Below are 72,089 nucleotides of genomic sequence, written 5' to 3'. Positions count from 1 at the left end.
AGTGTCTAAGGCCGGAATTGAAGTAGATCCTGATAAGGTGAAAGCAGTAGTGGAATGGGAAAGCCCCAAGAATGTTACCGAAATTAGAAGCTTCTTGGGTTTGGCTGGATATTACCGGTGCTTCATTGAGAATTTTGCTCGGATCTCAACACCAATGACCAAGTTGACTAAAAAGGGTGTGAAATTCGACTGGGCAAAGGAATTGAAAGAAAGGTTGGTGACGGCCCCTGTGCTGACTATTCCTGAAGGCACAGGTGGAATGACAGTCTATACCGATGCTTCCAAAGTTGGTTTGGGTTGTGTTCTCATGCAACGCGGTAAGGTAATAGCGTATGCATCCCGACAACTAAAGGAGTATGAGAAGAATTACCCCACTCATGACTTGGAACTAGCTGCAGTCATTTTTTCCCTTAAGATCTGGCGACATTATTTGTATGGGGAGAAGTGTGAGATATACAGTGATCACAAAAGCCTGAAGTACTTCTTCACCCAGAAGGATCTGAACATGAGACAGAGGAGATGGCTTGAACTCATGAAGGATTATGACTGCGACATTCAGTATCATCCCGGCAAGGCAAATGTAGTGGCAGATGCATTGAGTCGGAAGACACAGACTGTGTCGCTCTCATACTTAGCAGTCAGCCCACCACTCGTGCAAGAGGCGTGCTAATGGATGAAACCCTCTTATATGAAGGGGTAACCTTAGAGCTTGAACCTCAACCAGAAAACCTTAAATGGTTGACTGCATCCTTGACGGCTCTACAGGTGCATCCGGCAATTAGACAAGAGGTGATAATGATGCAACCTTTGGATCCTGAATTGCAGCGGATCAGAGTTAAGGTTCAAGATCAAACAATGAACGACCCAGATTTTGCTTTAGCCAATGATGGGGCATTGATGTTTCGAGACAGATTGTGTGTACCCGATGATTTGGATATACAAGACAAGATAGTGCGAGAAGCACATAGCTCCGAGTACTCACTTCACCCAGGAAGTACCAAGATGTACAAAGACCTCAAACAAAGTTACTGGTGGCCAAACATGAAAGTCACCATAGCTTTGTATGTGGCGACTTGTCTTACCTGCCAGAAGGTAAAAGCTGAGAGAAATCGACCTTATAGTACTCTTCAGCCACTCCCAGTACCAGAATGGAAGTGGGAAAGGATTACAATGGACTTCGTCACGGGACTACCAAGTACACCTAAGGGAATGGACGCGATATGGGCGATCGTTGATTGGCTTACCAAGACTGCTCATTTCATTCCCATCAAAACCAAGTTCTCCATGACCAAACTAGCACAACTTTACATGGACAACACAGTGCGCTTACATGGAGTGCCAGTGAGCATTGTTTCAGATAGGGACCCAAGGTTCACTTCCAGGTTTTGGAAAAGCTTACTGCGTGCCTTGGGATCACATCTGAATTTGAGTACGGCTTTTCACCCACGGGTACCCTCTTTTTAGATTATTTTGCAGGTCATACATCTGAGGAGCACGGGGTGGGTCCCACAGTCGAGTTTCCTGAAGAGGACTGGTGGGCCCCTGAGGAGTTAGAGCACAGCATTGACTGCTCGTGTGAGAGTTGTGCTGCGGGATCGCAGTTCTGATGCCGAGCTAAGCTCCACTTCTGAGGCCGAGCTGAGCTCTACTATGTGATGCCGAGCTGAGCTCTTGCCTTGTTGCCGAGCCGAGCTGTGTACTCTGATTATTTTGATGGTTTCCTTTACATACTTGATATATGAATTGTACTTTTATTATGTAAATATCATACCTTTGGGCCCACATGTATATAATTATTGTATCACAATTCGGGTATCAAGTATTATGGGAATATTCATAGGTAAACCAAGTCTTCCGCTGATCTGATAACCGTTTATTAGTTGTGTGTATGCTGTGGTGGAATAGAGTATCTGATGATCCTGGCAGGTTTGGGTTAACCGGTGTTAACCCGGTCACTGGCCCGGTTCTATGAGAACGGGGTGTGACAATTACAATGGACTTCATCACCGGACTACCATGTACACCTAAGGGGATGGACGCGATATGGGTGATCGTTGATCGGCTTACTAAGACTGCTAATTTCATTCCCATCAAGACCAAGTTCTCTATGGCCAAATTAACACAACTTTACATGGATAACATAGTGCGCTTGCATGGAGTGCCAGTGAGCATTGTATCAGATAGGGACCCAAGGTTCACTTCCAGATTTTGGAAAAGCTTCCAGCGTGCCTTAGGATCACAATTGAAATTGAGTACTAATTTCCACCAACAGGCCGATGGTCAGTCGGAGCAAACCATACAGATATTGGAAGACATGCTCAGGGCATGTACAATGGAAATGTGTGGTAGTTGGAAGAATATATACCCCTTATGGAGTTTGCCTATAACAACAGTTACCAAGCTACAGTTGGGATGGCTCCGTATGAGGCATTATATGGTAGGAAGTGCAGGACTCCTCTGTAATGGGATGAGGTAGGAGAACGCCGAATGTTAGGACCTGAAATGATACAGATGACTTGTGACAAGGTCAATGTTATTCGAGAACGGATTAAAGTAGCTCAGTCCCGTCAAAAGAGCTATGTAGACACCCACATAAAAGATATTGAATTTCAGCCAAGAGAAAAGGTATTTCTCAAGATCTCTCCTACTAAAGGGTTGCAAAGGTTTCACAGAAAGGGGAAGTTGAGCCCAAGATACATTGGACCATTTGAGATCTTAGCCCAGGTTGGCTCAGTAGCCTACATGCTTGCTCTGCCACCTTCACTCGAGGATGTTCATAACGTATTTCATGTATCCATGCTGAAGCGATACGTTCATGATCCCTCTCATGTTTTACCCATGGAATCGGAATACCTAGAAGCTGACATGACCTATACAGAGCAGCCGGCTAAAATTTTGGACCGAAAGGTGAAGACCCTTCGCAACCACTCCATTTCCTACGTAAAGGTGCGATGGGCTAATCATTCACTTGAAGAAGCATCTTGGGAGAAACAGGATGAAATCCAAGCCAAGTACCCTCATCTTTTTGAACAACCAGGTACGTCAATTTCGAGGATGAAATTTTCAGAAAGGTGGGGGTAAATGTAATACCCTACTTCTTAAACCCGGTCTGATTACACGGTTGACCTGGCTTAACCATGTAGGACCTGAATCGGAGAGAGTTAAGGCGGGTTCCTTATGGACCATGATGGCAAGGGAGACCTTAAACACTGGCTGGCCAGACAAGTCCGAGCCAGTGCCAAAGGAGACGAGTGTACCCAAGCTGTGTACATGCACATATCATAAGGCCATGTATGGATAAAGCAAGTATATAGTTGTATCTTGAGGCGCATATGTATATTACATCTTATTCCAAGAGTGAGATTCGTGTCGAGAGCCGAATTCTGTCAAAATCCCACTTGTTGGCCAAGTTTTGGCCCTCCGGTGGGCGGTCACAGGTGGGCGCATCCACCCACCTGAGTGACCCACCCATGTGATTACTTAGTTATTTTAGAAAGTATAAATAGCATTTATGTTTTCCTTTTTCTTTTCTCATTTATGACACTCGGACGTTTAGTGAGAAGAGTAAAGAGGAGAGACAAAAGAAGGGAAAGAAGAGGAGAAGAGAAGGAAGAGAAAGAAGAGATGCATTTCAGCGGCGCCGAGGCTTGATCTTCCCATTCCGACACCGGAAGAGTGATCTCCAACACTAGATCTACGTTTAGAGATAAGCAAAGGCTAGGTTCCTTAAACTTTCACCATACCCAAGTAAAACCCTTGATTTGGGTAGGGTTTCTTGAGGTCTTGTAAATCCCTCTTGAGATGATAAATCTAAGGTTTAATAGATGATCTATGTGTTGATTTTGAAGGATTTGAAGAAGTGTTTACAAGTTTGGAGAAGCATTATTGATTTGAAGTGATTTTGGGGTTTTGAAGGAGTTCTTGAGCAAAGAAGGTAAGATGGCTTTCCATTCCTTAAAAATAACCTAGATCTAGGTTAGAACCACCTTATGAGACCTTGAATGTGTGGAGAAGGGGTTTGGAAGAGCCCCATTTGATTCCCCAAAGATTGGGGAAGGTTTCAGGAGAAAATGGCATTTTTCCGTCAAGACCGGTGGGCCATTTGGCCTGCCTGAGGGCACCCGCCTGAGAGGGCAGACCCTCGGGCCCAACGGTGGGTACAACCGACGGGCCGATCGACGGGCCACCCTGCCCACCGGTCTTAGCAGGACCCTCGGGCCCAACTGGTGACCAGACTGGTGGGCCAACCAGTGGGCCGACCTACCCGCCAGTCATAATCGGTGGGTCTGACTGGTGGGTCAGACAGGTGGGCTGTCCAACCCACCCGAGAGGCTCCTAACGTGATTTTTACTTCTGATTGGACCCAAAACGGACGTGCGACTTTTATTTAGGATTCTAAACATGATTTTGTCATTGGATCTTATTAATTTTGATCCCAAGGTGGCGAAATGCTAACCACGCTCACTCATGATAGGTTCACCAAATCTTACGCTTCTCGCACTGGATCTCACCCGTGCCGAGCGTGAGTCCTTGTACACTACAAGTAAGTAGGGAGAGGACGTTTGGCCTTATTTTAAGGCATTGTTTGGCATTCATTTAATTGTATCTAGACTAGCCATGTCATCATGAAAATGCTATGTAGATTAGTCATCCTCTCATTGTTATGCCATGGGTGTTGTATTTATCTTCTAAATGCCAAGTGATGATGTGCTTATGTGATGAATGTTGACATCATTGTGTATGATGCATTAATAGACTAGATTCCGTAGTCAGCTTGGAAACGAGTGCATTGGTGGCCCATGGTATGGGACGCGGTGGCACTATGTAATCGTACTATTGTCATATAGGAGCATGCGGTTTAGGATTATCATCTTCCCGTGCTACGACCCTTCCCAACAGGGGTTAAGGTATTGGGTTACCATTCGGGGGGAAGCAGTGGTCACCGTTGGCGGGTCACTGTGGCAGTTAGACATACGCCCGACTGGTCATTAGGACAATCGATAATCCCGGTGGTATATTCAAGAGGGCCAATTGTACTGCTTTTAAATTGCTGGAGTCAGCATCTTTAATTTCTATCATTTACTTTATGTTGAGAGCCGGTGGTCGACATGTTTTATTTTTTTGAGTACTCACGGTGGGCCTTCTCCGACAGCCCTATGGGCGTATCGCGGGATGGAGTTCATGGCTCGTACCTGAAGTATACGCGCATTGTGGTTGTAGTAGCACAAAACCAAAGACTTAGTAATGTTGCTTAGGTGGATGTGATTTAAAATGTATTGCATAGCATATAGTGCATATGGTTGTGATTTGTTGTGTGGACTGCTGTGTGGTCCTTCTTTCCACTTACTGAGCTAGTGAGCTCATCCCACGTGTGCACCTCTTTTAGATAATTTTGCAGGTCATCCATCTGAAAAGCATGGGTCGGGTCCCACAGTTGAGTTCCCTGAAGAAGATTGGTAGGTCCCTGAGGAGTTAGAGCACGGCCCGGATTTCTCATGTAAGGGTTGTGCTGCGGGACCGTAGTTCTGATACCGAGCTGAGCTCTACTTTTGATACCGAGCTGAGCTGTACTATCTGATTTTTGATGATTCCTTTTGAGTACTTGATATACAAATTGTATTCTTTTTGTGTAAATATCATGCCTTTGGGCTCACATGTACTTAACTATTGTATTACAATTTGGGTATCAAGTATTATGGGAATATTCACAGGTAAACCAAGTCTTCCGCTGAACTGATGAGCACTTTCTTAGTTGTGTGTATGCTGTGGTGGAATACTGTATCAGATGATCCTGGCAGGTTTGGGTTAACCGGTGTTAACCCGGTCACTGGCCTGGTTATGTGTGAATGGGGTGTGACAGTTATGTTTTGTTGGTGACTTGTGGTTAGTTTTGTATGCTTGATAACTTATTGTAATTTAGTTGTAGCATCATTAGCTAGCCTTTATCAATTATGCTTATTGGTATATATATATATGTTGTCTATCAAGTGCTTGTGTGTGAAAATTTTGGGAAATCTTGTTTTAGCGTCATTATGCTGCCGAAATTTCGTTAAATTCGTACTCGATGGGTTATGAAATCAAATAACAAATCTTTTATTTATTCCAAGTAAACCTTCTCTAATGCATGCCATGAAATGCAATAATTAAATGCAACCATTTTTTTTTTTTTGGCTTTTAACTCTTTAAAGTTTTTACATTTACCTAATCCCATTTCCTATTATAGATTCTATGGGGTCTAAATGGTATGCTGTGAGTGAATAGAGCATCATGCTCTGATACCACCGTTGTCATGCCCTGTTCACATAGAACCGGACCAGTGACCGAGTTAACTCCGGTTAACCCAAACTTGTCAGGATCATCTGATACAGTACCCAACCGCAGCATACACACATCTAAGATAAACGTTCAAAAGTTCAGCAGAAGACTTAATTTACTTGTAAATACCCCCAATATACTTGATACCCAAATTATAGTATGTAAATAAATACATGTGGGCCCACAGGCATGATATTTACATAAAAATGATAACAATTCATGTATCAAGTACACAAAAAGAGGTGATCAAAAGAATCAAAAAGTAAAACTCTGTACGGCGTCAATACTGTGGTCCCGCAGCACTGTCCTGGCACGTGCAATCCGTACCGTGCTCATACTCCTCGGGGACCCACCAATCCTCATTGGAGAACTCAACTGTGGGGCCCGACCCTTGATCTTCAGGCGGGTGACCTGTAAAATCATCTAAAAGAGGTGTACATGTGGGATGAGCTCACTAGCTCAGTAAGTGAAAAGAATGACCACACAATAATCCACACAACAAATCACAACCATATGCATTATATTCTATGCAATTCATTTTAAATCTCATCCACCTAAGCAACATTACTAAGTCTTTGGTTTAGTGCTACTACAACCATAGTGAGCGTATACTCTGGGTACGAGCCGTGAACTCCATCCCACAATACACCCATAGGGCTATCGGAGAAGGCCCACCGTGAGTACTCGAAAAAGTAAAGCATACCAACCACCGGCTCTCAACATAAAAGTAAATGACAGAAAGTAAAGGTGCTGACTCCAGCAATTTAAAAGCAGTATGATTGGCCCTCTTGAATATACCACTGAGGTTGCCGAGTGTCCTAATGACTAGTCGGGCGTATGTCTAACCGCCACAGTGACCAGACACCCGCGACCACTCAAATGGTAACCCAACACCTCAACCCCTGTTGAAAAGGGTCGTAGCACGGGAAGATGATAATCCTAAACCGCATGCTCCTATATGACATAGTACGATTACATAGTGTCACCGCGTCCTATTCCACGGGCCACCAATGCACTCGTTTCCAAGCCGACTACGGCATCTAGTCTAATAATGCATCATGCACAATGATCCCATCATTCATCACATAAGCACATCATCATTTAGCATTGAGAAAGTAAAACACAACACACATGTCATAATCATAGGAGGATGGCTAAGCTACACATAATTGCATGATGACATGACTAGTCTAGATACAATGGAATGAATGCCAAACAAGCCCTAAAATAAAGTCAAACGTCCTCTCCCCACTTACCTGTTGTGTACAAAGACTCAAGCCCGATACGGGTGAGATCCAGAGCGAGAAACGTAAATTTTTGTGAACCTATCATAAGTAAAGGGGGTTAGTATTTCACCACCTTAGGGTCAAAACTAATAATATTTGATGGTTAAATCATGTTTAGAATCATAAAAGAAGGTTGCACGTCCGTTTTGGGTCCATTCGGACACAAAAATCATGTTGGGGGCCTCTCGGGTGGGTCGAACAGCCCACCTATCACGGCCCACCGGTCATCTCAGGTGGGTGGGTCGGCCCACCAGTCGGCCCACCGATAGGCCCATCGGTGGGGACCGAGGGTCGATCATGACCAGTGGGTAGGTCAGCCCATCGATCGGCCCATCGGTCGGCCCACCAGTCGGCCCACCGATCGTAGCTGAGGGCCTGCCCTCTCAGGCGGGTGCCCTCAGGCAGGCCGTTCGGCCCACCGGTCTCAACCCACCTGAGAAGGCGGAAAAGTGCCTTTTTTTCCCAAAATTTTTCCCAACCTTTGGGGAATCAAATGGGGCTTTTTCAATCACATTTTCCACACATTCAAGGTCTTATAAGATGATTCTAACCTAGATCTAAGTTAGATTTAAGGATTGGAAAGCCATCTTACCTCATTTGCTCAAGAACTCTATCAAACCCCAAAAATCACTTCTTAGCTCAAGAAATTACCAATGCTTCTCCAATCTTGTAAATACTTCTTCAAATCCTTCAAAATCAACACATAGACCATCTATTAAACCTTAGATTCACCATCTCAAGGGGGATTTACAAGACCTCAAAGAACTCTACCCAAATCAATGGTTTTATTTGGGTTTGGTGAAAGTTTAAGAAACATAGCCTTTGCTCACTTCCAATCGTAGATCTCGTGTTGGGGATCACTCTTCCGGCGTCAGAATAGGAAGATCAAACCTTGGCACCGCTTAAATCCATTTCTTCTTCCTCTTCCTTCCCCTTTCTTCTTCTCTATTCTCTTTTCTCCCTTCTTTTCTCTCTCCTCTTTACTCTTCTCACCAAACCTCTTAATATAATAAATGAGAAAATGAAAAACATAATAATACTATTTATACTATTTTAAAACCACTAGTAACCACATGGGTGGGTCACTCAGGTGGGCGGATGCGTCCACCTGTGACCGCCCACCTGAGGGCCAAAAATTGGTCAACGAGTGAGATTTTGATGGAATTCGACTCTCGACCTGTATCTCACTCTCGGCACAGGGTATATTATACGTATGCGCTTTAGGATACGGCTACATACCAGCATTATTCATACATGGCCTTATGATACATGCATGTGCACGGCTTGGGTACACCCGTCTCCTCTGGCACCGACTCGGACTTGTCTGGCAAACCTGTGTTCAAAGTCACCATTGCCATTATGGTCCATAAGGAACCCGCCTTAACCCTCTCTAGTTTGGGTTCTGCATGGTTAAACCGGGTCAACCATGTAATTAGACCGGGTTTAAAAAGTAGGGTATCACACATCCCCTGACAATGACCATAGGTTATAAATTTATTTCATATGTTATTTTTACAATCCGATTGAATCAATTCAAATTGGTTGGGTTTGATTAGTAGCGGTTTTGATCAATCTAATACCGGATTATCAAACACTTTTGAAAAACTTGTTTATGAATATTAATTGTTGAATGTATTAGCCTCCCTTGAGTGAGCCAATATAAACAAGTTTTAGTCTGGTTTAAGTACAACATGTTTTAGTTAGAATAAATGCATTCATTTTATGACTAGTCGAACCAATAGGAGGATGGAATTTTATTTTTTAAACAGTTTTATATGGTTCGACCAGTGGGAGGAGTTCTTTTAATGCAAGAAATGTAGGAACAGAATCAAAGTTTGTTTCTTAACTATTTTAGATCCCAGTCTTTGTTTTAGAACTGCTTCAGTAGTGTCATGTCTTTGTTTCACTATAACTCTAGCATTATATTTTTTTTCATTTTGTGATTACATGTCTTGCTTGAAATACCCTATGATAAATAAATATGTTAGAATTAAATTGGGTGTGAGCTTCAACACGTGCTATGTTGCACAATGCATTTTTAAGAACCTATGAGAGAGGGTTGGGTGAAACCACCAAAAGTGGCGAATCCTATTATTCTATAGTTTTTCGATGCAGCAAAGTGGGTGACATTTTTCCAAAGGTGATGTGACCCAAGTTAAAGAAATCACATATATGGAAATGACAGTAACCTACAGGCTTCTAAGCCCAAAGGTGATAAAAGTATTCATATTTTCACAGTAAATTTGGATCTGCAAAAGGTCCAATCCATTCTTAACCCAAATGATAGTAAGGTAATTAAGGTTGTGACTCTTGCATAGTTTATTTTCTAGATTGACATATTACATTTTCTAGCTTAGTTATTTGGTGTGTATGTTTCATACCTGAGATTTGTTTAGCATTACTTGATCTAGTTTCAGTTTAGCATTACTTGATCTAGTTTCAGCTCTGAGGTAATCCACATAAGTTGATTTTGCTGATCAAAGCACAATTGAAGGGAAATAGGAATAGTTTTGCAAACCTATTAAATTCTATAATGATTCTGGAGTTATTTTCGAATGGTTTGCAGTCCTAAATCTTATTCTCTAAATTGTTTATGTACAATTTTATGCTTCATTTGTTTGTGTTGTCCCCAGTTGTGTAAGAAATACATTAAAGTGTATACTTCTGTACATATATACATCTCTAATGAAAAAAACATGATAGGATAGAGTGAAACCCACCAAAGTGGTATATTCAGTTCAATTGTGTGTTTCATAAGACAAATGTGATATTTTCCTAAAGGTGATGTCACCCAAATTAATGAACAAACATGTAGCTAGTGAGAGTGCTCAAGACCATGTTTCTAACATGGTTGTTATTGAGGTTTTTGGTATGATTGTTTAGGGGGAGCTTTATGATCTCATTTAATCAAAGATATCATGGCAGCATTAGCAAAAGTGTAAAAGAGGCATTTTTCACAATCCATAGGCAGTGCTTGTCACAGTGTATTAGTGATAAGCCGATATGATTGGCGGTAAGCCTAAGTAATTGATGGTAAGTCAAGGTAATTGGAGGTATTCAGCCAAAGATTACAGTAATATGTGGTATTCAGCCAAAGTTCATGGTGATATGCGGTAGTTAGCCAAAGTTCATGGTAATAGGCGGTATTTAGCCAAAGTTCATAGTAATAGGCAATATTCAGCCAAAGTTCATAGTAATAACTGGTATTTAGCCAATGTTCATAGTAAAAGGCCGTATTTTACTAAAGCTTGTAATTTATGGTATTATTTAGCCTAAATCTAAGGAAGTGGTGGTTTACCACAAGCAGTTTTTTAAAATTCGTGATTTATGATGGTATTTAACCTAAATCCAAGGAAGTGATAGTTTAGCATAGACGGTTTGTCAAAGTAAAGATATTAACCTCAAGCTATGGCGGTTTGCCAAGGTACTAGATATAATCAAAGTCTCTACCTATGAGGTAATTCAAGATAGGCTGATCTATGATCAGGAAAATGACCTACAAGGAAACATTTTTATGTGATCAGATGTGTATTCTGCTATTGTTCAACATAAGGGGCGAATTGTCTGAATCAAAGTTTAAAGTTGGGATATTTAGCTATGGAAATGTATGGAGTGAAAAGATATTGTATTAGTGTTGCCCAAGTGGGAGAATGTTGGGTTTTGTGGGCTACACTAATGCGGGTGACTCATTTCTACCGTAGTTGTTAATCCCACTTGAGAGTGATAGGTCCAGCCCACCTATTGTGGGAGTAGGTTAGGGCTAGGGAGAACTATTTATAGACTTTATGGTCGTTGTAATCACCATAATGTGAGAACATAGCTTGCTCAGTGAGCTATGGGAGAAATTCCTATATGGCTAGTTTGTTCGTAATTTTGTTCATGGGACCAACCTTCAAGCATGAAGAACTTGAAAGCTTGTGGAGACTTCCCAAACCACAATACAAGTATGGTTTCGGTCCTTAAACAATTCTCTAATTCATGACAGTTCTCTAATTCATGTTCTTTATCTGTACAACTCTCAATGCTTTTGCACGTCTTCTAAGGGCTGAGAAAGGAAGATCCTTCAATCAATTTCTCCAGAACTTATGCCTGTCTTATTGGTATATATTATAGGTTTATGAAAATTATAAGTATCACAGCCTTTAAATTTCTTTTACAATGTTAAATATAACATGGATCCACGCTTACTTGCTATGTCACAAGTTGTCAACTTGCAAAGTTCACTAACCCCTGTGAATAGTTATCATTTTCTTCTTTCACCTTTACTAAACCTACACTTTCCAATAGATCAAGAAAGAGTGGCCAAGGAAGTTCAAGTTAATTACTTCCTCAATTGTGATCTGGTTAAAGAGACAGATTCTTCATTGCTATAAAAATCTAAAGATCAATAGGCCAAAGATATGGGAAATGGCATGTAACCCTCCATGTAGTTGGAGTTAGGGTTGTGAAAAATCAAATCGACTCGATTGAACCAATTGAAATCGACCGAATCGAATTGAAAAACTAATTGACCTAACTTCTTACCATTCAATATTTGTTTTAATTGTTAGAAAACGATAATTGACCGATAAGGGGACATTAAAAGAACCAATAATGAATCTAAGTTGACTAGATCGATAATTTATTGGTCTCGGTTTAATTTTTGTAGACCGAATATCTTATTAGTCTGATTTCGATCTAATCCAATTTATACAAAATATATATATATATATATATATATAACTGACTGTTTGACACCCAAAGTTGAGAGAGCGAATCAAGTCCTCGTATGAGAACCTGATCCACATTCCAAAGTTGAACGGATTGAATCACGTAGAAAGTCTACCAGAGAAACAACTTTTGAGAAAAGAATGGTCATGAAAGTGAATCTCTTATCAACAAATTAGTTTAGAATTTGTGTTCACACATTGAGAAGATACTTTTACCCCAAGAAAAATCCCGTGATTTGTTTTATTCCAAACATGCAGCCCTCCACTTTAGGGCATGGTCATGGAAGAAGATAAATATTATCCATTGTTTTGCATGCCTTTATTGACTGCATCTCTATCCAACATTTAGAAAAGTTGCAAGCTTATCAGAATTATACTTCCTTTACAAGTCATTCCTTTGAATTGGTCTATGCCCATTTAGATTGAGCCACAAAGTGACACCAACCTAACCAAAATCAAAATTTCCTACTCTTAGGGGTGAAATCAGGATAGAGATGGACTTAGCGTCCAAATACAATGCCTTATAACTAGGGTTAGACTAGAAACATTGGTCAAAGGAACCCTCATCTAATTGGATGCTCCATATATACTCAATATGGAAAAAGAACATTCCTTGGTGATACGGTCTTGCATCAATGCAGGGGCCAATGAGGGGCACACATGGGAATCAACAAGGAAAAAAGAATACTCCTTGATAGCACAATCCTTGTGCCAATGTAGGGGCCAATGAGGGACATTCATGGGCATCAACATGGACTGAGTTTTTCAGGTTTCACAGGGGTGGGGACATCATTTCACTACCTTCTTTGTCAAGGCACAAGGGTCATGTGATTAGGGAGAGTTCAAAATAACCCTACCAGTCTAGTGATGTCTATGTCCAGATACAAATGGGTGTAAAAAGACCATGTTACCCCCCACCCTATGCACTGAAGATACTCCTATATGCCCTCCCAATGACCCACATGCTAGTGTTGTCTACGCCAGATTGACAGGGTTCTTTCTCCCTATTGCCACAAGCTTAAAAAGGTCAGATCATATGGATAAAGATTTTAGTTTTGACGTTTTCAACACAAAATCTTAATTTCTTTCCAAATAAGAGGCTACATAAGAAGAATCAGTTTCTCATATCTCTCTCAAAGAAAAGTCAATGAGGAAACGTGATGAAATGTATCTCTATTATTAACCATTCACTTTAGTTATTCCACTCTGTTATTGGATCACAAGCTCTTGAGGGTCAGAGAAAGAAAAGTATTATTGCATGCACCCTTAACTTTTCTTGACATGCAATAAAATGGGCATTCAACAGCTTCATATGTCTTCAAAAGTTAATATATTCCATACCAAATATACAACTCAGCCTTTTTCCAATAAAATGGAGTTAGGCATTTCAGAGCAAGCATTTGGAAAGTAATTTCTCAAAGGATTTGTACTCTTAGAAGTCATTCCTTTAAGTTTGGGTGGTTGGAATTTGTCTCTTTCCGTCTCTTTGTTGTCATTTCAATTCCAATATTTAGCACATTCAAAGATGTTTCAATTATGAAACTAGTACCTAACTAAAACCAAACCGTCCTAGTAAGGATATCCAAACCATTCTTTAGGTAGACCTAACCAACCAGTCTCATATCCATTGTTTAGAACTCAAAAACTTTTGACAAACAGGTTTAGTTAGTTGATTAGTTATCACCATAAGAGTTAAAACTATATATTCAATTGGATTGCAATTGCCAATTATCAAATTCACTCACCAACTTTAAAATATTCTTCATGAATAAGAAGACAATTTTGGTCAACAATAGGGCCTCCCGATACTGATCCGATCCGGGTGATTCTGCTGTTTCGATACCAATCCGTAGAACTTGATTAGGGAGGGATTATAGACCAAGACAAGCCAATTAAGACCAAATCTCTCCTAAATTTACTAGAAGCTAAGCAACCTTGATCAGCTCTAAAGATGCCATAAGACTGCTCAGAATAGAATCCGATAAGCAAGTCTAGCAAAACTAGACAACAGTAATGATAGGACTTCTACATGCTGGTACAGTTCAAATAGTAAATCTCAATTCATAGCAGGTTGCGGCTCAGCCTTTGGATGTCCAGTCCAGCAAATCTGTCTCATTAGGCATATGCCCATTCTTAAGCCTGGGCTGAGCTGGTACTGACAGCCCAAAAGTCTGAAGGCCCCTCATGATGAAACTTTCCATATTTTACTGATTTTTTTTTCTTTTCCATTTTAAGTTAAACAAACAATGGAAATCCTATTTACAAAAAAATAATAAAAAAATAAAATATAAAAAATCCTTTTCCACTGTTTTACATAGAAACAAACAAAGCTTGAAGAAAAAATAATTTTCCAAAGCAAAGCAGTTTTGGAGGTGCATCTTCTGTTGACCTTTTGGATTTTGGTTTTTGAATGTACCAAGTGCATGTTTTATTAAGAAAATTATCATAATATATAGTCATCAGTTTCCATATTTGCGCTTATTCCAAGCATTTACCGAACAACGTTTTGGATGTTTTTGTGTCAGGTTATAGCCGGCACTTATTATAATTAGGCATCCGTCAATCTTTTTGCATAGATCCGCGCTCTCGTCCTTCCTTGGAATTTCCCTGTAGCCGATCCCATTAAGTTGGGTTAAGTTTTTGAATGTTGTTGCTGTTATACCAAACAAGTTGGGGGTAGAGGCAGAACCTTACAAAGAAATAGTCTTAGAAAACAGAAGCGTGGAAAATTGTTTTAGCCAACATAGCCTTGGAACGGTTTGGGCCAACACCTCATTAACGATTGTGATTTTCTTTCCATGGGCCCATTTATTAGTCTTTCTTACTTTTCCTCACTCTTTTCCTTTTTCTCCAATACTATGCTTCTGTGAGAAAACTCCGTTATATAATCTATCTCGAGCTTCTGCTTTGCCTCTTCCTTTTATTCTGTCTAGTTATAAATGAAAGGAAAGGATGGGAATTGAAATTAGTTTCAAGAAGAACATGGAAATTTGTAGTGTCATGATTATGAAATCTACTTAATACTCTTTCTATGAAAGTAATTATATTTTTGAGAAGAAATCTTAGTTTTCTTTTCAAAATCAAGGGATATGATTGCATAACAAGTAAAATTTAATAACAGGATTTGAATTATTTGAAATTATTTACACAAAGTTAGTTAATAATTATAAACGATTCATTTTAATTTTAATTTATTTTCCCTTTCCTTCCCTTTATTTTCCTTGCAAGCAGGCGAAGCCTTAATGGCTCCCTCTTTGACTATCCACCGTAATCAAACACCTTTTGCAATGCCAAAAATCATTTCTTAGCACAAAAATGGCAAAAACCGTAGAAACAAAATCAAATGGGCCCTTAGTAGATCTTCAACTGTTTCTTTATTTCTGCAATGAAGCTTATCTAATCTCATGGGTCTAAAGTCTTAAATTAGTTACCCTTGAATTATTCCTCAAAATAGGTGCATTTTTTAACTGAATCTATCAATTTTCAAGGTGATTGTTTCTTCTGGTTCCACTATTATGGACTTAGAGGATTTGGATTTCTTAATTTCTCTTTTTACTTTTTCAACTTGGAACTTGTTTTTACATTCAAAAATCTTCAAACTACTCTATAATTCTATCTTTCGTTAATAGCGAGGAAATCAGATTATTTTTCAAATTAATTTAAAATTTACCCAGGAAGAGTTGCGGCTTCTTGGTCATAAACCTAAGCTGAGATAGAAACTTATTTGTGGCTCACTAGGATGTTGTTATGATCTTATATTAGTCATATATGGACTAGTCCCACATCGGTTTTGTAAGGGATTTTGTATGGATTGATATGGTCTTGAGTCCCTCACTATATAAATTAGAATTTAGGAGTGAGTTCTTCTGAGTTCCGTATCAGCGAGATCCATATTAGTGGTATCAAAACAGTTAAATTTCTAGACATTAATACCCCCTGGCCACAGTATGATATTACTTTATACCAATGTTGTTGGATGCATAGTTCTAAGAATGAACTATGCATAGTTCTAAGCTAGAGGCCTTTCATTTTATAGGATATTCAAGGATTCAAGCCATCGGTACATACTTGCATATTATCCCAGCTGCATTTGTGAAATCGAGTGGAGTAGTTGAGCTTACATGGTCTTTTTTTAAGGCGATGTTCTCCAATGGTATTTGCCCTTATCAACTTAGAATATATTTTCCATATCTATATGACACTATATAATGGATCCTTATCTTCTTTTTAGAGTTCAACCCCTATTTTTCTCTGATGTATAGCAAGTAGGACTCTCCCTCTCTCTCTCTCTCTCTCTCTCTTTCTCTCTCTATGTTGTCTGCGTATATTCGTGCGGATCAATGCGTAGGTGAAAATGGACATAGTGAGATGACGGTATTGAAGAAGGAACAAAATGGAGATCTAGGGAGATACAAAGCTGAGGACAAGAAGACTACATAGGAGGGTAAATAATGTAAAACGGAGAGCCAAGGAGAGTGCAGGACTTCGAAAAAGTTGAAAAATATAAAAAATGGAGAGGGATGAAGAATAAAAGACTGCCGGAGGTGAAGAAGGTAAGAAATGGAGAGCAATGGAGAAATAAGATCCCCTTTTTCCCCTTTCCCACGAAGCTGTTAAAGGAAGCTTTGAAATATAGCTCACTTTCGACAAACAACCTAAAAAAAGTTAATAGAGAAACTGGTTGTTAAATTACAGAAGGTTCCTAGTTACATTAGGCTACAGTCAGGAAGAAAGAATCAACTGTTACTCAAACAAGATTCGAAATCTATAGCTAAAAAATAAAAACATGGTATGCAAGTTCCGCTACCACCCACTATAAAAATTAAAACTAGTATATTTGCATGTTTGAGAAATTATTAGTTTCGTTACTATTAATTAATTTGGGTCGGACGGGATCCTAACCCTAAACCGGTTCCTTCATGAGTCGACCACTAGGAGTAATCATAGACCGACTAAGATTAGGAACCTAGCTAGTTAATTCTCTATAAATAAAAGAGTTTTGGTGACAAAGCTAATTAAGGTTTTTACCTAATCTCAAGAGTTCTCTCTCTCCCTATTTTCTTCTATCTCTCCCAATTGAGAGTGTGTCTCCGAGGATCTCCATTGCAAACCTTGGATGTGGAGGGTGGAAAATTTCCTAACGAGATCACCGTAACCTTTCGTTCGTCTTTGTTCATGCGGATCGACGAGTGATGCAACCCTATCCATTCGTTACGAGAAAAACTACATCGAGGTAATCCCCGATACTTGTTTACTTTCTGTTTTACATTGATATCAGAGCAAGTGTTTATGATTACGTTGCGCTTCTCTTTATGAATTTTACATCCCTCCGTTTTGCCACGGTTGTGCCAATTTAAAAAAAAAAAAACATTCCCCAGTAACATGCTTCCTACCAATGCTATTTGGTCACTAGTGGCGGGATGTTATTCGCCTGCACCTAGGGAGAACTATGGTCATTGAAAGACTGTTTACCATGACCGATTATTGGGAGTTGCAGAACCCGTGGTGGGTTCAAGTTGTGCTTCTCTGGCCCGAAGCTGATTTTTGGGAAGAATGGTGAATATTCTTTGATTCCAAAGAATATTCCCCCATTAAGTGTATTAAAAAAAAATAGAAACTGTTTTTAATAATTGGTTGCTTACGTCAAAGCAAGGACAAAACAAACTTTGTTTTTTCATGTCTAAATTTGCTTTTTACTACTCTGATGTGACTTTTTTTATTTAAAAGATTAACAAAAAAAGTTGAAAAGCAAAGTTTTGTTAGACAATTCTTTGTTTACTCAATGAAAACAAAAGTGTTTTTGAGAAATCGAATCGGCTTGGTAAGGCCAACAACAATCAATCCAAATCCGTCAAGAATTGGAGTGCCATTATGACATTTTTTTTTTCTGTTTCATAAGAAAAAAAATGTAATCTAGATTGGATCGGATTTGATTGGGTCACATTGATTGGGGAGCGGATTAGTTTGGAACACTTTGTTTTCTTACGGTCTGTGTTACCCTATCCCAAAATTATACTATTGTTATTATTATTATTTTTTTTTTTGTGTAACCCTACCTATGACCTAAAACATTTTGTACTTTAGTGTTTGGGTTTGTGTAATCCTACCTAAAATTATGTTTTTGCCCTTAATGACTTAAGTCAAAGGGGAGGGTACTTTATATGATTTACTTGAAGTTGTTGATATGATGATGAATATTTATATTGTTTACTTTATATTATTGGGATTATTGGCATGACTCGAGCCTGCGACCTTCTCGTTATTAGGCCAAATATATCATTACTTTGAAATGTGTTTTAACATATATATATATGTATATATTGGAAAATCATCATACCCTCCCATGAAGGTTTTGACTTGAGACTCGCTCCACTTGTTGAGATGTGTGGTCGATCTCCACCCATTGACCAATGGATTGTTTATTTTTCTTTTGGGTCATGGAGATCATGATTGGTAATTTAATTTAAGTGGGCATGTTTATGTATGTATGTTAGAGGTAGTATTCCTGCATGATATAAAGTGTGGCACTCCCTACTCAGTAGATTGATGTAGTAGGTCTTTTAAAATGATGTAATTATTTTTAAGACAATATAATTAATCTTTTGAGAAATCTTGTAAAGGGAAAGCGTCTCGCACTGCATATCATATACTTACACTACCTCGACATGCCATTTTAAATACCAATGGGGTTCCTCTGTGGGACCCATGCACACCCATTTGTATGGCTCAATTTTGTGGATTAGAGATACCTAATTCTCCTCATATTTGTTCAAAATCAGTTAAAATTATATGTCCTTGACCAACATATGTAACATCCTAAATTCAGAATAGAACTCCCTTTGTCTTAAGTGTGTTAGAGAATTATAGCTAGAAGCAAAAGATGACAATGAGGATAGTGGGATAAGTGGAGGTGGTGGAAAGGTAAGAAAATCTGTTGATCTTAGGTGTGGAAAGGGGTCCACACATGATAGGATATCAAGTGATGAAGGCAAGACATCAAGGAAGCCAAAAAGGGCTAACCAGTGGGATTGGCCCTGGCCAACCGGCCGGCCTGTTCTGGGGAAAAATGCCCAGAATTGATTTTTTTCCTTTGTGGGCCCCACTATCTTGAGGAATTATTTTACCCATATTCTACCATAATCTAAGGTCTGTCTAAGGGTAATAATGTTGAAACCTACTTTCTATAAAAAATTATTTGAGTTCTACAAGTGAAAAATGGGTTTTTGTTTTGAGTGTTATTTGCCAAACAAACCCTAAGGTTTGTTCAGCCTTAAGGGTAGGTTGGTTATTTCTTTCTTTCTAGTTGCTGTGAAACACAAAGAAACAGAGAAGGGAAAGAAGAAGAGAAAAGGAAGAAAAGAAGAGAAGGAAGGAAGAGGAAGAGAAGGAGCTAGTGCTGCCTGCCGTGGCTACTATTACTGCTACTGTGCACACAAGTGCAGCAAATGGTGCTGCAGCTATTGCTGTTGCTGCATCACGCCGGGTGCTACTATGCTGCTGCCCTATTTGGGAGCTGAAATAGAGGTTATATAGCTGGTGGTGGACCCTCTTGCACACCCAAAGCCTATTGAGAAGGTAGAACCCTAACCCTAAGTTGTGGAATTAAGTTGAAAGAGGAATTGGTTAGGGGTAGGGATGGTATGCAAATGAAATTGAAGGTGGGGAATGACTGTAGGAACTCGATATAGTCTCCTACAGAAAAAAACCTCAATTGTGGAGCTTAGTAGGAAACCCGAATGGGTATAGGGTTGTCCCGGAAACCCTAATTCATGAGGTTCCTCCCAATTAAGTGGACTAAGGTGAAATTAAAGGTGGGATTGAACTTCCACAGGTTTAATTTTTCCCAGAGACTGTTGGAACAAGTATCCGAAATATTGATGTAAGAATTAGGTAAAAGTGAAATTCAAGCAACCCAATTCAGTGTGTAGAAACCCAAATGGAATATAGAAGCTAACCCAGTAGGCCCAGAATAATTTAATTAAGCGGGTAAGATGTAAACTAAGTGACTTGAGCTGCCCGGATAACTGGCCAGTAGGAACTGGGTTGTTGGGCTGAGAAAACCCATTCTGCTAGGCAACCGGTTCAAGAGCTTCAAACTAACAGGCCATCCGGTTAGGGCTTGACAGAATAGGGATTCTTCAAGTACTTTGTGTGTACTTGGTCCATGTTTGTAAGGAGTTATTGTAACTTGTGTAGGACCATTGGGGATGACATGGCTATGTTTTATGAACTAGGAAGAAATAGAAAATGATAAGAAAAGGTTGAAAGAAGTATGAGGCTGAAAATGACTATATTGTCTCTACTACTTCATTCAAGTATTTTTGGATTTGGGGACAATACCAACATGTCTAGTAAGGTACCTGGGCACGAAAGACTTGGAAGACCAGCCCAGTAAACCAAGAATAAACTTATTAACCAAGTGGGTTGAATGAACGCCTTCCAAGCTAAATAAAAAGAAATTTAGTTGTAGATGGTTTTGAATATTGAAAATCCAAATGGAATTTAGGAAGGATATTTTGGAAATCATTACGCTAGTAAATTGATCTATGTATAAATATATGATTTGCTAATTAGGAACCTGAAGTATATCCGGTGAAGATATGCAAGATCTAGAAATTATTGAAGAACATCAATTAAGAAATTCAGGTGAGGGTTTTGTTGTTGAATGTTGTATGTTTCATACTCATGCATTGAATTTTCTATTGTAAAGTACAGCTATTTTATATAAAATATCATGGAATTTGGCATGATGCATGTTTTATCGATATGGATATGATCGTGGTTTTGTGGATGCCTAGTTTAATGTTTGATTGTGTTGATTATAATATTGATGGTCTATGGCACGATATGGCCGAGGTTCTATCCAGTACCATGAGCTTAGAGGTCAGTCTTATAGCTATGACCACAGATGTATGTATGTGGAGGTGGTTGTAATATTGATGGTTTGTGACATGGTATGGCCGAGGTTCTGTCCAGTACCATGAGCTCAGAGGTCAGTCTTATAGTTATTGCCACAGTTGTATGTTTGGATGCATATAGATGCATATGGTTAGGCTCATATCCCAGTGCTATAATCACTTTCCAATAGGGGGTCAAGTATTAGCTAATCCCACTCAATGGTATGTTGTGTAGGACTACTATGCTCAGATATGATGTATTGTATTCTAAGAGGGCACAGCATGGTACGACGTACTATATGCAGAGCTATCGGACACATAGGGGACTGAGGCTCTAATTGGGACCATGATGCTAGGAGTTACTATTTAGGGGTTAGCCAGGGGACCGAGGCTTTGACCGAGACTGGCTAGCTCTTGCCTGTAACAAGCCTATATTCCTGAGTCCCAACGTACACGGTAGTGAATGCCACCTACGTTTCTTATAGTACTTAACCCATAGGAAGAGACTTAGTAACTAAAATGGAATTAGTTAATTAAATGAATCATGTGGATGTTGCATCCAAAGCATGTGTGTGAAATGGTGCTATAATTTATATCTATATATGTGCTTGTATGCCCTACCCCTCACTAAGCATTCTCGTGCTCACCTCGCATTGATACCTATTTCCAGATAAGGGAGTTGGAATGGTGATGGTCAGGAGATCTGTTCAATTGTGGAAGTATTTATACAGACACTTGCAGAGGAGATTCATGATGTACACTATGTATTATAATTTAAATGAATGTAAGATTTACAAGGTATTCATTATAACTTATGGATTTAATTGTATGGGCCTGTAATATTACATATATCAGTGTAGATGATCATCATGCTTATCTTATGATTTATGTTATGAATTCTTTATGTATACTCTGATTTAGTAGTAAGTTGAGTGGTGACTTTATTTACTACCCACATCCAGGATCCTGGGTATAGGTAGGCTGACTGGATCAGAATTCCAATGCATCATATATGCGTCATACGGAGGGCAGGGTGTGACAAGGTGGTATCAAAGCAAGATGCTCCATGGTAACCAAAACCACCCTTAAGACTATAGGGGTGTGGTGATCAATAGGTAAAAGAAAAAAAAAAAAAAAAAAAAAAGAAATTGATAAATAAAATACACAAGGATGTGATGTAGATAAATAAAAGGAAAGATAAAAGACGAGATGTAAATAAAACTTAACAGAAACTTCATTGCATAGAGATGTTGTCACAAGCTACATACGCGAGACGTAATGTAAATAGAGGAAACCTTACAATAAAGACAGAAGTACAAGAAAGAAAAGAAACTCCCTAAGTATAAAATAGGGATGAAACATCCGGACCCCAAAAGGATTAAGTACAACCAAAATGTCTAAAGGAATTGGTTTAAGTCAATTATGTACACAAAATATAAAGACATAAAGATAAATGAGAAAGTGAGAGGGAGAGCCGGCTCTGTTGCTGGGATTGCCGCTGGTGACTCGAAGAAGAGGAAGCCCACTGAGACTGAGATCGATAGCGGGGAGGTCTGAAGTTTGGCAGAATGTGCATACACTTTGCCCACCCCTTGAAAGCAGACTCCATGGACTCAACCCTAGACGTCAGTGAGCCATCCTGAGACCTCAAATCAATTAAGCTAGTGGTGACTTGAGTGAAACATTTGTCCATGTGGTCAAACACTACTTGCAAGGTTAGAGTATCTAGAGCAGAAAACAAGAAGAAAATTAGCACAAGGAAAACAATTATAAGATATAAAGCAACTACAAACAAAGACCATAGAAAGGAGATAATCTTGATATTAAATAAATAAAGAAGGAATATGTGGTGTGCAAGAATTACCTCCACTAGCAGTAGTAGGCTGGGAAGCCTCTGGAGTAGTCTCAAATGAAGTCTATGGAAAGAAGTGCCACCAGCCTGGTGAGTCTCCTCCATAGTGGGAATGGTGCCATGAGTACTCTCCTCGGGAATGTGTGGAGGTGGGATTCCCAAGTTTTCAATTTCCTCCTCTGTGAATCCAAGATTCACATCGACACTACTAATGTGGAACTCACGAAAAGGATCCATTTGCTCCTCCTCTTCCCTAAACTGTACTCCCTCATCATGCTGCTCATCTCCTAGCTATGTCTCCTCCTCCACACGATGTTCCCCAATCCTATGCATATCATGATCAAGCTCCTTTAAATCATCCTCAGCTGTAGGCACATCCTCCTAATCAGTACTTGCGTACTCGTGAAGTTCCATCTTCTTGAGGATGGCCCTGTTGAAGGGGATGGCATGGGAATCTTTCCTTTCTTCACCCACTAAGCATAGTCCCATGTGCTTGAACACTTTAGTCAGGATTTTACTATAGAAAAGATGACCTTCAACAGGGTGATCACCACGCATATCTTATGATTTATGTTATAAATTCTTTATGTATACTCTGATTTAGTAGTAAGTCAAGTGATGGTTTAGTTACTACCCGCATCCGGGATCTTGAGTATTGGTAGGTTGATTGGATCAGAATTTCAGTGCATACCTGTGCCATACGGAGGGGCAGGGTGTGACAACATATGTGAGATTTGATTATGAGTCTAGAGAAATTTTTGGTCTTGTAGTGTGTAGTAAGGAATCATTAATTTTAATCAAGGTTTCTGGAACAAATTTTTAATGTATACCTAATGTTTACCTTACACATTCCTGTGTGTAGTGATATGACCACTAATCATATTGTTGAGGACCTCACCAAAGGTGAAAAATTGATTGGACCCAACTATGACATGTGGCATCAAAAGATTCAATATTTGCTTGATGAGCAAAATTGCCTTGGAATATTTGACCACTGATATGGACAAACCCACAGAGGGTAGTACCGTTCAACACTGTCATGATATGAAAGCCTATAACCAGTGGGTGAATAAAGATCGTAGTATATGCTTTATTATATTAAATGCCATGCATGATGAACTGATTGGTGATTACAAGAAACACACTATAGCTAAGTCCATGTGGGACCAGCTAAAAATTGACTTCGGGGGTACAACTACTATAAGGTTAAGGAGTATGACCTTAAAGTTTGAGATGTATAAGATGGACCCTAAGCACACTATGCCTGAACACCTTAGGATGGTCAAGGACATAATTTAGAAGTTGAAGGATGTTGGGACCACTCTTACTAATGAGCAGCAGGTTCAAGCTATCATTAGGACACTACCCGATTCTTGAAGCCTCATAAAGCTCGTTCTCACACAAAATGATAACATAAAAATTTTACTGACATTGCACAACATGTGGAACTTGAGGTGGAGCACCAAGAGGTGAACTGTGTAACTGCCCTAATCACCCAAGGAGGCAAGCGCAAAAGATAGGGCAACTTAAGTAATCAGGGTATGGCTCAAAACTAGGCACCAAAAGAAGGCAAGCCCGCCAAGGGCAAAAAGGCAAGCGTGGGGAAAATGAAGAATTATCCAAAGTCAAATACTACAATTGCCAGAAGATGGGGCACTTCGCTCATGATTGCAGAGAGCCAAAGAAGGTACCATTTCTATCCCACTCTCTCTGTATATTTGTCTGTACCCATGTTTTGGTTGCTCATACATAGTCTGATTGGATTGTGGATACAAGTGCAACAAAATATATAGTGCGACATCCGGGGCATTTTGTAGATTAGTGCAGAATTCCAGTTGAATCCCAGAATGTATTTATGGGGAATGGCGTTACTGAGATAGTTCAAGGAGTTGGTACTTATCAGCTCATGATGTGTACTACCTTGCTTCTTCACGACGTGCTTTACGCATCCGATATTTAACATAATCTACTTTCAATTTCTACAGTATTACCTTCAGGATATTCATTCCATAGAGTTTTATTTGAGTGCTACTATTGTTGGACTTGGATCCTTAATTAATGGATTTTTTAAATTAGATTTAATTGATTATGCTTCATCCGTTTCTTATGTAGTTAATACATATGATAATTCTAAATCTATTACGTGGCATGCTGGATTAGGACACATAATGTCACACTCCAATCCCCGTTATGGGATTCCACAGTGTGAGTAAGATGCTTACCCGCCTAACACCTCTACCAGGATCTCTGATAGCAATATCTCAACACGCACAACCTCACAACATCGAACCATCAGAATAATTGCAGCGGAATCAAAGTGTAACATAGCGGATCATAAATTAGTGTGGAGAAATGTCTAATGATAGTATATCTATAACCAAGTTATTCGTTATAATTATGTAAGACTTATAAATAATAATCCCAAAAAGAATACCAATAGTCAGTTTGGTATCAAAATAATCAATAGAAGGCACCAAGAATCTTATGGTGCCGCATATGCACAGGTGTCACAGGCATAGTCTAGATTATGCTCCTTGGCATCTAGCATCCACCAGTCACCTACTTCGTACTCAGGTCTGGAGGGCGTCGAGTCACAACCTAATGGTACCACCGTACCTGCATCATCATCTAAAAAGCAATATCCACGAGGGGTGAGCTCCAAATAGCTCAATGAGGGGTGGGATTCATACACAATCAAGCACAACAATTATAATATAATAATCCATCATGTCATGAGTATAGAATTAAACATATAGTCCATAATACGAATGATGCAATGCTTTTGATTATTAAATCCACCTAGCATACAACTAAGTTTGGTAGATGTTACTACGACACATTAGGCTATATCCTTGGTCCCAGAACTCACACATCAGTCACCCAGCAATACAAATCCTAGTCGCAATTAGGAGCCTACTGGTCTCGGAATGCAACCATCAGTCACCCAGAAAACCTTTGATAACCCCCTCCTGGCAGTCACAGCACCAGAATCACCATTGGCCATGTTGGACTAGTTCTCGCCTCCGACAATAATCACATTGTACCGCGGGTGTGGCAATTTAGAAAGGTTCATCGAACATACCACCATTGGGTTATCCAACACCTTATCCCCTATTGGCAAGGGGACATAGCATAGGGAATGTCACCTAACTCTAATTATCCTACATGCCTTGCATAATGATACAATTAGTATGAACTACCTACTACTGGAATCACCATCGGCCACAAAGCGTGTGCATTTCCAAGTGTAGTCTTAGGGTACATAATACCGGAATCACCATTGGCTACAAAGTGTAACCCTTGACTATATACCTATTCTAGCATATAAGCAATTGAGTATGGGCTACGTAATATCGAAATTACCATCGGCCACAAAGTGTACCAATTTCCAAGTATAGTCCCGGAGTGTATAATACTAGAATCACCATCAGCGACAAAGTGCATTCCGCGACTATTTCTAATCTAATGCATATAATCAATGTATGAATGCAACATCCACATGGTGATCACAGTACCAAAACCAACTAAGCCACATCGGATCCCGTCACACATCTCAACATCACATGTACTGTATCCACCTTTCATAACATAATGAATCTACATAAATAGCATGTTCATAATTATCAACATAATCATGTTTACAATATAATGATCAATTAAAACTCCTAACACATGTGAGCAATTTCTACATATTAAACATTCCACAAAATAAAGTCAACCATCCCTCACCTTGGTTGTAACTTGGGTTGGCTCGGGTTCTAAGTGTATCAACTCACGATTGCCCTCGTTGTACATGCTTGTCTCTATCCTAGGTACAAGAGTAATCGGCATTAATGGGTGTCAAAAACACCAGAGGGGGACCCACAAGTTCTTCCCATAAGGGTACAAGCAATGTCATTCTTGACAATTTAGAGGGTCATTGGAAATATGCACTGGAAACAGGGTTGAAATCCATCGGAAACATCAGACCTGTTTCTGGTGACCTTGGCAAAGGCTTCCTATGCCTGGACTCCACCAAAAATATGCCATAGGATCCTACGCAGGCTATTTTCGGTGGGTGTTTCCAGTGGGTTCCCAGAAATGAGCCAAGGATTTGGGGCTTTCCGGCTCGGGCCCGATTGTTGGGATTTGATCCATGGAGTTTGTAGAGGATCTTCCCACCTTCATTTCAAGAAAATAAATCCCGATTCCACCTAGTCGTTTGGGAGACACGACGATCAAAAGATCAAAACCCTAACTAGGCACACAAGTGTTGTCGGAGCTCATCGGCTTGGTTTGAGCTCGGCAATCACACCGAGGGAGTGAAATGACACCCACCTGAGCTCCAAGAGGTGCCGAGGTCATGGTTTACCTCCTTACAATGGGTCAAAATGAAGAAAGAAGGTTGTAGGGGAAGGTGGTTGTTTGAGATTTTAAAATGTAACTGCAAGCATACGGATCAGTGTAACTACGGGTCGAACATAGGGAGAGCAACCACTTTATTTTTTTTCTTTTAATAATGCAAAAGTGAACTGATTAATGGTTGTGATCTAATTCTAATTACCGTCCTAAACATATGTATTTAAAATAACGTCCTAACCATTCGTCGTCTTAGAATTTAAAGACGCAAGTCACGCAATTAAAATTAAATAAATAAATAACTGAAATAAACAACCTACGCAATTAAAAATAATAATAAAGAAAAAAACGCTGAAATAAAAATAAAGTAAAAGAAAGGGGATAAAGCTAGAGAGAGACTCACAAGTAGGTTTCTCTACTTAGCCTGAGGGATGCATCATAATATGAGCTTCCCTACTTGACCAGATAGTCACTCTTATAAGGATTACTCTACTTAGCTTTAGGAAAAGGGAGACAATTAAAATAAAAGCAATAAATTGATGGTTCTATAGCTAGGAGGGGCAAAGCCAACACATACACTAGTCATAAACCTTGGGGGAAAGGGATAGCAATAATGTAACGATTGAAATTAAAATCTTAAATTAAGAAAGAAAGGGTAGTCAGAAGAGGGAATGAGAGGGGGGAGAGAAGACTACTGAAGGAGCCTACTTACTTGAACTTCAACCCTTGAACTGAAAACTTGATCGATTTGAGATACTGCCAGTACTAAAAACCAGATCTAGAATAAACCAAATCTGAAAATTCTAGTAATAGAGAAAACAAATCTGAAGAAAAAATAAATTGAACTTGAAAGACAGGCTTCATAGCTTGTTCTTGTCACCTAGATCTAAGCATAGAACTAGAACTTGAAAATTACAACTTGAATTGCTTAAACAATAAAAATAAAAGATTGAATAAAATACAAAAGTGTTTGCATTTATTGAATAAAAATAACTTACAAAAGTGTTCAAAGCATAAACCTAGAACTAGAGCTAGAGAAAGAGAAAACTAGAGAAAGAGATAGAGCAACTAAAAAAAAAAACCTTAGAAGAAGAATGAAGTGCCTCCTCCCCTTGTGTTAATTCTATTATATAGAGAATGGGGGAGGGAATCTAAAGATTTTAGCTTCTAAAAAAAAAAATTTTTTTTTATCTTGTTGATGAGGTGGAGGAGAGAGAAGATAGAGAATTGTAGGAAGTAGGGAATCTCCAACGATTTTGCTTCTTTTTTTCTTTTTCTTTTTTCTATTTCTTTTTCTCTCTTTTTCAAATGTGGGCAGCATCTTGGACAATTGTTTTAATTATTTTTTTCTTTTCTTTTTTCCTATCCTATTTTTCTCCCTTTCTCCCTTTTTTCTATTTTTCTCTTTATTTCCTTATTTCTCTCTCCTTAAGAAACCCTTTGGCCGACCTCCTTTGAGTGATGAGTAGGAAAGAGAAAATCTTCTAAAATAAAAACCTCAACAAAATGGTAGTTAAGAGGTTCGAACTTGAGACCTCTCAATAAGCTAGGGATTTTGCACACCACAACTCACCAACTACGCTAGGTAGTTGTTGTTACCAAAAACGAATCTTCAATCACTTAAGGATGTGGTCCATCGATCCTTGTAGGTATTTAGAATATTCCTTATACCCTTGGAACAACTGTAGATGGGCTAGTTCTGCATCTCGGTTCAGTTCTGATCCATTATTCTTTTTCTGACCCGAAAAGAATAATCACTTGTACGGTTGACCTAACGAATGTGTACTTGTAATTGAACACGTCCATCTTGCTCAGAATATCATCATCTTCACAACCATGAAAATAAATAGGACTCTTTAGGTGTAAAATTAGAGATATAGCGCCTAATAGTATTTAAAGCCTTGAAAATTTAAAACCTACAAAAAGAGAATAAAACCCAGTGTAGCTCCATTCTAAATATGTAAAATGTATGTTTTACTACCCTAGATTTCATACATAAATGTGCTCATCAAAATTCCCCCACACTTAGATTTTGCTAGTCCTCGAGAAAAATAAAATGAAAAATAATAAAAACAAAAAACCTAACTCACTTTCGTAGGAATCACGGTTGCACTTAGCATGTGCAACAAGCCTTTAAATCCCTAGGTCACCCCTAGTGGACGATTTGTGTCTCGTGGGTGTTTGCAATGAATATACACCCAAAATTCAGAATAAATAAATTCCAACCTTAGCTAAAGGTAATGCCCATACCAATCCAGAGCAAAGATAATTTTTCTTACAAGGGACCCCCACACTTGAACTTTTATTACCCTTTATCAATTCTAGGTATTAGCATATTTCTTAATTTGGAACTCATTTCGTCTCTTCCAAAACATCCTTATCTTAAGGTAAAACCGCTTGTGAAGAAATAGGGAACCAATGACTAAGGCATTGGAGTATTTTGACCAAAACATATTATCAAGCATTAATGACATTTGCACATTTTTTTCTCCTTTTTTCGCTTAATAAACTCTAATTCTACTCCACTACTTTTGGCCTGAATGACATGGTGGAGTAAACACTAGACACCCTTTGCACATGATACAAAGACAGTGATGCTAGAGTTCTTTCAGAAGTTTCCTCCCTAGGAATTTCGATCAAAACACCACACTTCCTAAGGCGTAATGACCTGTCTAGTTCCAAAGGAATCAACTCTTATTCTTCTTTATACCACATTTCAAATTTCATTTTAAATTATGCATTTGTCAACTCATGCCAAATTAAAAAGAATGCCTCAACTCCAAATCAAAAGTACAAGGAATCCACAGACTTACATCTGGTCCAACACCATAAAACAAGGGTCTCTTATTTTTCAAAAGAAAGTCTCATCTCAAGACAGAGGCTTGTTTCTTTTTTCTCAGCATGGGTTTTATACGTTCAAAATGGGTACCTTAGTCAAAACTTGTATTTTTATACATCAAGCAACCGAATAGTATGATCATTAACCAAAAACGAAAGTAGGACTTCATCCTTCAGTAAACTCAAAAAATAAATAAATAAATAAAATAAAATAAAATAAAATAAAACAAAGTGGAAAAAGCAGAAACTGGTTTCCCTCCCCCACAGTTAAGTCATGCAATGTCCTCAATGCATGGAAAGAATTAAAAACGAAGACAATGCAAGGGGGTCATACCTGATTAAAAGTTAATCATCAGTGTAAAGAGATTCATGGAGATCCATGACCTCTTCACTACCAGTAGTAGGAAACTTGAGGAACGGTTTCAAATTCTTACCATTAACCTTTGAAATTACCTCTGTTCCTGGATTCAAAATCTTCACAACCCTATGGGGATATATATTATGGACAATAAACTGGCCATCCCATCGGGATCTAAGCTTACCAGGGAAAAGATGCAATCAAGAGTTGTACAATAAGACCTTATCACCAATTGCAAAAGATTTACGCAGAATGTGCTTATCATGGAAAACTTTGATCTTTTTCTTGTAAATCCTAGAACTTTCATAGGCATCATTCCTAAGTTCCTCCAACTCAGATAGTTGGAGCCCACGATGAATTCCCACATCAGAAAAATCAAATTTGAGCTTCTTGATGGCCCAAAAGGCCTTATGCTCCAACTCAATTGGTAAGTGATAGGCTTCCCCATACACCAAATGGTAGGGAGACTGGCCAAGGTCAGTCTTGAATGCAATCCGATGGGCCTACAAGGCATTAATGAGCCTAAGGGACCAATCCTTATGATTGGGATTAACAGTTTTCTCTAAGATTTGTTTGATCTGCCTATTAAACACCTCCACTTGGCCACTAGTTTGGGAGTGATAAGGGGTAGATAATTTATGGGTGATCCCATACTTTTTCATTAGGCCCTCAAAAGGCCAATTACAAAAATGAGTACCCCTATAACTAATTATTACACATGGTACACCAAAGCGGGAAAAATGTTATTTTTTAGAAACTAGACCACCACTTTGTGATCATTAGTTTTACAAGGTATGACCTCTATCCATTTAGAAACATAATCAATGGCCAAAAATATGTATAAATTTCTAAAGGAATTAAGGAATGGTCCCATAAAATCGATACGCCATACATCAAAGATCTCAACTACCAAAATAGGGTTGAGAGGCATCGTGTTCCTCTTATTGATATGGTCAAAAGACCGACAGGCGGGACAAGCCTTGCAAAAATCAAAAGCATCTCTAAAAAGAGTGGACCAATAAAATCCGCATTGGAGAACCTCTGCGGAAGTCTTCTTAGGTCCAAAGTGTCCACCACATGTATGATGATGACAAAAAGAGAGAATAGAATGTTGCTCATGATCAGGAACACATCGTCAGATAATTTGATTCGGACATATCTTAAACAAATAAGGATCATCCTAGAAAAAATGCTTAACTTGAGAATGAAATCTATACTTATCTTGGGTGGACCAGTGATCTGGAGTCACACCTGAAACTAAGAAGTTGACAATGTTAACAAACCATGGTTCATTAGATATTGCAAATAATTGTTCATCTTGAAAGTTCTCATTGACTGGAGAAATGGTCTGCAACTAGGTTTTCAACTCCTTTTTTATCCCTAATTTCTAAATCAAACTCTTGCAAAAGTAAAACCCACCTAATGAGATGGGCTTTGGCATCCTTCTTCTGAACTAAGTATCTGAGAGCAGAATGATTAGTATACACCACCACATGTGAACCAACTAAGTAAGACCAAAATTTTTCTAATGCAAACACAATCGCTAAAAATTCTTTTTCAGTAGTTGTATAATTGAGTTGTGCATCATTTAAGGTCCTACTACCATAGTAAATAACAGTGGGCAACTTATTAATCCTTTGACCCAAAATCGCTCCTATGGCAAAATTCAAAGCATCACACATCAGTTCAAAAGGTTCAGTCCAAACAGGTGGTTGAACAATGGGTGCATTGGTCAATTCCTTCTAAAGTTGTTTGAAGGATTCTAGGCACTCTTTAGAAAACTTAAAAGTTTGATCTTTAACAAGTAATGAAGTGAGAGGTCAGGCTAACTGACTAAAGTTCTTAAAAAAGCTTCTGTAGAAGCCCGTATCCCGTAGTCTATGCACACTCTCTACCCTGATTGGACAGGTTGAAATTAGTTCATTAGTGGCATTAGGAACTACAGTCACTCCAGACTTCTTAGGCACTACAACTGGGCTTACCCATTGGCTGTCAGAAATAGGATAAATTATTTTATGATCCAAACACTTTAGGATCTCTTTCTTAATGGCTTCCATCGTCACTGGGTTAGCTCTTCTTTGGGGTTCCGTGAATGGTTTGGAATCCTCCATAAGATGTATATGATGTTACACAATAGAAGGGTTTATACCCTTGATATCAGCCATGGTCCAACCTAGGGCTTCCTTATTATCTTTTAACATTTTAAGTAACATCTCTTCCTAGCTAGAAGTCAAATTTGAAGAAATTATTATAGGAAGAGTCTGGTTAGGCCCTAGGAAAGCATACTTCAAATTATATAGCAACTCCTTAAGATCTAGCTTAGGGGGCTCAACTATGGAAGGTTTGGGAATGGAATTGGAAAGGGGTCCTAAGGGCTCCACAGGTGTGTAAAGACTCAAGACTTCAGAAAAGAAATTTTTACTATCATCATCCAACTCATCCATACACTCTTGGAATTTTGAATCAAAATCAATATCAAAGTTGGTAACTAAATCGTCAGAAAAATCCAGAAAACCTCTAGCATATTGATCTCTTCTTCTATATGTGGTTGCTTGCCTATTCTAAATATGTTAAACTCAACAGTTTGATTACCAAAAGATAATCTTAGGAAACTATTCTGGCAGTTGATTAATGCATTATTGGTAGCCAAGAATGGTCTTCCTAGAATTATTGGGATCTCATCCTTGGTTGAGAAGGGCTTAGTATCTAACACAATGAAATCAATAGGAAAAATAAATTCCCCCACCTTTAGTAAGACATCCTCAACCATTCCTTTAGGAATCTTAACAGACCTATCTGCCAACTGAAGAGTAGTTCCAGTGGCTTTCAATTCTCCTAATCCAAGTTACTTGTACACATGGTAAGGTAAAAGATTCACACTTGCACCAAGGTCAAGTAAGACATGCTCAATGTAGGTGTTGCCTATGACACATGATATGGTAGGGCTTTGTGGATCCTTATACTTGGCTACTATAGGCTGAGTAATTATGGAACTAATGTTACCTGCCAAGAATGCCTTTTTGGGCACACTAGTGATACATTTGTGAGTACACAAATCTTTTAGTACCTTTGCATAGGCGGGGATCTGGGATATAGCATCCAAAAGAGGGATGTTTACTTCTACCTTTTTGAAGACTTCTAAAATTTTATCCATGGAAGCAGTCTTCTTTTTGTGTACTAAGCGATTAGGAAATGGGATAGGATGAACATAATGACTGCTAGGGATTTACCCTTTTTCAGAAGAATCATTTTTTATTTTCTCAACCAAATCATCTTTAGTTTCAAAAGAATCTTTAGGTTCATCAAACGAACCTGGAACAAGAGGCACACTTGTGTCCTCAACTGAAGGAGAGTTAACAGGAGTAATAGATGGAGAAGATTTAGGAATGCTCTGTTGGTACTCTCCACCACTCCTAAGGTCATAAACAACATTACATTGGTTAGAGGGCCCTTATTGGGTATGGCCTTATACTATATTCAGTGGTGCATTAGTTGGTGTTTGTGAACTAACAAGCTGATGATACCTAGGGTTAGGCTCTAGTTGACTGGGTAAAGTTCCTTTCTCCCTCTCACGCATAATTAAGACAACTTGGGTGAGTTCTCTCGTAAGATTTTGATGGCTTGTCATGAGGAGGGTCATATTTTTTTCCAAGTCACTTATTCTATTTGCCTCTCCAGTGTTGGTAAACCTAAGGGTTGCTGATAAGATGATAGGAGAGGGGCCTTAGAAAAACTAGCCTGAGGTCCTACATTTGACTTAGAAAAAGTATTTTGGGAAAAAGATTATTGTGCAAAGGGAGGCCTTTGGAGTCCAGGTTGACCTTGATTATGGAAATCGGAAGGCATTGTTTGGTTTCCCTGATTCCAAGAGAAATTTAAGTGATTTCTCTATCCTGAATTGTAGGTGTTACTATATGGATTATTCTGGTATAAGGCATTAACACTATCATTAGAAGTGCCCCCAAAGGTGTTGGGGCATTCTTCTATGACATGTCTAGGGGATTGGCACCAAGCACAAATCTTAACCAAATTGACTGATGATGGCTCTCTAGGAACAATAACCTCAATTCTCTTGATTAGGTTGTCCAAATGGGCTTCCTTGGCTACTATCCCATCCACAAAATATCATTTTTTCTCCTATGGTACTTTTACTCTTTTAGGTTGATTCCCACTCACAGGTTTTGTCAGCTAAGTCAAGTAAGACTTCCCATGCCTTTTCTTCAGCTGTAAAGGATGTGAATCCCTCAAGGCACATAGACTCTATCATTTGTTTAGTTGAGTAATCAATACTTTCATAAATTATTTGACATAAATGCCATAAGTCTAGGCCATAGTGAGGGCATTCTTGGAGTAGATCCTTGAATCTTTCCATAAGTTTGGAAAATGACTCACTAGGCTTTTGCCTAAACTGAAGGATATCACTTCTAAGCTTATTGGTCTTGTGGGTTGGGAAAAACTTCTTAAGAAAGATAACTCTGAACTGTTTCCATAAGGTTATAGAATTTGTGAGTAACCCATACAACCACTTCTTAGCTTAGTCTTTTAATGCAAAAGTGATAAACCTAACCTTAACAGCATCATCAGAAAGTTGTTAGATCTTAATTAGAACACATACGTCTTCAAATTCCCTTAAAAATAGTTATGCATCCTTAGAGGTTAACCCATGGAAGTGGGGCAACATAGTGATGTATTGAGATTTGAGTTTAAAATTATTACCCTGGGCTTGTGGTAGAACTATGCAGGAAGGTTGGGCTGTTCTAGTAGGGTAGAACCTATCTTTTAGAGATTTAGGTGAAGGGTTTTAATGTTGGTCTCCCATATTGAAAGGTTTTAAAGAGAGCAAATGTATAGGGTCACTACTTGTTGGATCTCTTCTTTTTAACCAATTCTTAGTATTACGTACCCACCTAACACTCATGTAACAGAAAACTACCCACAACTAGAGTAAGACAAGCACAAAAGAATGGAAAGCAAAACCTTTTTTTTTTTTTTTTTTTGATTTTTGGGAGTTTACTGGCAGGGATCCGAGGTTGCTCAAGTCAATTCCTAAGGTACTACTATAGGGCGAAACCTGTCTTTATCATACTGTGAGGCATGGTGAACTCCACCGATACAACTATTATTGCAAGTTATTCTTCTACGGAATTCAATAAAAGAAAAGAAAAAACAATACAAAGCAAACAAAGCACTCCAATTTACCAAAAGAAAGCGAAAAATAATAAGGAACTGTCTCCCTGGCAACACCGTCAAAAACTTGTTTGAGATTTTAAAATGTAACCGCAAGCGTATGGATTAGTGTAGCTACGGGTCGAACACAGGGAGAGCAACCACTTTATTTATTTTTTCTTTTAATAATGCGAGAGTGAACTGATTAATGGTTGTGATCTAATTCTAATTATTGTCCTAAATATATATATATATCTAAAATAACGTCCTAACCATTCGTCATCTAAGAATTTAAAGACGCAAGCCACGCAATTAAAATTAAATAAATAAATAACTGAAAATAAATAACCCACATAATTAAAAAAAACAATAAAGAAAAAAATTCTGAAATAAAAATAAAGTAAAAGAAATGGGATAAAGCTAGAGAGAGACTCACAAGTAGGTTTCTCTACTTAGCCCGAGGGATGCATCATAATATGAGCTTCCCTACTTGACCAGAGAGTCACTCTTACAAGAGTTACTCTACTTGGCTTCAGGGAAAGGGAGATAATTAAAATAAAAGCAATAAATTGATGGTTCTATGACTAAGAGGGGCAAAGGCAACATATACACTAGCCATGAACCTTGGGGGAAAGGGATAGCAATAATGTAACGACTAAAATTAAAATCCTAAATTAAGAAAGAAAGGGTAGTCAGAAGAGGAAATGAGAGGAGGGAGAGAAGACTACTGAAGGATCCTACTTACTTGAACTTCAACTCTTGAACTGAAAACTTGATCGATTTGAGATACTACCAGTACTAAAAACTAGATCTAGAATAAACCAAATCTGAAATTTCTAGTACTAGAGAAAAAAAATCTTAAGAAAAAATAAATTGAACTTGAAAGACATGCTTCATAGCTTGTTCTTGTCACCTAGAACTGAGCGTAAAACTAGAATTTGAAAATTACAACTTGAATTGCTTAAATAATTAAAATAAAAGACTGAATCAAAAACAAAAGTGCTTGCATTAATTGAATAAAAATAACTTACAAAAGTGTTCAAAGCATAAACCTAGAACTAGGGCTAGAGAAAGAGAAAACTAGAAAAAGAGATAAAACAACAAAAAAAAACCCTAAAAGAAGAATGAAGTGCCTCCTCCCCTTGTGTTAATTCTATTATATAGAGAATGGGGGAGGGAAGCTAAAGATTTTAGCTTCTTAAAAAAAAGATTTTTTTTTTTATCTTGTTGATAAGGTGGAGGAGAGAGAAGATAGAGAATTGTAGGAAGTAGGGAATCTCCAACGATTTTGCTTCCTTTTTCCTTTTTTTTTTATGTTTTTTCTCTCTTCTTTAAACGTGGGCAGCATAATGGACGATTTTTTTAATTTTTTTTCTTTTTTCTCCCTTTTTTCTATTTTTCTCTTGATTTCCTTATTTCTCTCTCCTTAAGAAACCCTTTGGCCGACCTCCTTTGACTGATGAGTAGAAAAGATAAAATCTTCTAAAATAAAAACCTCAACCAAATGGCAGTTAAGAGGTTCGAACTTGAAACCTCCTAATAAGCAAGGGATTTTGCACACCACAACTCACCAACTACGCTAGGTAGTTGTTGTTACCAAAAACCAATCTTCAATCACTTAAGGATGTGGTCCAACGATCCATGTTGGCATTTAGAATATTCCTTATACCCTTGGAACAACTGCAAATGGGTTGGTTCTACATCTCGGTTCAGTTCTGATCCATTATTCTTTTTCTGACCCTAAAAGAATAATCACTTGTACGGTTGATCAAACGAATGTGTACTTGCAATTGAACACGTCCATATTGCTTAAAATTTCGTCCTCTTAGCAATCATGAAAAGAAATAGGACCTCTTTATGTGTAAAATTGAAGATAAAGCGTCCGATAGTCCTTAAAGCCTTGAAAATATAAAACCTACAAAAAGAGAGTAAAACCCATGGTAGCTCCATTTTAAATATGTAAAATGCATGTTTTACTACCCTAGATTTCACATATAAATACGCTCATCAGTGGCACCTACCTTCGATAAGATTCCGATAAGAAATTACGAAGCCGGAAGCTAAGGTGAGCTTCCCCTCTCTTCTCCTTCCTTCTCTTCCTTTCTCTCCCCTTCTTTCCCTCTCCCACATTTTGGGCAAGTGAGAGGTGAGAAATGAACTCGCCTCTCCTATTTATTGTAAGTCATATCCTTAGGGTCTGTTTGGTTGGTCCTTGTCCAATCTAAGTAGGTTATTTCGTAATTTGGGACACGTGGACCCATCTCTTTAGACTCATAGGGTGTACAAGTCATGGGGAAGGGTGTGGGAGAGTGTGTGGGGTCTTTCGAGGTAGCTCACGATGCGGGTGGTGGGACCCACAGGCATCAAAACCTAACCAGTAGCATGTAGGCCATTGGATTTAGGGTCACCGAATTCAACCCAGGCTATTTTTGGTGGGCTTGTTTCTGACGGTCAAGGCAGTGTTGTGCCTTGATAGCCTGTTGTCCCCACTTGGTCATTCCATGGGTGTTTGCCCTAGATTATGTGTATAGTCCTCTGACAATTTTGGTACGTGTCAGGACTCGAGTAGGGAGGTGTCGGTTACGTACCACTTGGGGTCGAAAGATCTAAATCCCCTCTAGATAAACTGGCATGAAATGCACAAGCAAGTGGGGTTGTCCCTTCCTTTCTTGCAATGAACTACCGTGAACTAAAACCCATTGGTACTCCATATCTCCAGTCCGAGATCTATCATAAAATTCAAAATTAGACCGGGTTAGAGCACGAGTGTAATACATAAGGTGAGACAGGATGGCTAGGTTAGCTAGAGAAGGGCTTTTAGGCTCACTCGTTAAAGTCAACCTCCCTGTGTACGAGCCCTGTCTAGCAAGTAAGGCTTATCAAAGACCTTTTGAAAAGGTAGTCCGAGCTACCTAGCCTCTAGAACTAACTTATCTACTCAGACATTTGCGAACCTATGAATGTAAAGGCATGCCATGGTGCCTCTTATTTTCTAACATTCATTGATGATTATTCATGATACAATTATATGTATCTGATAGCTCACCACTAAGAGGCATTAGATTGCTTTGAATGCTTCATGGCAGAGGTTGAGAATCAGTTAAGTAAGAGCCTAAAAACTCTGCAAATTGATCAAGGTCACAAGTATCTATTTGACCAGTTTAAAGAATTGTGCAAGGAAAAGGGTAGTCTAGGCAGTTGACCATTTCCCATACTCCATAGTAAAATGGAATAAGACACTCTTGGATATGGTTAGGTCGATGATGGGGGGATGTTCTTTTGACTATTGCCTACACCATTAATCGCGTACCTTCACAGTCAATTTCTTCGACTCCCTATGAGTTATGGAAGGGCGCAAAGCCAAATTTAGGGCATGTGTGACTATGGGGATTAGTAGGTTATGTTCACAGTACCTCCCATAAGTTTGGGAAGCTAGGCCCTAGAGCTAGGAAACACCTCATTATAAGATATTCTGATAACTCAAAGGGTTACATTATGTATAGTGAACACCTTGACGGAGGAATAACTGAGATAGAGTCACGGGATATCGACTTTATTGAGACAAACTTCCCTAGCATTAGTGACGCCAGCAAGGATCTCGGCCTCTTTGAGATAGAGGACAATGAAAGCGTCTCACCTACTTTTGGCAAGGGTGGAGATTTAATTCGTCCTGAAATCATCAGAGAAAGTGAGACACCTATGGTAAAGAGAATTCTAGAATGGACAATTGAGTATATTCGCGCTACGTGGGTGGGTGGGAGATGTTAATTAATTTGGTTGGACTGGGTCCTGACCCAGTTCCTCGTGGGTCGCCCACTTGGGGTGATCATAGACCCACTACAATTAGGAACCCTAGTTGGCCAATTCTCTATAAATAAGAGGGTTTTGGCCACAAAGCTAATTAGGGTTTTGACCTAATCTCAAGAGCTCTCTTTCTCCCTATTCTCTTCTGTCTCTCCCAATTGAGAGTGTGTGTCTCCAATGATCTCCATTGCAATCCTTGGATTTGAAGGTGTAATATTAACTAGCAAGATCACCACAACCTTTCATTCATTGTTGTTCATGCGGATCGACGTGTGGTGAAACTCGATCCATTTGCTGCGAATCAAGGTAATCCCCGATACCCGTTTACTTTCCATTTTACAGCTATGTAAAATGTGGAATATTTATCAAACTAAATTCCGAAGTAAAATTTTAAAATGCTGACACTCAATGCACCAAGGGATGCAATAGGCAATTTTGAATCTGTTTTTTTAACAGAAATTTGACAACCTGAAAGCTAAAAAAGGTCTCGGTCTATGTGAAATTCATTCCTTTCTTTCCTCTTATGCATGATCATATCTTTAGAAAACTAACTACTATGGTTTTTGAAAGGTTCAAGTGATTTTGAGTGGACTTTAATGAGAGACGGTTGGTAGCATTAAGCATGTGCAGTTGCAAGAGCCACAGAAGCTGAGGTCAAGCTAGGATGAGGAGTTCAAGCACCTCCAAACTAATGCAAGAGAGATGCCTCAATGGATACAAAAAAGGTTTTTCAATAGTTTACCAAGACTTTGAAAAAAAAAAAAAAAAAAGTAAATGCACGAGGCTCCCGCTCCTACAGGGTCTGAAAGGGGGCAGGTATGCAGCCTTACCCCTGCTTTGCAGGAGAGACTGTTTCCAATTTTGACCATGACAAAAAGATTATTTTTTAACCTCATAATTTTGATCTGTTTTACCACATGAAGATGCCAGTAGAATCACCTCAGAAATTACTCAGCTTTTTACAGTGTATTTTGGAGAGGATAACGAACATTTGTTGGTGATCTTTCACAATGTCAATAGTTTCTCAACAGTATCTATAAGAATCATTCACGAGGAAAGTTAAGTCTTACTGCCCACAGTTTCATGATGCTAATGAAACCATCCTTATGCAAAGAAGAGACCAGCAGCTCCCCATAAAAAGTGGATTGTCAGTGGAAGGACATAGAGGAATAAAAATAATATAAAAAGAAGGAAATAAGAAAAGAAAGGACAGTAAATCATTAGATTACATAAGGCATTCTTGAAATTTTGATTATTTTTATCTGTACACAAGAAAAAAACAGTAAACAGACCCAAAAGGAGGCCAGCAGGAGGCCATTGTTCTGCTCAAGGAGTTGAAATCCAGGTAGATAATAGGATTCACCAATAACCCCCACAAGAACATGACCCATCAACAAAGTGATGGAAACGGTTTCGATCCCTTACAATGATCTTGCGCCCTGTGATCTTTGAAATCAACTTGGTTACAGTGTGACAGTCTGTACAAACACGAACGTTTTTTATTATCTTTATTGGGGTTCCTGGTTGAGTGGTGATAAGCCCAAAAGCAATGGCAAGCTTTTCACTATGAACAGCAATGATCTTTTCTTTCTCTGCCTCTCCAATATCTTGCAACACAATATCTGTCTGTGGGGTATAACCATGGGCTTTTAGCCATCCATTCATCTCCTCCAACATCAAATAAATCTGTTTGCTCTTCAGATGTTTCATGTCCCCAGCAAAGAATTCATGCACCTTGTTATGCACTTCAATTGAGCTGCACCCTGGCTCTTTCAGAACCCCAATATCTTTCATTGCTGTCCTGATCTTTGCCACCGCATTCCAATTTCCTGCTGCAGCATAGGTATTTGCTAGGAGAATGTAAGTTCCTGCATTTGCAAGACCATTCGCAATAACAAATTCAGCTATATTCTCTCCCAAATTTATGTTTCCATGAAGCCTACAAGCACCAAGCAGTGTTCCCCAAATAACAGAGTCGGGCTCGATTGCCATGTTTTGTACAAGCTCATATGCTTCATCCAACAACCCAGCACGTCCTAAAAGATCAACCATGCACCCATAGTGCTCAATCCTAGGTTCAATCCCATACTTTTCCTTCATTGAATGGAAGAAAGCCCGTCCCTCAAGTACCAAACCTCCATGACTACATGCACTCAAAATGCCAATGAAAGTTATGTCTGTGGGATGAATCCCCATCGCACACATTCTAGAGAACAGCTCCAAAGCATCTTGGCTTAACCCATGCATTGAATACCCAACAATCATCGTATTCCAAGCCACAACATCCTTATTGATGATTCTATCAAACACCAACTGAGCATCCTCTAAACTGCCACATTTGCAATACATATCAACCAATGCCGACCTGACACTAACACTGAAAGGTATCCCATTATTCTTAATGTAAGAATGCAGCCATCTACCCAACTCTAGAGCACCAAGCTGTCCACAAGCAGAGAGAACAGATAGAATCGTAACTTCATCAGGTTTCACATTTGAAGACATCATTTGTCTAAAGAGCCCAAGAGTCTCATTTGGCCTCCCATGCTGAGTATACCCATCAATCATCACATTCCAACACACAATGTCTCTCACCTCCAATCGATCAAACAACAATCGAGCCCCATCAACATCCCCGTGCTTCGCATAACAAGTGATCATGGCCGTCAAAGAGACCAAGCTCTTGTCAGGCATTGTATCAAACAGACGGCGCGCAGAAACAACATCTCCACCCCTAGCATACACACATAAGAGTGCGGTTCTAACATATGCATCAGAATCAAATCTGAATTTAAGGGCATGGGAGTGAAGGGCTCTTCCTGGTTCTATAGAGCAGGCCTTTAAGATGGAGGAGAAGGTGAAGGCATTGGGCTCAACACCATAGGTGAGCATCTGCGAGTACAGGAGGAAGGCTTGTTGGTGAAGGCCATGGACGGTGTGGCCATGGATAATTGCAGTCCAAAAGAAGACATTTGGGTCATGGGTTCGATCGAAGAGGACGCGAGAGTAGTCGAGGCGACCGAGAGAAGAGTAAGAACGCAGGAGCTTGAAATTCAACATTGGATGATGTTCCAGACCATTGCGAACAAGTGCTGCGTGAATTTGTAGAAGTTGGTTGATGGTTTTGGATTTTTCGATCAAGAATAAGGCTCGATCCGCCCGGAGTAGGTGCCGAGGGGCTGTGGCAGGCGAAAATGGGAGGGAAGGATTGTGGGTAGTAGTGAGGAAGTGGACAGTTGAAGACATGTTTGTATTAACCGTTTATCAAAATTTTGGCCCCATGGAGGATGAGAAACCCCTCTTGTCGTTGCCTCAACAACGGAATAGAACGCAGCATAGAATGCAATGTTGCCTTCCATGTTCCATTTAAGAAATCGTCTTTTATCCATGCTGTGTGTAAATCTGTTTTGTATTATCACCTCCGTGTGGTGTTTCTGTTCCCAAATGTACAGATAATTAATTATCCGGAGAGGGTTGGATCAAAATCCTCTGTTTTTTTCATCCATGTTTTTCCTTGTTTTGCTATCTGCAGAACATGACACGTGGACAACAGAAGATCCAACAGTCAATGTTGGGTGAGGATTATTACATCCAGTGCGTTGGTCTTAAAGTTGTCCACGTGTCGTGTTCTGCAGGTAGCAAAACAAGGAAAAACAGGGATGAAAAAAACAGAGGATTATTTTCCGAGAGGGTTAGCCACCCCGCTGAGTTTCCTGGACCTAACGGGTCAACCAATGTCTTACCCAAGGAAAAAAAAAAAAAGAGTTCAACCAATGGAGGGTTGAGAACTTGAGATGAAGAAATTAGGATCCTCTCCAACGAGCTCGACTCCCAACGTAACTGAGAGAATCCAGACTCCGAGATGAAGGGGCATGCCCAAGAGTCACATAGGTTGCGCGACCCAGTAATATGACCAGCCTTTTCCCTTAATAATAATAATAATAATAATAATAACAAGGTTAGTTTTAAAGGGTGACGCCAATGTTTCCGGATCCGTGGTTCCAATCTTGAGATATTTAGATGGAGGATGAACGGATTCTTCATCTCCTTAAGGGGCATCAGTGGATAAAACTTTGCCTTTAAAATAATTTATGAAGTCTTTCCTTTAGTATTTGTCATCTTCTGTGAGTATTAGAGAGTTCTGAGTAAATATTTTGTGTTCTTCAAAGAACTTGTTCGTAGGATTATGCTATTTTAAGATTTTATTTGGTATTTATGTCAGTATTCTGTCCTTTTTTATTTGAATACTTCTGGAATGTATGCTGCTAATTTATGTAAGAAAGAAATTACTAGAATAGATATTTATTAGATATATCTTATGCTTATATTGAATTTTTTCTTGTATCGGGTATCTACGTAAGTGTTCTGTCATTTAATTGAATACTTCTGGAATGTATGTTGCTAATTTATGTAAGAAAGAAATTTCTAGAATAGATGATTTATTAGATATATCTTATGGTTATGTTGAATGTTTTAGCTAATGGTTCTTTCTTATTTGTTGTAATTTTAAAGGGTGATGCTAATGTTTTTGGATCCATGGTTCCAATCTTAAGATATTTAGATGAAGGATGAACGCATTCTACTTCTGTCCCATCATTGGTAATATATGTGGTTGAAATCTTGTTAATTGTATTAACCTGAAGAGAATCCTAAGAGGGTGTAGACACCCAATTTTGTCAGTTTCCTCTGGCTATGATGACTTACGGATCTTGGACGTGATCTTTTGTTTCCGATCGATAGAGATGACAACTGACTGAGGTAACTATTCCCAGAAGCATTCCATACTCATCCAAAATCTCGAGAAAACCCGTGCGAGAGAAAAAAAGGGTCCAATTATGACATTTCATATACGAAGGAATTCGGTCCTAGGTGACTGTACAGATGCATAGTACTTGAAATCATGATTCCAACGATATATGGTACGTCGAAATCAGAACATTGGATTTCCCGCAATCATTCTCAAAGTTACTCCATGAACCCCCAAACCCCACCCATGCGAGCACCCATGCCTTGCCTTGAGTGGCCAAACCCCGCCCATGAGAGCTCCCATGCCGTGCCTTGCACCCCTACTTGCACCCCGCACATACCTAACCAAGCCCCGTGTGTACCCGACCAAACCCTACACACACCAGACCAAGCCCTACGCATGCCAAACCAAGCCCTGCGCATACTCGACCGAGTTTCAACACCCATGTCAGAGTTCTAGCACCCATGTCAAAGTTCCCGCACCCATGATAGAGCCCTAGCACCCATACTTGAGCCCCAGCACCCATGCCAGAGCCCCAGCGCCCCTGCTAGAGCTCCAGTGCCCCTGCTGGAGTTCCAGCACCCCTGCTGAAGCTCTAGCACCCCTATTGAACCTCTGACACCCCTGTCAAAACCTCTAACACTCCCATTGGTGATCAGAATCCCCCTTTTGGCGATCGATATGGAGAAGGAATACCCTCTTCACCCGCTTGTGTACCCTACACTACCCGCTAGCGTACCCTACACTGCATCCTCCCATTGGTCTAAAAATGAATCTTTTTACCTTATAAGCCCCAAAAATTTGCCTTTCCCCCCATTGGCTAAAGAAAATTACCCTCCACCCTATTGGTCCAAAATTTCTTACTTTCACCCCATTGGTTTAGAGAAATTACTTTTTACCACCATTGGTTAAGGAATTTTCTCTTTTTTTTAATACCCCCTCCCTTTGGTTTTGGACACCAACACAACACCACAACAACGCAAGTCTCTTAGTGAGCAACCCATAGTAGAGAAGCTCTGTCCTCTCTCCTCTTCTCTCCCTTTGAGGTTTTCCAAGTCTTCGGAGAGATTTTCATAATATTCAAAGTGTTCTTCGGACCTTCGGGACTCTTCAATCCTTTGCATTCTTTGAGTGAGATTTTTAGGAAAAGTTTCCTCCTAACCCTCCCATAGCCTATCCTCAGTGGGAAGCTTTGTTCGAGTGCTGCCTCATCCTAGCCTTCTCATAGTCTATCCCTAATGGAAGCTCTGTCCGAGTGCCACCTCATCCTAGCTCTCCCATAGCCTATCCCCAGTGGAAGCTTTGTCCGAGTGCTGCCTCATCCTAGCCTTCTCATAGTCTATCCCTAATGGAAGCTCTGTCCGAGTGCCACCTCATCCTAGCTCTCCCATAGCCTATCCCCAGTGGAAGCTTTGTCCGAGTGCCACATCAGCCTAGCCCTCCTATTGCCTATCCCCAGTGGAAGCTCTATCCTAGTGCCACCTCAACCAAAACCCAGAAGTAGCTCATCCCTAGCGGAAGCTCTACTGGAATACCACCTCAGCCTAAGTCCGGAAATAACCTTCCCTGTTTGAAGCTCTGTCAGAATTCAAATCTGAAAGTAACCATTCCTAACCGAAACCCTGTCCAAATATTATCACAGTTAGCATCTCTTGAGAAAAGAAGTTGGAGGTCAAGACCATCTTCCCTGAGCTAGGAGTATCCACAAGAAAGTTCGTACCAGCATCAACTAGAGGGTCCACTCCTCTTGACCCGAAATAGGGGTCAACCTCAGGTATAATTTCTCAACATAATTAGCATAATGTAGACTTTATATTTATTGGGAAAATCCCACCTCCACACTTATGTTTTGGTGATAACAAACAAAGAGTGCAGCCACTAACCTTCTTGTCAGCATACTGATCGAATCGGGAGACGAAGAACACTAAAGTGAAGGACATCAACAAAACCAAGATCAAAGCGATCAATGCTTTGAAGAAGTCTCAAGAATGAAGATCGATCGATGCATTGAAAAAGTCTCAAGAATGAAGTCAAGAAACCAAAAGATTATATGCACATACAATTGTAAACACGCACACACATGCATACACATTGTAAAATGCATTTGGAAGACCACTAGGAAAATGACCAAAATACCCCTATCGGTGTCCCAAAAGATTGGAAAAAGGTGGACCAAAGAACACAGTCAAAATTGCCTTAAAACCCAATCCGGATTCACTTTCAGTGTAATCTGGATCAGAATTCTCAATCTTGATTTCACTGTCTGTCAAAATTTGACAAACAGAGGCATCCGGATTCAGTCTGGTTGAATTTGGATGGGATCCAGAGATCCAAATAAATCTGGATTGAAAAATCTCCAATCCAGATATCCGGATCTGGACAGAATCTCAGATACCCAACTGTCATAAAATGGCTATTTTGACTCCAAATCCGGATCACGGAATTTGGATCAGGGCAAAATAGATTCGTTGGAGAATTTAATAATCACCTTCTCACTCTCTCTCTTGGCTATAAATACCCTCTCTTAGGCATGGTTTTAGACACCTCTCCACACAGCCATTTGACAAATTTTTGCATTCAAGAAAAGAGCATTATATTGCAAGAGAAAGAGAGATTGAGAGTATAGCTATAAGCAAAGAGTGAGAAGAGAAAGAAGAAGCTTCAAAGCACTCAAGCCATTTTCACTTGGAAGCTTTAAGTGTAAGTTTCGATCATTCATTGCATTCATTCACTTGCATGATTACACAAGAGTATTTGTTCTATGCATCACGGGTAATATTGTTCAACTCTTGTAATTTGTATTTTCATCTCTACTTTCAGTTCCCTTGCCGGTACTCAAGAGTGTATTGAGTTGCTTTTGCTTGGACTCAAGAGTGGGTTACACTTGACCCGTAACTAAGACTGTTGTAAAGGCTTGTTTCTTGCCCAGTAAAAGAAGCACATAGTGAAAATCTCTCAAGGGGTATTAAGAGAAGTAGATGTAGACTTGATTATAAGTCGAACTACTATAAAATCCTTATGTCTTGTCATTTTGATTTCGCACTTTAATTTCATTTTCGTCTAAGTTGTGATAAATCAAAATATTGTCAAGTACTCTTGAGAAAACTTATTCACCCTCCCTCTAGGTGTTTTTAACAATTAGTAACAGAGCGATAGCTCAAAGCTGAGACTTTATTTTCTTTAAACTGAGGCAAAGATCCATGGCATTCCAACCCCAACAAGTCGAAGGTCTTAACACCTTTAGACCTCCATACTTTGATGGTGAAGGTTTTGCCTATTGGAAAAAATGATTCACAAACTTTATTTGTGCTCATAGCTTAGATGTATGGGATGTGTTTAAAGAAGGTCCATACAATGCCTATAAGAAAGTAGGAGAACTTGTAGAAAAAGAAAAGAGAGAATGGACAGCAGAAGACAAAATTAAACTTCAACATAATTTCAAAGCTATTACATTCCTTCAATATGCATTAAGTGAGAAGGAATTTAATAGAACATCAATGTATGGGTCAGCTAAAGAAATGTGGAAAAAATTTATCGTGACTGATGAAGAAACTTCGAAAGTCATTAAAGTAAACATTGGCCGACTCAGACATGAGTATGAAAGTTTTAGAATACAAAAGAATGAATGCATCTTTTATATGTTTTCTTGCTATACTAACATTGTGAACAACTTGAAAGCTTTGAATAAAGATTATACTCAGGAGGAGAATATAATGAAGGTGCTACATACATTGCCCAAGAAGAAATGGATACCAATGGTGACAGCTATCCAAAACACTCAAGATCTAGAGAGCTTAAGCCTAGATGAACTCATGGGGATATTACAAACTCATGAAGCAGAACTCAAAGATGATGAGATAGAAGAACAAGAAGAATCAAGAGAAACAAGAAAGAAAGCAATAGCTCTCAAAATGACATGAGATTCTGACAAAGAGGAAAGTGAAGACGAACAAATACTACTATCTCGACACTTCCACAAATTCCTCAAATCAAAGAAAGCAAGAAAATTTATCAAAGGGCAACCCTCCAGAGATAACAAAGATAAGAACTACTCTAATGAAAAATCTAATGAAATAGTTTGTTATAAATGTAGAAAGCCAGGACACATCAAAACCAATTGTCCAAAACTCTCAAAGGAAGGAAAGAAGAAGAAGGCCTATAAAGCAGAAGAAACTTGGGATGACTCATCCGACAGTAGTGATGAAGAATCCGGTGATGAACACACCTATCTAGCTCTGATGGCTACATCCGATCAAGAAGAAAATGAGGTAAGCTTCACAAACTTTGATAGCACAAATTCTATTTGTGAAGAAAATCTTGAATTTGAAGAAATATATGATGTTTTTCAAGAATTATACAAAAATAGCAAAAAGTAGTAAAAGAAAAGAAGGCATTAGAAAAGTAAGTAGATAATCTCCAATTTACCTTGAATGAGCTCACCACTTATGTGAGAGAGCAAGAAAATGAAATTAGAGGTCATTTGGAGACTATTGAAAAAATACAAAAAGAAAACAAAGATCTTTCACAAGAGAATACAAAATTAACCTCGGCCCTAAGCACCTTTACCAAAGGTCAAAGAAATCTTGACACTCTATTGGGAACACCTCGAAGTGATGTTCACCACAAGGAATGCCTTGGATATAATGGTTCAACTTCCAAATCCAAGGGAAAGGAAAAGACCAATCCGCCCTTGAAGAAACCCCAAGCTAATCATGTATATCAATATGCAAGAAAGTATGGTCATGTTCCTCAATGACCACAAAGGTTTTCAAAACCTCAAGGTCATCAATGGAACAAGTGGAGTGGATATAATAGACCACAACCATTCGAATTAAATGGTTATTACAATAACTGGTTCTATAAACCTCAACCTCCAAGAAGTAATACTAGACCTCCACAACACCATTGGAAAAATCCCCAATCCTATAGCAACCATACCCAAAACAAAACAAGGACCATCTAGGTACCAAAAGGATTTTTTGAATCTAACTTCAATGGACCCAACTGGGGACCAATACATTATTGATTGTATTTTGATAGATATGCTTGAAAAGCAAAAAGGACCTTGAATGGTATATTGACAGTGGTTGCTCCAAGCATATGACCGGGAACTCCAACCTATTCTCAAAACTTAAAGAACATGATGGAGGATGGGTGACATTTGGAGACAAAGGCAAAGGAAAGATTATTGGCAGAGGCTCTATTCAAATTGGAGCTACCACTATAACCAATGTGTGCTTAGTTGACTGTCTTGCTTATAAATTGATTAGTGTAAATAAATTATGCAAAAATGGATAGTTGAATTCAATGCCTCTCAATGCTTAGTGAAAAATGATAAAAATGATGTTATTTTGAATGCATTAAAAGAAACAACATCTACAGTTGCATGTTTGGCAATGCTTGTTCTAGTAGCATATGCCTTGTATTTAAAAATGAAAATTGTTATCTTTGGCATAGAAAACTAGGTCTGTCAACACAAAAGCTCTCAGAAAAATTGCTTCTTAAAACCTAGTAAGAAACATGCCAAAACTAAAATTTGAAAGCAAATTGTTTTGTGATGCATGTCATAAGGGCAAACAAGTAAAAGCCTACATAAGTCTAAAATAGTAGTATCAACTTCAAGACCTCTTCAACTACTCCACATGGATTTATTTGGCCCAATCTCAACTCCTAGTCTAGGTGGAAAACAATATACACTAGTAGTAATAGATGATTACTCTAGATATACTTGGACCTTATTCATTAGACATAAAGATGAAGCCTTTGGCGAATTTCTCACCCTAAGCAAGAAGATTTAAAACTAAAAGTGTTGTCTAATCACTAACATAAGAACCGATCATGGTGGAGAATTCGACAATTTACCACAATTTGGAAAACTTTGTGAAGTACATGGAATAACTCATGAGTTCTCACCTCCTAGAGCTCCTCAATCAAATGGAGTTATGAAAGAAAGAATAGATTAATAGAAGAAACCGTGAGAACTATCATCCAAGAATATTCACTTCCAAAGTATTTTTGGGCTGAAGCCGTAAATACGGCATGTTATGTTCTCAATAGAGTAATGATAAGAAAAATACTAAATAAAACTCCATATAAACTCTATTTTGACAAAAAAAAAAAAAAAAACCTATGGTTGATTATTTCATAGTATTTAGATGTAAATGTTACATCTTAAACACCAAAGATCACCTAGGAAAGTTTGACTCCAAAGCCAATGAAGGCATCTTCCTTGGCTACTCACAAAATAGTAGAGCTTATAGGGTGTTCAACAAAAGAACTCTTGTGGTAGAAGAATCAATAAATGTAAAATTTTATGAATCACCATCAAACACAATACGAAGCAACTTTTAAATGAAGATGAAGTTGAAATAGCAGAAATTAGGAAGAAAGTTGAAAACATATCAACACAAGAGACATTAGAAAAAGAAAACAAAGAACTACCCAAAAAACTTAAAACAGCTAAGGATCATCCTATCAAACAAGTTATAGGTGATCTAAACAAAGGGGTACAAACACGATCAAGAATTTAACATCCTAGTGGTAGTGCATTCATATCGACTATTGAACCTAAAAATGTTAAAGAAGCACTAACTGATAGTGAGTGGATTATTTCTATGCAAGAAGAACTTAACCACTTTCAAAGAAATGATGTATGAGACTTAGTTTCCAAACCAAAGGAAAAGACAATCATTGGAGAAAAATGGGTGTTTCAAAACAAATTAGATGAAAAAGGGGAAATCACTAGAAACAAAGCTAGACTTGTAGCCAAAGGATACAATAAGAGGAAGGAATTGATTTTGGTGAAACATATGCTCCGGTTGCAAGATTAGAATCCATAAGAATGTTGCTTGCCTTTGTTTGTCATAAAAATTTCAAATTTTATGAAATGGATGTTAAAAGTGCATTTTTAAATGATGTCATAAGTGAAGAAGTGTATGTAGCACAACCTCCCGGATTTGAAAACCCAAGATTTCTCAATCATGTATATAAGCTTAAGAAAGGTTTATACGGCCTCAAGCAAGCTCCAAGAGCTTGGTATAAAAGGTTGAGTAAGTTCTTACTCAATAACGGCTACACTATGGGAAAGGTAGACACCACATTATTCGTAAAACACAAAAACAAAAACATGATTATTGTTCAAATATATGTGGATGATATCATTTTTTGTTCCACAAATGAAGCAATGTGTGATGAATTCAGTAACTGTATGAGTAAAGAATTTGAAATGAGTATGATAGGTGAATTAACTTTCTTCCTAGGCTTACAAATCAAACAAACTAAAAATAGAATCTTTGTAAGCCAAACGAAGTACATAAGAGATTTCCTAAAGAAATTTGACTTAAAAAGTCAAAAATCCTCTCCGACACCTATGAACACCTCACTGTCTCTGTCTAAGGATGAAGACAGTCCTTCTGTGGATGCTACACATTACCGGGGTATGATAGGGAGTCTTCTCTATCTTACTGCAAGTCGTCCGGATGTTATGTTTAGTGTATATACTTGTGAACGATACCAAGCCAATCCTAAGAAATCACATTTGAGTCCGTAAAACGCATTTTTAAATATCTCAAGGGCACATCAAATTTAGGATCATGGTATCCTATGGATAATGATGTCCATATCATCAGTTATTCCGATGTCGATTTTGCGGGTTGCCACATTGACCGCAAAAGCACAAGTGGAACTTGTCACCTCTTAGAATCATGCTTAGTCTCATGGTTTAGTAAGAAACAAAATTCTATTGCCTTATCAACCACTGAAGCCGAATACATCGCGGCTGCATGATGTTGTGCACAAATTTTATGGATGAGGCAAACTTTGATGGACTATGGAATTCACTTCAACTCATCTCCAATTTTCTGTGATAGTACAAGTGCCATCAATCTAAATAAGAATCCTATCTTACATTCTTGTTCCAAGCACGTCAATGTGCGTCATCACTTCCTAAGGGACACTGTCCAAAAGGGAGAAGCGTCACTTAAGCATATTGACACAACAAAACAAGTGGCAGACATTCTCACAAAGCCACTTTGTGAACAAAGGTTTTGCGAGTTATGGGGTGAACTCAATGTTATAAATCCATTTGAGTAATTTTCTAGGGAGAAAATGACCCTAATCAATAAATATTCCAGCCAAAAATCATAATTTTGCTGGAAACTGAAAACAGGGCTGATCCGGATCTCTGAATTATAGAACTCAGGATCTGGATCTCTGGATCTGCCCGAGAATGAATAAAAACCCCAAATTGGGATTTTCTTCTTTCATTCTAATTTCCCTTCTCTCTTCGTTTCTTCTCTCTCAAAACCCTAGAGAAGCCATTTCAACTATAGCTCATCATTCTCCTTACATTTCCTCACTCCACTTTGCTCTCTATTGAAGAGTTCATCATCCTCTTTCTCAAAATCACTCAAAATCCTCTCCAAAACCGTATATACTTCAAAATGGCAGAGAGGCAACAAAAGAGGAAGGGAAAGGCTTCTTCTTCCCACGCTAGAGATGAACCAACGGTTCCTCGGAGACCTCGCACTTCTCCACAATTTGTGAGTGAAGAAGCAAGAGCAAATTGGGAAATCTTTCTCAAAAGAAAGATTAAGCTTTGAAGAGAGGTAAATCTATCTTCTTTTTCTACCTATGGGTTGCATGCGTGTTTATCTATACTTGGGTGGGAAAATCTTTTCACTCTTCCATATCCTTGTTTTCCTCGCTCAATACAGGAATTTTACTATAACCTAACCTACACTAGAGCCACTGAGGAGCTCACCATTCACTCCTTAGTAAATAGAATATCCATACATTTCAATGTGTCTGAGTTTGCTTAAATATTGGGTATTAGTAACAGTGGTCCATGTCGATACTAGAAACCAAAAGACCACTTCGTTCCTCTCATAGCTCCTTTGACAAAGGCTCAAATTTATGAAGCCATTGTTGAACCAAATAGATACACCACTCAATTAAAACCTCAAACCAAAGACCTCATCCCCATTGCTCAAGCCATAAACTGGATAATTGGTGACAATATCATTCCTAAGGGAGGCTATAGGGAAGCTATTCTTTCTACTTCAGCATATCTCATTTACTCTATTCTCAATAAGTATGAAACAAATCTACCTTATCTGCTCATGGGTCATATGATTACCATCATTCTCTACAATAACATGCGACTTCCCTATGGTCATCTTTTTGGCACTGTTTTTCATCATTTTAATATTCCTCCCTCTAGTGATGCAATTGTTGATAATCCCACTCGAATTCATGCCAACACCTTCAAAACTATTAGAGAGGAAACATAAATATTGCATACAGATGATGATGAAGAGCATAATGCACATAATGAAGAGCATAATGAGGAGCATAACCAAGAACATGAGGAGCATAATGAAGAGTATCATGAGGACCATGAACCTATTGCCCCAGAAGAGACTACTCCCACACACTCAGGAGGATCGTCTACAGATTGGAACACTCGCATGATGCACCTTGAGCAGGAATTTTCATCATTTAAGATGAATGTTGATCAAAAAATCAAGACTACACATGACAAGATTGACGATCTTCGATCCTACTTGGAGCACATGGCGATTCCACCTCCCTTCTCCTCCTCATACTTGAGCTTTACTTTACTTTTTAAGATAATTTTCAGACATTTGTTTACCTTTAATGTTTTTTATTATGGTTTGATGAATTATGCTGGATGGTTTTATGTTTAGATTCTTAATGACTAGTATGAACTATGATGTCAAGTAATTATTTTGAAATTATCTTATGATGCATCTATGTCTCTAAGCTAACGCTTATCAAGGGGAAGATATCCGATTGTGATTATTCTCTTTTATTAAGGGGGAGCTCGCCTCAAGGGGGAGCTTGTTTAAAGCTATATCTTCCCACTTTTTGTTGATGGCCAAAGGGGGAGAGAATGATATTGCATTGATGCATATGGGTGAAAGGAAACGATATTGATGGCTTTTCTTATAATTATTGAATGTATGTGCATCAATATAGTATTGTTTGTCATCACCAAAAAGAGGGAGATTGTTGGGAAAATTCCACTCCACACTCATGTTTTGGTGATAACAAGCAAACTCCACACTCATGTTTTGGTGATAACAAACAAAGAGTGGAGCTACTAACCCTCTTGTCAGCATACTAATCTAATCGGGAGATGAAGAACACTTCCACACTCATGTTTTGGTGATAACAAACAAAGAGTGGAGCTACTAACCCTCTTGTCAGCATACTAATCTAATCGGGAGATGAAGAACACTAAAGTGAAGGACATCAACAAAACCAAGATCAAAGTGGTCAATGCTTTGAAGAAGTCTCAAGAGTGAAGATCGATCGATGCATTGAAAAAGTCTTAAGAATGAAGTCAAGAAGCCTGAAGATTATATGCACATACAATTGTAAACATGCACACACATGCATACACATTGTAAAATGCATTTAGAGGACCCTAAGAAAATGACCGTAATACCCCTACAGGTGTCCCAAAAGATTGGAAAAAAGTGGACCAAAGAACACAGTCAAAATTGCCTCAAAACCCAATCTAGATTCATTTTCAGTGTAATTTGGTCAGGATTCTCAATCTGGATTGAGAATCCAAATTTCACTGTTTGTCAGAATTTAAAAAACAGAGGTATCCAGATTCAGTCTAGTTGAATCCAGATGGGATCCAAAGATCCAGATAAATCCGGATTGAAAAATCTCCAATCCAAAGATCCAGATTAGGATAGAACCTCAAATACCTAACGGTCATAAAATGACTATTTTCACTCCAGATCAGGGCAAAATAAATCCGTTGGAGGATTTAATAATCACCTTCTCACTTACTCTCTTGGCTATAAATACCCTCTCTTAGGCATGGTTTTAGACACCTCTCCACACAGCCATTTGACAAATTTGTACATTCAAGAAAAGAGCATTATATTGCAAAAGAAAGAGAGATTGAGAGTATAGCCATAAGCAAAGAGTGAGAAGAGAAAGAAGAAGCTTCAAAGCACTCAAGCCATTTTCACTTGGAAGCTTTAAGTGTAAGTTTCGATTATTCATTGCATTCATTCACTTGCATGATTACACAAGAGTATTTGTTCTATGCATCACGGGTAATATTGTTCAACTCTTGTAATTTGTATTTTCATCTCTACTTTCAGTTCCCTTGCTAGTACTCAAGAGTGTATTGAGTTGCTTTTGCTTGGACTCAAGAGTGGGTTACACTTGACCCAAAACTAAGACGTTGTAAGTTGCTCTTGCTTGGACACAAGAATGGGTTACACTTGACCCGTAACTAAGACGGTTGTAAAGGTGTTTCTTGCCTGGTAAAAGAATCATATAGTGAAAATCTCTCAAGGGGTATTGAGAGGAGTAGACCTACACTTGATTATAAGTTGAACTACTATAAAATACTTGTGTCTTGTCATTTTGATTCTGCATTTTAATTTCGTATTTGGTCTAAGTTGTGATAAATCGAAATATTTTCAAGTACTCTCGACAAAACCTATTCACCCCCCCTCTAGGTGTTTTTAATAATATTGACCTTGTTTTAGTGTCCATAGTTATTTAAATTCGGTCAATGTATATATGTATGATAACTTAGCCATACATGTGGAATAGGAATAATTGTGGAAAATGTTCGTGTTTAAGCAGCTACCAAAAAAACCGGTTGAACAAGGTAGATTGGGGGGGCCTAACACCTTCCCAATTCTTCAACCTGACACTTACCCTAAATCTGTGGACCATACGAACTTTCGGGCCTTCTTCGCAGGATTTGGGCCCAACCCTGACTCTTAGGCCCATAATCTTAGGTGGTGACTCCAAACCCCTTTTGCATGATCCTGATCCCCGTATTGGACCATCATCAAATCCCTTTTTTGAATGACAAACTTTACACTCCTACAAAATAGGCCACCACGTATCTTTGAGCGGATATACGGTGGTGCGGGGTCTGTAGGGTAAGCACACATGACACACCCCTCCCTCATGAAAGAGAAAGAGAGGAGAGATGACGGAATCAATTCAAGCCTTTTTCCTCCCCCATAAAGGAGGAACGCAACACATTTTTTTCGACCGCTACCCTCATAGAGGGAAACTGAGCAGGTACATTTAATAGATGAATTTTTAACCAATGGAAAAATGTAACATTAATTTTATGTTCCTCCACATGAGAGACCCATTTTTTCTTGTAATTCTTGTCTTTGAGGAATAGAATAATGTTCCTCAAAGACTTGTCTCATTTTTGCATTTTTTGTTGACTTATATTCCTGAATAAGGAACCTTTTATTTATTTTAAATTCTTCTTCATGACATTAAAGCATAGTGTTCCATTTAGAATCTATCACCTTAGCATTAGGTGCAAGGGTCGTCCTAACTTTATAATACACTCAGTATATTAAAACAAGGTTTTGAGTGTTACACCTGTGCCCTAATACGGTCTAATTTGAACTATTGTGATAGACCTCGGAGCAGAGATCTAAAGTATGATCAGGTTTTGGCTCCTGGCTGCACATTGCCGAAGGGGTAGAGATGACCCCACATGTTCGTGCATTTCATGCCTGTCTAACTTGAGGGGATTTATACCTTTCGATCCCAGACGGTAAGTGACTTAACTCCCCACACTTGATTTCTTGCACACATTATAATTACCGAAAAGCCTTAGGTATGTCCGAGGGCAAAAACCCATGCGAGACCAACCATGGGACAACAAGCTATCTTGGCCATCAGAAACAAGCCATCAGAAGCAGCCTGGGCATGAATCCGATGCCTGTTTCTGGTGGGTCCATAGGCTGTTGTTGAGGTTCTGATACCCGTGGGTTCTACCACTTGCATCGTAAATGGTTTCAGATGATCCCAAATCATCCTCCACACCTTCCTCATGATGTGGGAATTTTATGGACCTAAATTTGTGGGTCCTCATGCCCCAAAATTCATTTTAACCCGATTGGTTCAAAAGATGCCCAAACCAAACAAACCCTAAGGCCCAACTTAAGTTATAAGTTGGGAAATGAGGATTCATTTCCTCATTTCCCTTGTGCCCAACATAGGAGAGGAGAGAAAGAGGACAGGAAGGAAGAAGAAGAAGAAAAGGGAGAAGATTGAAAGCCTACCTTGGTGCCGGCTGCCACCTTATTGCCGAAATTGCTACCAGAGGTAAGTACAACCTCCTATGCCACTCTTTCTCTCTCTTCATTTCGACCTAGACAAGGCTAGGTATGGATGGAATCTTGCTGCACACACCATGTTAGGGTTATAAGACGGGTGTTCTACCCTCTTTGTGTTGTTGCCGAGCTCGAACCAAGCCCGGTGAGCTCTGGCAACATGTAATGCCAAAAAGACCAACTAGGGTTTTTATCGTTCGATCGATGTATTTCCTAAAGGGGTCAGTAGAATTGGATTTTATTGACTTAGAATGATGCTAGGAAAATCCCTGACAAACTCTATGAAACAAATCCCGGTAATCGGGCCTGAGCTAAAAAGCCCCAAATTGTTGGACTGCCTTGTACCTCCACCAGAAACAATCCACCGGATCCACTGGGTCTGTTTTCAATGGAATATTTTTATTGGAAATGGAGCCCTATGTGCTCTCTGCCATCTCCACCAAAAATAGGTATGATTTTTTTTGTGGAAATACCCTGTTTTCGGTGACACTACTGTCATTGAGAGACAGTGTCTGTACATTTTGGGGGTGACTTGTGTAGGTCCCTCCTAATGTTTTTGATACATACTGATGTATGATTAACTTGTGTCTAGGTCAGTGACGGGCACGTGCCTCGAAGCTAGAATTAAATTGATCGATCAGTGGTCGTACTTGAACCCTAAAACAAAAAGAGATCAATAAGGTGAGGGATGGACTTTGTTTATTTTTGGAATGTTTATCATTTATTAAATTTCTCACATGCTTAGATATATTTAATTGTAATTGTCATTTTTTGATTATAATATGAATTGTATGGAAATGTATGACGGGATCCGATGTGGTCGAGGTGGTACTGGTACAATAATTACCGTGTGTTTGGATGTGTGTGTGTGTGTGAGACAGAATCGGGCGTGGCCGAGATGGTACCGATGTCGTGATTACCGTATATATATTGCATTCATGCATTGATTATGTGTATTAGAGTTAGTTGTAGTCGCAAGTTACACTTTATGGCCAAGGTCTCACTGGTATCGTGTACCCCGGGACTACATTTGGAAATGGATATACTTCGTGGCCGAGGTCTTGCCGGTGTTGCGTAGTCCATACTCAACTGTGATATGTATGCTAGATTAGGTAAACGGTCTCGGGTTTCACTTTGTGGCCAAGGTCTCTCTCATATCATGTATTCAGGGCTATATTTGGAGATAGATTACTCTTTGTGGCCGAGGTCTCTCCAGTATCGCGTAATCCATACTAACTGTATCATTATGAAGGCATATAGTATACATATGGCTAGGTATCACTCCCTATGCTACGCATCCTTTCCAACAGGGGTTGAGATGTTGGATAACCCATTGTGGTATGTTTAATTAGCCTTTTCGAAGTGTTACCAGTGCTGTGACTACTAAGAGGGGATTATCAGGGGTTTGCTGGGTGACCCATGGACTCAAGCGGGGACCGGCAAGCTTCTAATCACGGCTAGGGTTTATATCGCTGAGTAGTCGATGTCGTTTTTGAGACGAGGGATATAGCCTAATGCACTATAGTAGCATTTACCAGAATTAGTTTGTATTGTTAGGTGAATAATGAACAAATGAACTGCATCACGAGCATCATGGACTATATGTTTAATTTCCACAATCATACACCATAAATTTCTACTGCTATTAAAGTGTTTGGATGTGCTTGACCCCACCCCTCACTAAGCGAGTTGGAAAGCTCACCCCACGTATACACCCCTTTTTAGATGATGATGCAGGTACTATGGTGCCAATGTCGGGTGACCCAGTATCTTCTAGGTTAGAGTATGGTGTGAGCGATTGGTGGATGCCAGAAGCGGAGGAGCACGATCAGGACTATGCTTGTGACCACTGTGCTTATGCCACACCATGAGATTGTACGTCATATTTTGATACTTTTGGATATAGCTGTGGATTTTATATTTTCTCGAGATTATAGTATATGTCATAGATGAATGTAACAAAATAACCTGGTTATTGCTATTATATTACCATTAGATGTTTCCCCATTTTACTTATAATTTCGCTACTATACTCTGATTCTGCTGCTTATGTTGGTTTGTGATGTGAGATTGTGAAAATGTTAATGTACTGCTATTAGAGATCCTGGTAGGTTTGTAAGACAGGTATGTGTCTTACTCACACCACCGGTATTTCTAACAGTAGGTTGGGTCTATTGGGAGTGGGGTGTAACAGCTATGGTATCAGAGTGCGATGCTCTGCCTTAACTCACAATCTCAACCAAAACATGATTTTGGGGAAACTAGGATTAAATAAAAATATCATGACAACAATTAATAGAAATTGTGCAATTAGGAGACAAGCATAGGTGTTAAAGCCGTTTCATTATAATAAAGAACTTGAAGACACAACTTACACTTTTTATAAAATTAAAGTATGAAAAGTAGGAAATCCTAACTAGCCTAATTCTAGGAAATTAAACAACTAAAGCAAATGACATAATGTAAAAGTTCAACTAAACCTAAAAACATCAAACTCAAATAAAAACAGAAAAATGGAAATCCTAAAGGCTACAGTGGCAAACAAGCCACTACTCTTGCTACTGCTGCTGCTGGTTCTGTTATTGGTCCTGAGCCTAGTTCAGACCATACGTTCCTGGAGGAGGCACTGGAATACTAAGATGGAAGACCATCACCTGCATCTGTGCCTCTAGGGAGGCCACTCTATTGTCCATAGGACAATAGGTCATGTCCATGCTCTCGAGGCGGCCATCTATGCTCCTCATCAGTGACATAGTGGTGTCCAGATGAGCCATAACATCATTGAGACCATAAGGCCTCTCACCCCTAGTGCTCTGAGATGTAGAAGCTGCTATAGAACCCATAGCCTAGGGATCAGGTGGTGGAGCCCCAACAGCTTCTCCTCCTGCACCAACATCACCGGTACCACCACCCTCTACTTCCATAGGCTGCTGACCCTCTCTTGTGATAGGTGTCACCTCCCTCAGATCTATGGTCATCTTCCTTAGCGAGTCGTAGTTAAAGTCTGTGACCTCTTCACCCAAGCATGCCTCACCCTCCAAGTCCACCCCAAAGTGGTGGAAGATATCAGTCAATATCCTCCCGTAGCATAGGTTTCCTACATGGCGATCCTGTCCCTCAGACCGAATTACCATGGTCCACATTAGGAGGTAAGGTAGATGTATCTGCGCCCCCATGTACACACAGTATGTCACATAGGCTTGAAGGGCGAATACCTTATTATAATGTCTGCAAGTGGGAAGGACATTCAGCTAAATCGCGTGCCAGACAACCTTTGGAGTAGCAAAATAGTCGACTAAATGGTTCCATCCCTCGGCTTCCTTAGTCAGCATGTCATTGATCTCCTGAAAGGTATCAGGACTCTGAAACTCATATGCCGAAGTCTGAGGTGGGTAGTACAGTAGGTCACTGACATTGCTAACCATCAGAATGTTGGCCAACTGCCCCATGTCAAAGGAGATCTCCACCCCCTGCACATAGGAGGTGATCCACATCTCTTCGATGCCCCGGTTCATGCATTCCATGTTGGAATAAAATATCCTGACCAATGTAGGGTAGTAGTATCTATTGGGTTTTAGGATGCGGTACCACTCGATCTCCTCAAACCGTTGATAAAGACAGAATGTTCGGAAGTCATTGGTCCTCGCATAGATTTTTGGGTCGATGTTACAATGCTCAAAGAATTATCAACGGTCTCGCTCAACCACAAAGTAGACAGGATTGGGTTGAACTGCTTAGCGGCATCTTGCTCCTCTTGTATAAGAATGTCGGGTATGTACACGGCGTCCAGACATTGTTACAAGATGATTCCTAAGGATTTGAAATGGAAAACCTAGTTAAATGGCTGAATGCAAAACTCACAGAGAAGAAAATCACAAAAACTAGGTTACAGAGAGAGAAAACATACCTTGGATGCGAATGTGATTTCAATCGATTGCGAAATAGAGCAAGGAAGGTAGGGAATGGGTAGCAAAAGACTCCTTGGCTGTTTCCACACCTTTCTCACAAGAGAAAATAGGGTTTTGTGTGAATAAGCCAAGACCCGAGCCTATTTAAAGACGATTTTGTGCCACCGAAAACACTGGGCATGCTTAAGGTGCCTATTTTCGGTGAAAAGAAAAGTTAAAATTTGGCCTTTGTTTTGCTCACCGGAAATACCACTGATATTTTCGGTGGATTAGACCATATTTTTGGTGATTTGACCCCCTATTTCTGGTGGACTCTTTTGGAAAATAAGTCATTTTATTTTTCAAATCTAAAGTTTTATTTCGATTCCTTTAATGGTGTGCCTCTTTGGGATGTGTGCGCAATCGGATTTTAATATGTGTGGACCCCACCTATGCATGCCCTAACCATAATTTTTCCAATTGTGTATGTGTGGGACCCACTGGGTATGCATGTGTTCTACTGACATGTAACCTTATTTATGCATGTGTACTAATCGGATTCATTCACAGGAATCATGTCACATTGAAACACTCGATCCTGATCCCAATCACGCCCATCACCTCCCGCTTCCCCTACACGGAATCAGGGTACACCCCAGAATACACCACTGGCCCCGCCTGTACATACGACCCAGGATGTGGCATCCATCATGAATAACATGATGCAGGAAGTGGAAGAAAGACAAAATCAGTTTATGGCCAGGATCGATAATAGAATCCAAGCTACAATAGAAGCCCGCAATACACCACCCACACCTCCTACTCCATTAGTATCCATTCCAATACTCGCTGGATTGGCTACCCTTCAAACATCTGGTGGGGCACAAGGGCATGGGCATGTGCAAGACCCGATGTCGGAACAAGCTCAAGCCCATGTATAGGGCTGGACAGACTTGACAAAAATGATGGAGAAATTTCAATGACTTAGGGCCCCATGTTTCTCTAAGGTGGGGCAAGACCCGTTGTATCCATCAAGATGGATTGGTGGAATGGAGAAGTTTTTTAGACTAATGGGTTGCACCGATGAGAAGAAAATTTTATGTGCGGGCTATCAGTTATAGAATGAAACAGATGATTGGTGGAGTGCCACCAAGCCTATTCTGAGGGCTAGTAATCCAAACCCCACTTGGGCAGACTTCAAAGGGGCCTTCTTTGAGAACTATTTTCCTGAAAGCTTCTAGGATAGGAAAGAGAGTGAGTTCTCTTAGTCGGTTCAAGGTTCTTGGTCTGTGCTCGAATATCAGCAACGCTTCGAGGAGCTATTCCATTTTGCTCTTGAACATCTTAGAGGGGATAGAGCCAAGGCAAAGAAGTTTGAAAAAGGGTTGAGGCTAGGTATTGGGTCAACCATTGCGGGGTTGAAGTTGCAAACCTATGTTGAGGTGGTCCAGGTGGCCAAATCTATTGAGGACTAGCATAGGGATAACAACATAGCTCAGAAAGGGATGGGAAAGAGGCCAATGTGATCTACTGATTCTAGGGAAGGCAGCCAACTTTTCCGAGTGCCTTATGTTAGCCTAACTGCAGTGCAGTTTAGGAGGCCTAATGCTAGTCAGACTTCCCAGTCCTCCCGGTCCAGTGCAATATCCTAGCCTTCTAGATCGGGCCCGAGATGTTTTCATTGTGATCAACCGGGCCACATAGCGAGGACATGCCCCCACTGAAGGCCAAGTGATGCACCCTACACTGTACCACTTAGGCCCCAGCAGACATAGTCAGCCCCTAGACCAGCACAGCCCCTACAAGGCAAGAGACCACAGGGCAGAGTGTTTGCTATGACGACGGAGGATACTAAGGCTGCACCCGGTGTAGTGAAAGGTACATTATTGATATCATTATTGCCTACACATGTGTTATTTGACTCAGGAGCCTCGCATTCGTTCGTGTCACCAACATTTGTGAAGAAAATGAGAATTTCAGCTAAGTGACTAACTCAATGTTTGGCTGTGAGCACCCCTACAGGGAGTGTAGTGGGTTTGAACTATGATTATGAGCCTTGTCTAGTGACCATAGGTGATCATGAGTTGAATGCTCACTTGATCGAGTTGGATATGACCGACATCGATGTGATTTTAGGAATGGACTGGTTGTCCCCATACAGAGCCAATGTGCTATGTGCAGAGAAGACTATCATTTTTAGGCCTCGTGATGATGATGAGTTTGTAATCCAAGGGGATAAGCCCAAGAAACCTAAGAAGATTATTATATCTGCACTCCAGATGAAGAAGCTACTGGATAAGGGAGTGTCAAGGCTACTTAGAATCTGTAATGGATACTAAGATAAAAATTAGGCCATTGACCGAGCTAGATGTGGTGAGGGAATTTCCCGATGTATTCCCAGATGACTTGATAGGGTTGCCACCGGATCGAGAAACAGAGTTTGCTATAGACCTACTCCCTGGTTCGACACCAGTGTCAAAGGCCCTTTACAGCATGGCCCCCACAGAGTTGAAGGAATTGCAGGTGCAACTTCAAGACCTTCTGAAGAAGGGATTCACTGGACCTAGTGTGTCTCTATGGGGGGCACCGTTAATGTTTGTCAAGAAGAAAGATGGAAGTATGAGATTGTGCATTGATTACCGGGAGCTTAATAAGCTAACCATCAAGAACCAGTATCATTTGTTAAGGATAGATGATTTATTTGATTCGTTGCAGGGTGCCAAGGTGTTCTCCAAGATCGACCTTAGATCTGACTACCACCACCTAAGGATCAAGGATGGTGATGTCAGTAAGATAGCCTTCAGATCAAAGTATAGACATCATGAATTCTTGGTAATGTCATTTGGGTTGACCAATGCACCGGATGCATTTATGGATTTGATGAATTGGGTATTCCAAGATATCTTAGATAAGTTTGTGATAGTATTCATTGATGACATTTTGGTCTACTCCAAGAGTGCAGAGGAACATGCTATTCACCTAAGGTTAGTATTGCAACGGCTGAGGGAGAAGCAACTCTATGCCAAATTCAGTAAGTACGAGTTTTGGTTGTCATAGGTGGCATTCCTAGGCCACATTGTTTCAGCCAAGGGTATAGAGGTTGACCCAGGCAAGGTGAAGGCAATTCTGGAATGGGAGACTCCCAAGAGTGTAGTAGATATACGTAGTTTTCTAGGATTGGCCGGATACTACAGGAGGTTTATCAAGAACTTCTCTCGCATTGGTACACCGATGACCCGACTCACACAGAAGGGTGCAAAATTTGAGTGGTCTGATGCTTGTGAGAAAAGCTTTAAAGAGCTAAGGCAAAGGTTGGTATCAACTCCAGTTCTGACCATTCCGACCAATACAGGTGGTATGGTTGTGTATAGTGATGCCTCCAAGCTGGGATTGGGTTGTGTATTGATGTAGCACAGGAAAGTCATTGCTTATGCATCCTATCAGTTGAAGGATTATGAGAAGAATTACCCCACCCATGATTTAAAGTTGGCAGCTGTGATTTTTGCACTGAAAATATGGAGACACTTCCTGTATGGTGAGAAGAGTGAGATCTTCAGTGACCATAAGAGCCTTAAGTACTTCTTCATCCAAAAGGAGCTCAATATGAGACAGAGGCATTGGTTGGAGCTGATGAAAGATTATGATTGTACTATCCACTATCACCCAGGAAGGCCAATGTGGTAGCTGATGCGCTTAGTCAGAAATCTCAATCACTAACTCTGGCATCATTGACCACCAATGAGTATCTCCTAGAGGAGGCCAGGAAGCTAGACTTGGAGCTGTTAATAGAGGGTGTCACCTTGTCACTATCGGCATTGGTGGTACAACCTATTCTGGTGGATAAGATCACTGCAGCTCAGGTTACTGATGTAGAGCTGCAGAAGCTGATAGAAGAATGTCAGGAAAGAACCCAAAAGGACCCAGATTTCTCGATGACTGAAAGCGGTATCATTAAGTTTAAAGGGAGGTTGTATGTGCCCAGTGATGGTGATTTACGAGACATAATTTTGAGAGACGCGCATAGCTCTCTATACTCCATTCACCCTGGTAGCTCTAAAATGTACAAGGACCTCAAGGGCTCCTATTGGTGGAAAAGAATGAAGAATGATGTGGCCAGGCATGTGTCTAGATGCCTCACATGCCAATAACTCAAGGCTGAGAGACAGAGGCCCCATGGGTTATTACAGTCCCTACCTATTTCAGAGTGGAAATGGGAGAATATTACCATGGACTTCGTCATAGGCCTACCCCTTACACAGAAGGGTATGGATGCCATTCAGGAAGTTGTGGACCGCTTAACCAAAGCAGCTCACTTTATCCCAATCAAGGTTATATTTTCTATCAACAGGTTGGCCAAGTTGTATGTCGATAACATCATCAGGTTGCATGGTGTACCAGTTAGTATCATCTTTGATCGTGATCCCAGGTTCACTTTCAAGTTCTGGACATGTGTGCAGAAGGCTATGGGCACGTCATTGGCTTTCAGCACTGCCTTTCACCCTCAAACAGATGGTCAATCGGAAAGGACTATTCAGATATAAGAGGACCTACTCTGGGCATAAGCCTTGGATATGAGTTATAGTTATCAGACCACCATCAGGATGTCCCCATTTGAGGCACAATATGGCAGGAAGTGCCGGACTCCACTCTATTGGGATGAGGTTGGTGAGCGGCATATTTTGGGTTTGGACTTGATACAGGCTACTAATGAGAAAGTGAATGTGATCAAAGAAAGGATCAAGGCAGCTCAGTCCAGACAGAAAAGCTATATGGATGTTAGGAGGAAGCATCTGGAGTTTGGTGTTAGAGACAAGGTGTTCTTGTGGATCTCCCCAGTTAAAGGGGTGATGTGGTTTGGGAAGAAGGGAAAGCTTAGTCTAAGGTTTATGGGATTGTATGATGTATTGGAGAGGATTGGACTAGTAGCTTACCGGATAGCTTTGCCGCTAGAGTTGGAAGGTACACATGATGTCTTCCATGTATCTATGTTGAGGAAGTACATTTCTAACCCGACTCACATCTTGACTTACATACCCCATGAGTTGGATGAGGACTTTGCCTATGTGGAGTATCCAGAGAAGATTGTTGATCAGAAGGACCATGTTCTTCGCAACCGCACCATTTCCTTCGTCAAGGTGAAATGGATGAACCACCCTGAATAGGAAGCATCTTGGGAGTGAGAAGATGAAATGATGAAGCAGTATCAGGGATTGTTTGATTTGCTAGGTATACTCAATTTCGAGGATGATATTCTTATAAGGTGGGGGTTGTTACACTCGTGCCCTAATCCGGTTTAATTTGAACTGTTGTGACAAGCCTCAACGCGGAGATCAAAAGTACGATCGGGTTTTGGCTCCTGGCTACACATTACTGAAGGGGTAGAGATGACCTCATATGTTCATGCATTTCGTGCCTGTCTAACAAGAGGGGATTCATACCTTTCGATCCCAGACGGTAAGTGACCTGACTCCCAACACTTGATATCCGGCACGCATTATAATTGTCAAAAAGCCTTGGATATGTTTGAGAGCAACCACCCGTGAGAGACCAACCATGGGATAGCAAGCTATCTTGGCCATCGGAAACAAGCCATCAGAAGCAGCTTGGGCATAAATTTGGTGCCTGTTTTTGGTGGGTCCACAGGCTACTGTCAAGGTTTTGATGCCCGTGGGTCCTACCACTCACATCGTAAATGGTTCCGGATGATCCCAAATCATCCTTCACACCTTCCTCTTGATGTGAACACCTTATGGACCTAAATGGGTGAGTCCTTGTGCCTCGAATTCATTTTAACCCGATTGGTTTAAAAGAGGCCCAAACCAAACAAACCCTAAGGTCCAACTTAAGTTATAAGTTGGAAAATGAGCATTCATTTCCTCATTTCCCTTGTGGCCAATGTAGGAAAGGAGAGAAAGAGGAGAGGAAGGAAGAAGAAGAAGAAGAAGAGGGAGAAGGTTGAAGGCCTACCTTAGTGCCGGTTACCGCCTTATTGCTGGAATCGTTGCATGAGGTAAGTACAACCTCCCATGCCACTATCTCTCTTCATTTCGACCTAGACAAGGCTAGGTATTGATGGAATCTTAGTGTACACACTATGTGAGGGTTGTAATATGGGTGTTCTACCCTCCCAGTGTTGTTTTCGAGCTCGAACCAAGGCCGATGAGCTTCGACAACATATAATGCCAAAAGATCAACTAGGGTTCCGATCGTTTGATCGACGTATCTCCCAAACGGCTCAGTAGAACTGGGATTTTCTTGGCTTAAAATTTTTCTAGGAACATCCCCTACAAACTCCACAGAACAAATCCTGACAATCAGGCCCGAGCCAGAAAGCCCCAAATTGTTGGATTGCCTTGTACCTCCATCGAAAATAGTCCACCGGATCCACTGGGTCTGTTTTCGGTGGCATATTTCTGACGGACATGGAGTCCTATGTGCTCTGTCACCTCCACCAGAAATAGGTCTGATATTTCTGATGGAAATGCCCTGTTTCCGATGGTTGTTTCCGGTGACACTACTGTCATTGAGAGACAGTGTCTGTACATTTTGGGGGTGACTTGTGTAGGTCCCTCCCGATGTTTTCAACGCATACTGATGTATGATTACATTGTGTCAAGGACAGTGATGTGCACATGCCCTATAGCCAGAATTAAATCGATCGATCGGTGGCAATACTTAAACCCTAAAACAAGCAGAGATCAACATGGTGAGGGATGAACTGTGTTTATTTTTTGAATGTTTATCATTTATTAAATTGCTCACATGCTTAGAATTATATGTTTAATTTTAATTGTCATTTTTTGATTATGATATGAATTGTATGGAAATATATGATGGGATCCGATGTGGCCGAGGTGCTACTGATACTATGATGGCCGGGTTTTTGGATGTGTGTGTGTGTGAGACAAAATCCGATGTGGCCGAGGTGGTACCGGTGCCGTGATTACTGTATGTATATTGAATTCATGCATTGATTATGTGCATTAGAGTTAGTTGTAGTCACGGGTTACACTCTGTGGCCAAGATCTCACTAGTATCATGTACCCTGGGACTACATTTGGAAATGGATATGCTTCGTGGCTGAGGTCTTGCCGGTGTTACGTAGTCCATACTCAATTGTGATATGTATGCTAGATTAGGTAGACGGTCTCGGGTTGGGTTTCACTTTGTGGCCAAGGTCTCTCTGGTATCATGTCCCTGGGACTATGTTTGGAGATGGATTACACTTTGTGGCCGAGGTCTCTCTGGTATCGTGTAATCCATACTAACTGTATCATTATGAAGCCTGGGACTATGTTTGGAGATGGATTACACTTTGTGGCCGAGGTCTCTCTGGTATCGTGTAATCCATACTAACTGTATCATTATGAAGGCATATAGTATACATATGGCTAGGTATCACTCCCTATGCTATGCACCCTTGCCAACAGGGGTTGAGGTGTTGGATAACCCACTATGGTATATTTGATAAGCCTTTCCGAAGAGCCACTCCCATGGTACGATGTGATTGTTGCCAGAGGCGGGAACTTGTCCGGCATGGCCAATGTGTTACCGATGTCATGACTACCAGAAGGGGGTTATCAGGGAATTGCTGGGTGACCCATGGACGCATACGGGGACCGATAGGCTTCTAATCATGGCTAGGGTTTGAATCACTGCGTAGTCGATGTCGTTTTTGAGACGAGGCATACAGCCTAATACGCCGTAGTAGCATTTACCAGTCTTTGTTTGTATTGTTAGGTGAATAATAAACAAATGAACTACATCACGAGCATCATGGACTATGTGTTTAATTTCTACAATCATGCATCATAAATTTCTACTGCTATTGACATGCTTGGATGTCATTGACCCGACCCCTCACTGAGCAAGTTGGAAAGCTCACCCCACATATACACCCCTTTTTAGATGATGATGCAGGTACCATGGTGCCAATGGCGGGTGACCCAGTTTCTTCTGGGTTGGAGTATGGTTTGAGTGACTGGTGGATGCCAAAAGCAGAGGAGCAAGATTAGGATTGTGCTTGCGACCACTATGCTTACGCCGCACCGTGAGATTGTACATCATATTTTGATACTTTCGGGTATAACTGTGGATTGTATATTTTCTCGAGATTATAGTATATGTCATGGATGAATGTAACAGAATAACTTGGTTATTACTATTATATTACTATTAGATGTTTTCCTATTTTACTTATAATTCCGCTACTATACTCGGATTCCGCTGCTTATGTTGATTTGTGATGTGAGATTGTGAAAATGTTAAGGTACTACTATCAAAGATCCTGGTAGGTTTGTAAGACAGGTACGTGTCTTACTCACCTGCCGATAATCCTAATGATAAGTTGGGTCTACTGGGAGTGGGGTGTGACATTGAGTCCTTGATTTCACATTAAACCCATGAGTCTTTAAAGTTATAACTACTCCATCAAGAATATGGGGATCAGTTAGAGATAAAGGAAAATTTGGGAAGCATTGAAAATATACTGGTTCCACACAAAGGCTAGTCTCTATCATTGCAAAACTTGAGTCGTCAAAACTATTATGTATAGCATCTCTAACTACTGCTAGGACTGCACTATGTAGCCCTAGTCTGGTTAAAGGCTTAAGAGTGATTTGTATTAAACCAACATGTAAGTATTTATATCCTCTAAGGATATGCTTCTGAATTTGAGAAGCGGATTATAATGGGATTTGCTCCTGATTAGAAGCAATGGAAAGGGAACTTTCACAGGTTTTAATGGCATAATCACTATGGAATTTGAACGTCCCTTTATGATGTATCTCTGTTTCAGGTATTTTGGGTATAGTCCAGTTTTCAATACATTTTTCAATGTTCCAAAAAATGATTTCCTCAAAATTATGAACAAGATTATTTGTTTGGCTAGAGCTTGCTTCATATGAAGATGAAGACCTCCTAGAATTAGATATGAAGAACAAAGCCATACTGCGAATCAATAGAGGTTTCGGGTCAATATAGCCTTCTATCAATTCTATAGCCTAACTCCTCTCTTTGGCACAACAGGAGAAAGTATGACTTGGATGAAGGTCTACAAGACAGGGAAACTAAACACAGAGATGTTTCTACGACTTTGCAACTTGGCTCTGATACCAGAAAGGACCCAAGAAGATCTAAATGACAAGCTAGGATAGATTCTGAAGAATTCTTTTTCTTCTGAAGCTTAAGATCCGCTACTATCACTGACTCTTCTTTAATAAGAGATGAAAAATATGAAGGATCTTGCTGATGATAAAATAAATAAAATTCAATATAAGCATAAGATATATCTAATAAGTCATCTATTCTAGTAATTTCTTTCTTACATAAATTAGTAGCATACATTCCAAAAGTATTCAATTAAAGAAGGACATAACACTTACATACATACCAGATATAATCTTAAAATAGCACGATCCTATGAACAAGTTCTTTGAAGAACACACAAAATAGACACTCAAAACTACACTCAGAACTCTCTAATACTCAAAGAAGGTGATAGATACTAAAGGAAAGACTTTAAAAATTATTTTAAAGGCAAAGTTTTATCCACCGATGCCCCTTAAGGAGGATGAGAAGGCCTTTTATAGGCTGGAGCAGACTTCAAATTGGATGAAAGTTCCCTTGATGGGCCTTCATTGAGCTGGCATCGTACAGAGGGATGCACTTTTATTTCTGGAAATCTGAGAAGATAAGATTTCTTTTCTTCACGAATCTGAGAAGATAAGATTCATTTTATCTCTTTAATAATTGGAAAGGCTAATGAGTCTTCGGCATACTGTGATTGGAGACAATTGGTCGGCTAAAGTTCAGCTAATCTTCAAGAAAGATTCCCTGGCATTCCACATGATGAGACCACTATTTTTCAGAAGAAACTTTCAGGGTGGTTGTGGGTGAATTTGTATACTACCCACCCGTGACAGTCACTATAATGCACTTGTAGTGCTGCATGACATATGCCAAGACATTAGTCTAACTCGAGTGGCACTAGGTGTGAATACTTGACACCTGGCAAGAGACGAAGTGACTTGTCATCTAGCAAGGCACTGGGCCAAGGTGCAAATGAGGCCTCTCCCCCCCCCCCTTTTTTTAATTTTCGGGCCGTTGGGGTTCTTGAAAGCTTTCTTCTTCCTGTAAATTGATAGTTGGCACCGAAGAAGATGAAGAAGACGATGGTCAAGATCAGGCTCAAATCCTATTTTAACAAGGATTCATTATTGAATCTGATCGCTAGTCATAGAGGGATACTTCTTAGCTGAGGCAATTAGTTCCGCTAGATGAGATTGAGCCTCCTAAGGATTTAAGGAGGATTCATCCATTATAGGAACGTCTTCAAACATGCCTCTTTTAGGCACAAATTTTGCTCCTGAGAGAGGTGAAATGTCAAATTTATCCCACCATTTAACATAGAGATGACGCTCTAAAGTGGGGACATAATCCCATTCTTCGAACTCGTCTGATGATAGTGCATAATTCTATTGTAAGATCCATGGAACTTGATATAGAAGATAGAATTGAACATAGAGAGCCCTTGGATCCAATGGTTTATTAAATTCTCTAAACTTCTATAGAGACATCTAGAGCTTGGTTGGAAGGAATTCATAGCATGGAGGTCCCCAACTAAAAAACCGTCTAAGGAACCAATTCGGGACACCTAATAAGGTGCATTCCAAACAAGGGTGAATGAACTATGCATGGTTATCTTGATTATTCTGATATAAAAAGATCATTTCTCAAGCTTTAA

At 39.7% G+C, this 72,089-nt stretch overlaps 1 protein-coding gene, 2 long non-coding RNA genes and 1 other non-coding gene across 4 annotated transcripts; 3 read left to right on the top strand and 1 right to left on the bottom strand.

Moving 5' to 3' along the window:
* The first annotated feature begins 17,343 nt into the window (after positions 1-17,343).
* LOC122080761 lies at positions 17,344-40,479 on the top strand. Its single transcript, XR_006140908.1, has 2 exons — positions 17,344-17,543; positions 40,134-40,479. It is a non-coding gene; the product is annotated as an uncharacterized LOC122080761 (long non-coding RNA).
* On the top strand, positions 19,618-22,115 carry LOC122080760. Its single transcript, XR_006140907.1, has 2 exons — positions 19,618-19,885; positions 21,878-22,115. It is a non-coding gene; the product is annotated as an uncharacterized LOC122080760 (long non-coding RNA).
* On the top strand, positions 34,919-35,025 carry LOC122082928. Its single transcript, XR_006141466.1, has one exon. It is a non-coding gene; the product is annotated as a small nucleolar RNA R71 (small nucleolar RNA).
* Positions 40,480-40,771: 292 nt separating the features above from the next.
* On the bottom strand, positions 40,772-42,985 carry LOC122080759 (pentatricopeptide repeat-containing protein ELI1, chloroplastic). Its single transcript, XM_042647590.1, has one exon. It carries the CDS (start codon positions 42,807-42,809, stop codon positions 40,923-40,925), a length of 1,887 nt encoding a protein of 628 aa, XP_042503524.1. The 5' UTR covers positions 42,810-42,985; the 3' UTR covers positions 40,772-40,922.
* Between the last annotated feature and the right edge of the window lie 29,104 nt (positions 42,986-72,089).

The sequence above is a fragment of the Macadamia integrifolia genome, chromosome 6, assembly GCF_013358625.1.
Source record: "Macadamia integrifolia cultivar HAES 741 chromosome 6, SCU_Mint_v3, whole genome shotgun sequence".
Lineage (NCBI taxonomy): Eukaryota > Viridiplantae > Streptophyta > Magnoliopsida > Proteales > Proteaceae > Macadamia > Macadamia integrifolia.
This window is presented reverse-complemented; position numbering and strand designations above follow the sequence as displayed.

What these genes read in the sequence shown, in the direction of transcription:
- LOC122080759 (XM_042647590.1), bottom strand. Translation starts at nt 42,809, where the DNA reads ATGTCTTCAACTGTCCACTTCCTCACTACTACCCACAATCCTTCCCTC.